At 46.0% G+C, this 64,933-nt stretch overlaps 16 protein-coding genes across 22 annotated transcripts; 10 read left to right on the top strand and 6 right to left on the bottom strand.

Annotated features, from left to right (window-relative positions):
• The first annotated feature begins 907 nt into the window (after positions 1 to 907).
• On the top strand, positions 908 to 2,851 carry LOC112343347 (pentatricopeptide repeat-containing protein At4g02750-like). Its single transcript, XM_024666633.1, has one exon. The coding sequence runs from the start codon at positions 908 to 910 to the stop codon at positions 2,849 to 2,851; it is 1,944 nt and encodes a 647-aa protein (XP_024522401.1).
• Positions 2,852 to 2,880: 29 nt separating this feature from the next.
• Positions 2,881 to 4,108, top strand: LOC112343346 (pentatricopeptide repeat-containing protein At2g33680-like). Its single transcript, XM_024666632.1, has 2 exons — positions 2,881 to 3,878; positions 4,012 to 4,108. Exons 1-2 carry the CDS (start codon positions 2,881 to 2,883, stop codon positions 4,106 to 4,108), a joined length of 1,095 nt encoding a protein of 364 aa, XP_024522400.1.
• Positions 4,109 to 4,158: 50 nt separating this feature from the next.
• On the top strand, positions 4,159 to 5,721 carry LOC112343345 (pentatricopeptide repeat-containing protein At1g11290, chloroplastic-like). The gene has a single exon (XM_024666631.1). It carries the CDS (start codon positions 4,159 to 4,161, stop codon positions 5,719 to 5,721), a length of 1,563 nt encoding a protein of 520 aa, XP_024522399.1.
• LOC9646498 (inositol-pentakisphosphate 2-kinase IPK1) lies at positions 5,636 to 7,528 on the top strand. The gene is made up of 7 exons (XM_024666605.1): positions 5,636 to 5,845; positions 5,914 to 6,114; positions 6,206 to 6,350; positions 6,411 to 6,460; positions 6,515 to 6,625; positions 6,686 to 7,321; positions 7,375 to 7,528. Exons 1-7 carry the CDS (start codon positions 5,738 to 5,740, stop codon positions 7,474 to 7,476), a joined length of 1,353 nt encoding a protein of 450 aa, XP_024522373.1. The 5' UTR covers positions 5,636 to 5,737; the 3' UTR covers positions 7,477 to 7,528.
• LOC9646469 (elongation of fatty acids protein 3-like) lies at positions 7,390 to 8,674 on the top strand. The gene is made up of 2 exons (XM_002992898.2): positions 7,390 to 7,505; positions 7,555 to 8,674. The coding sequence occupies exon 2, from the start codon at positions 7,617 to 7,619 to the stop codon at positions 8,484 to 8,486; it is 870 nt and encodes a 289-aa protein (XP_002992944.2). The 5' UTR covers positions 7,390 to 7,505; positions 7,555 to 7,616; the 3' UTR covers positions 8,487 to 8,674.
• LOC112343344 (pentatricopeptide repeat-containing protein At4g02750-like) lies at positions 8,662 to 10,626 on the top strand. The gene has a single exon (XM_024666630.1). It carries the CDS (start codon positions 8,662 to 8,664, stop codon positions 10,624 to 10,626), a length of 1,965 nt encoding a protein of 654 aa, XP_024522398.1.
• Positions 10,623 to 12,218, bottom strand: LOC112343343 (pentatricopeptide repeat-containing protein At4g02750-like). Its single transcript, XM_024666629.1, has one exon. The coding sequence runs from the start codon at positions 12,216 to 12,218 to the stop codon at positions 10,623 to 10,625; it is 1,596 nt and encodes a 531-aa protein (XP_024522397.1).
• Positions 12,219 to 23,086: 10,868 nt separating this feature from the next.
• LOC9646466 (pentatricopeptide repeat-containing protein At1g11290, chloroplastic) lies at positions 23,087 to 25,617 on the bottom strand. Of its 4 annotated transcripts, none has more exons than XR_002991241.1 (3): positions 23,699 to 25,617; positions 23,255 to 23,468; positions 23,087 to 23,207 (listed from the first exon to the last, which is right to left on the bottom strand). XR_002991241.1 is itself a non-coding variant. In XM_024666606.1 (2 exons), the coding sequence occupies exons 1-2, from the start codon at positions 25,445 to 25,447 to the stop codon at positions 23,397 to 23,399; spliced, it is 1,821 nt and encodes a 606-aa protein (XP_024522374.1). In that variant the 5' UTR covers positions 25,448 to 25,617; the 3' UTR covers positions 23,087 to 23,396. The 4 variants fall into 4 exon arrangements, 2 of the variants coding, with proteins under 2 accessions (XP_024522374.1, XP_024522375.1); XR_002991242.1 differs by having other exon boundaries at positions 23,087 to 23,195; XM_024666606.1 differs by having other exon boundaries at positions 23,087 to 23,468.
• A 333-nt stretch (positions 25,618 to 25,950) lies between these two features.
• On the top strand, positions 25,951 to 27,270 carry LOC112343342 (pentatricopeptide repeat-containing protein At4g02750-like). The gene has a single exon (XM_024666628.1). The coding sequence runs from the start codon at positions 25,951 to 25,953 to the stop codon at positions 27,268 to 27,270; it is 1,320 nt and encodes a 439-aa protein (XP_024522396.1).
• Positions 27,271 to 27,375: 105 nt separating this feature from the next.
• On the bottom strand, positions 27,376 to 28,739 carry LOC9646497 (ATP synthase mitochondrial F1 complex assembly factor 2). Its single transcript, XM_002992866.2, has 4 exons — positions 28,381 to 28,739; positions 28,013 to 28,175; positions 27,671 to 27,948; positions 27,376 to 27,604 (listed from the first exon to the last, which is right to left on the bottom strand). Exons 1-4 carry the CDS (start codon positions 28,690 to 28,692, stop codon positions 27,500 to 27,502), a joined length of 858 nt encoding a protein of 285 aa, XP_002992912.1. The 5' UTR covers positions 28,693 to 28,739; the 3' UTR covers positions 27,376 to 27,499.
• A 98-nt stretch (positions 28,740 to 28,837) lies between these two features.
• Positions 28,838 to 30,066, top strand: LOC112343336. The gene is made up of 7 exons (XM_024666612.1): positions 28,838 to 29,022; positions 29,072 to 29,137; positions 29,193 to 29,339; positions 29,390 to 29,494; positions 29,559 to 29,654; positions 29,718 to 29,854; positions 29,959 to 30,066. The coding sequence occupies exons 1-7, from the start codon at positions 28,860 to 28,862 to the stop codon at positions 30,019 to 30,021; spliced, it is 777 nt and encodes a 258-aa protein (XP_024522380.1). The 5' UTR covers positions 28,838 to 28,859; the 3' UTR covers positions 30,022 to 30,066.
• A 37-nt stretch (positions 30,067 to 30,103) lies between these two features.
• Positions 30,104 to 31,578, top strand: LOC9646496. Of its 4 annotated transcripts, none has more exons than XR_002991243.1 (7): positions 30,106 to 30,351; positions 30,428 to 30,475; positions 30,541 to 30,610; positions 30,679 to 30,769; positions 30,834 to 30,898; positions 30,966 to 31,084; positions 31,159 to 31,275. XR_002991243.1 is itself a non-coding variant. In XM_024666614.1 (7 exons), exons 1-7 carry the CDS (start codon positions 30,232 to 30,234, stop codon positions 31,362 to 31,364), a joined length of 714 nt encoding a protein of 237 aa, XP_024522382.1. In that variant the 5' UTR covers positions 30,110 to 30,231; the 3' UTR covers positions 31,365 to 31,578. The 4 variants fall into 4 exon arrangements, 3 of the variants coding, with proteins under 3 accessions (XP_024522383.1, XP_024522382.1, XP_024522381.1); XM_024666614.1 differs by having other exon boundaries at positions 30,110 to 30,351; positions 30,679 to 30,764; positions 31,159 to 31,578; XM_024666613.1 differs by having other exon boundaries at positions 30,110 to 30,351; positions 30,950 to 31,084; positions 31,159 to 31,578.
• A 1,581-nt stretch (positions 31,579 to 33,159) lies between these two features.
• LOC112343335 lies at positions 33,160 to 35,815 on the bottom strand. The gene has a single exon (XM_024666611.1). The coding sequence runs from the start codon at positions 35,647 to 35,649 to the stop codon at positions 33,220 to 33,222; it is 2,430 nt and encodes an 809-aa protein (XP_024522379.1). The 5' UTR covers positions 35,650 to 35,815; the 3' UTR covers positions 33,160 to 33,219.
• Positions 35,816 to 48,589: 12,774 nt separating this feature from the next.
• LOC112343341 (pentatricopeptide repeat-containing protein At2g17140-like) lies at positions 48,590 to 51,535 on the top strand. Its single transcript, XM_024666626.1, has one exon. The coding sequence runs from the start codon at positions 48,590 to 48,592 to the stop codon at positions 51,533 to 51,535; it is 2,946 nt and encodes a 981-aa protein (XP_024522394.1).
• Positions 51,505 to 53,886, bottom strand: LOC9646494 (carboxyl-terminal-processing peptidase 3, chloroplastic). The gene is made up of 13 exons (XM_024666592.1): positions 53,753 to 53,886; positions 53,392 to 53,694; positions 53,259 to 53,340; positions 53,078 to 53,208; positions 52,944 to 53,030; positions 52,816 to 52,894; positions 52,665 to 52,756; positions 52,576 to 52,614; positions 52,411 to 52,530; positions 52,272 to 52,358; positions 52,057 to 52,206; positions 51,880 to 51,987; positions 51,505 to 51,795 (listed from the first exon to the last, which is right to left on the bottom strand). Exons 2-13 carry the CDS (start codon positions 53,692 to 53,694, stop codon positions 51,583 to 51,585), a joined length of 1,491 nt encoding a protein of 496 aa, XP_024522360.1. The 5' UTR covers positions 53,753 to 53,886; the 3' UTR covers positions 51,505 to 51,582.
• A 75-nt stretch (positions 53,887 to 53,961) lies between these two features.
• On the bottom strand, positions 53,962 to 56,460 carry LOC112343332. The gene is made up of 11 exons (XM_024666593.1): positions 55,380 to 56,460; positions 55,218 to 55,317; positions 55,044 to 55,109; positions 54,908 to 55,000; positions 54,780 to 54,836; positions 54,671 to 54,733; positions 54,540 to 54,608; positions 54,412 to 54,484; positions 54,257 to 54,348; positions 54,179 to 54,208; positions 53,962 to 54,125 (listed from the first exon to the last, which is right to left on the bottom strand). Exons 1-11 carry the CDS (start codon positions 55,823 to 55,825, stop codon positions 54,087 to 54,089), a joined length of 1,128 nt encoding a protein of 375 aa, XP_024522361.1. The 5' UTR covers positions 55,826 to 56,460; the 3' UTR covers positions 53,962 to 54,086.
• Between the last annotated feature and the right edge of the window lie 8,473 nt (positions 56,461 to 64,933).

The following is a 64,933-nucleotide window of genomic DNA, read 5'->3' as shown; positions in this document are numbered from 1 at the left end:
GAACCCAATTAAGTTTGGATTCCAGAATGGAGGGGGTTGTTGCCCCAATTGCCTATCACACAAAAATACCTTGAGCGGGCTGTGCAGGAACCCAAGTGATTATGTTTTCTGGGATTTAATTCACCCAACAGAGCACACGTACACACTAGTGACGAAAGAATTCATGAAACAAATCAAGAAAATCTTGTAACTTCACAGAGCATGCTCATTCACAGAGCTTGCAACCAGGCAGAAGAAAGCTGCCGAATGGAAGCAACGTATCCATCCTTCGCCTGTTCTTCATTGCGAGCTGGCATTTGTGAGGCATCAGCAGTTTCTTTCTACTTCGACATGGAGCAACATGCCCCTCCAGCTATGACCAGCTCTAGGCCTTGCTCTACCACAGTTGCTCCCACCAGCGAGGCCATATTTTTCTTTCGACGGTGTCATGTTGACGAAGGTGATGGATTTGATCTTCACAGCAATTCATCACGACTACAGAAGCTTTCTAGTGGGACATTCAGCACTCAGGCAAGACCTTATCACATCCCCGCACAACAGACTCACAGCAGTGTGATCTCTTCAGCTGCAAGCATGCCAAATAGTTTCCATCAATATCACCACTTCCTACGACCACCATACTTTGGTAACTTCTACTCTTGCACAATCCCTCTGCTCGATGATAATATGATGGACCAGAAGGAAAGTTTGACGAGGTGTAAGTGATTTATGCTGACAACCCAATGGCTATTTATTCTGAAAGGTTTTTCTCTCAAAGAAGATGTGCAAGTCAGGCCATGCTTCTCTAGCAGCTCCATCTTAAGGAAATCGATTGACTAGTTCTGTTAATAATTCTTATAATAAAACAATGTCTTACATGCTCTCCCAATCCATGAGAATTTTTGAGTCAACTAGTATCAACGAAAGGATGCTTCATGAGTTGACCAGCAAGAGGAAACTGGAGGAGGCCAAAGCTTTGTTCGATCAGATGCCACACCACAGCTTGATGCTGTGGAATATGGTTCTTACTGCTTATGCTCGATCAGGGTACCTTGAACAAGCAAGAATTTTCTTTGAGAAAATACCGCAAAAAGACATTGCAATCTATAACTCAATGCTCACATCGTATGGTCGTGCTGATGAAGCTGTTAAAGCTAATCAGCTGTTTGATAAAATGCCAGCGTGGGATTCTGTATCTTGGAACTCATTACTAGCAGCATATGCCTGCATTGGGGATGTAGACAAGGCAAAACGAGTGTTTGATAAGATGCCAGAGAAAATTTTAGTGTCGTGGAACACGCTTCTCACAACTTACGTTCAAAACCGAAATGTTTCTGATGCAATCTTTATATTTCATGGAATTCCAGTCAGGGATTTGATCACTTGGAACGTAATGCTATCAGTATATGCTCATGAAGGGCGTATTCAAGATTGCTTTAAGGTATTTCAAGAGATGCCTGAGAGGGATCAGGTCAGCTGGAATTCGGTGCTGGGAGCAGTTTGCTCTAGCCCAGATCATATCAACCTAGCGCTACAAATTTTCCATCTCATCCCCATGAGAACGCTCAGTTCCTACAACACACTACTCCACTGTCTGTGCGAAGCTGGTCTCGTTGTCAATGCAAGAGAGCTGTTTGATCGAATGCCCGAGCGAGATCTCCTCACTTGGAACACGATGATTGCCACAAATTCTGGAGACGGATCGATCGATCAAGCACAAAGAGTCTTTGATGAGATGAAAGAGAGAAGCTTGGTGTCATTTACGTGTATCATCAATCTCTACTCGCAAGCCGGGAATATGGACATGGCCAAGAACATTTTCTTTTGCGATATGCCATGCTGGGATCTAATCTCTTCCAGCGCAATGCTAACTGCGCTATCTCGCCACGGGGATTTGATCCAAGCCGAGTATTTGCTCGAAAAAATCCCGAGGCTTGATATGGCGCTCTTGACGACAATGATCGGACTGTACGCGCCAAGTGGACAGATAGAGAAATCCAAAACACTATTTAGTTGCCCTTCTTTTTCAGACAAGGATGAAATTTTCTGGAATTCAATGCTATCAGCAATTGCCGTATATGGGCAATTGCAGAAAACAGAGAGTTTCTTCCAGCTTATACCCAACAAGGGTGTGGTGACATGGACATCACTAATGAAGTGTTATGCCATGCACGGGTACGTGGATAGGGCGAAAGCGATATTTGTTTTGATGCCCGAGCACGATGCTATTGCTACAAACACGATGCTCGCTGCAATTACCCTAACTGGGGATATTTCAAAATGCTTGGAGTTCTTTCACGCGATCCCGGCAAGGAGCTCCACCTCATGGAGCACTGTGATTGCTGCGCTTGCTAGGGCGGACGAGACCCTCGATCGCGCCAGGGATCTCTTTGACAGGATGCCAGTAGCCTTCAAGCGACCATGGAGTGGGATGATGGGCGCTTGCTGCCGCAAGGGCGATTGGCGCGGCGTGATCGATCTCTTCTCGGAGATGAGCACGCTCGAATCGCCCGACGAGCTGTGCTTCGTGGCGCTCTTGATCGCTTGCAGCCAGCAAGGAGGACTGAGTGATGGGAGGGCGAAATTCGCGTCGATGGGCAGGGATTTTGGAATGGCGGCCACGAAGCAGCACTATAGCTGCTTGATCGATCTCCTGGGTCGCGCAGGATACCTCGGGTTTGCGAAGAATCTGATAGAGAGCATGCCATTCTTCGCCGATAGCTCGGATTGGCTGTGTCTTCTCGGATCCTGCATTAAATTCAAGGATTTCGGCATGGCGATCGACGCGGCACGGCAGATCCTCCGCTTAGATCCACGAAATCCCAGAGCCTATGTGTTCTTGGCCAGCATTTGTAGTAGTCAAGAGCCCTAGCTCTTGTCCTAGGGTTCTTGAGAGAATGAATGAGATACTGCAATGCCGGCAGGGCCAGGCGCGGGATCGCTTGGATTTCCAGGTATTTTGGCGAGCCAAGCGATGGCGCTGGCCCGGCGGCAGAGTTTGTTGCGGCATTGAGGGCTTGCGGCGTCTTGAAAGATCTGGAACTCGGCAAGATCATCGCGGGCAAGGTCGGCAAGATAGACAAGTATGCCCAGACAGCGATCATCGATATGTATTCCAGGTGTGGAGAGATTGGAGAAGCTCGGAAGTCCTTTGACAGTCACATCCAGTGCCGCGATGCTGCTCCCTGGAACGCGATGATCCTGGGGTATGTGAGGAACGATCTGAGCTCTCTGGCGCTGGAACTCTTTGCCAGGATGAGAGGATTGGCTTGCGAACCAGATGGTCGATCGTTCGTGGCTGGATTGGCGGCTTGTTCTAGCCTGGCAACCAAAGAACAGGGAGAGCTCATCGATGGAAAGCTCGTGAAGATGGAGAGTTTGGCGAGAGGAATGGCTCTTTATTCTGACGCTGCGAAGAAGGGCTGTCACACAGAGATCTTTGTCGCGAACTCCATGCTGGATTTGTGTGGGAAATGCGGGAGCTTGGTGGATGCTCGCAAGATTTTCGACCGCATGGACTGCCACGACGTGGTTTCGTGGACGTCGCTGATCCTGGTCTACGCGGAGAACTGTGAAGAAGAAATCGCTCTCGAGTTGATCGACCTTATGCAGTGCAGTGGCTGTTCTCCAAACTCTCGGACGTTCGTGGCCGGATTGATGGCTTGCTCGAGTTTGGCAGTGAAAGATCAAGGTGGCAGGCTTCTCAAAGTGAGGTGCTTGGAGAAAGGCAGGGATTTGCACCATCGAGCGGTGGAGAGTGGCTGCGGGGGTGATGTTTTCGTGGCCAGCGCTCTCATCGACATGTACTCGAGGTGTGGAAGCTTGGAGGACGCCGAGAACGCCTTCGCAGCTGTCACACCTTCTCGCGACCCGGTTCCGTGGAACGCACTGATCCACGGGTGTGTTCTCAACGGCAAGAGCGAGCTGGCTCTGGAGAAGTTCCAGCGGATGAAAGCCACTGGCTGCGCTCCAAACGATCGAACTTACGTTGCCGTGCTCGTGGCTTGCTCGAGCTTGGCCACTGCTTCCAAGGAAGAAGAAGAAGATGGCCGAGCTTTCTCCAAGGCGAGATGCTTGGAGAAAGGACTGGCAATCCATGCCGAAGCTGCGAAGTCCCAGTTCGATTTAGACGCTTACGTCGCGAGCGCTCTGGTGGAGATGTACGCCAGGAGTGGAAGCATGGAGGACGCGCTTGAGGTTTTCCGGGAGATGGTGCCAAGCCCGACGGTGGCAGCTTGGAACTCGATGATCCTGGGATATGTAGCAAGCGGGGAGAGCGATGTAGCTCTCAAGTTCTTCGCCAGCATGGACGAGCGGCCGGATTCACAGAGCTTCGTAGCAGCGATGATGGCAGTGTCGAGCTTAGCCGCGAGAGAAGAAGGGGACGATCATCGGAGAAGGAAGAGTTTCTGGCTCCAGAGAGGGACTGATCTTCACGATCGAGCAGCCGAGCAGGGGTGTGATTCCGACGTCTACGTTGCATGCACGCTGGTGGATATGTACTCCAAGTGTGGTAGCATGGATCGAGCTCGCAGAGTTTTTGACGAGAAGTGTGGAGCTGGGAATCCAAATCTCGATCCAGCGAGCGTGAGCGTGGTGGCCTTGAACGCGCTGCTGCTAGGCTATGCCGAGAATGGAAAACCGGAGCTGGCGTTGGAGATGTTCGAGAGCTACAAAGAAACGTCCCAAGTTAACGAGAGAACATTCGTAGCGGCGATGGTGGCGTGCTCGAGCATGGTGGAATCGTTAGAAGGAGTGCCCGACCGGAGAAAGCTTCTCGAGAGAGGGAGGAGGATCCACTCAAGAGCCACGAGGAAGTTCTTCGATAACAACGTCTTCGTCACCAACTCGCTGGTGGATTTCTACGCAAAGTGTGGCAGCATGGCCGAGGCTCGAGCGGTGCTTGATCGTAGAAGGAGCTCCTCGCCGATTCCATGGAACTCGATGATCCTGGGATACGCGGCCAGCGGCGAGAACGAGCTAGCTCTCGAGCTCTTTGCGTCCATGAGAGCTGAAACAGTGGCGATGGATGCTAGAACTTACGTCGCGGCTCTCTCGGCGTGCTCGAATATGGCGGCTCCCCAATCTGGAGTAGCGATCCACGCGGAGATCTGCCGCCAGGGACTCGAAAGCCGGGAGTTTGTGGCGAGCTCGCTCGTGGATTTCTACGCCAAGTGTGGGAAGATGGGCGCTGCTTGCCAGGTCTTTGATTCGATCGCCACGAAGAGCACGGTGTTGTGGAACGCAGTGCTTGCTGGCTATGGCGGCCAAGGAGATTCTTCCCGGGCACTGGAAACTTTCCAGAGAATGGTCGATGAAGGCATCGAGCTGGGGGGTGTGACGCTTCTCTCGATCCTCACTGCGTGTAGCCGTGCTGGCCTGGTAGAAACTGGCAAGAAAATCTTCGCGCGCATGGAATTCCAGCCTCGAATCGAGCACTACCAGTGCATGATCGATCTTCTCGGACGCGCGAATCGCTTGGAGGAGGCTCTAGCAATGATCCGGAGCATGCCCTACGACGCTACAGTGGTGTCGTGGACGACGCTGCTTGGAGCCTGCGAGAAATGGAAGAATGTGGAGATTGGAGAGCTCGCATTTCGATCGCTAGTGAGCTTGGATGAGAATCACGGCGCAGCGTACACATTGATGGCGAAGATTTTGGCTGGATCGGCAGGAATGCCTCCTCCTCGCGGGAAATCGCAAGAACTGGTAAGAAATATTTCCACCAGGTATAAACCCTAAACGAAGGCCTATTGGAATGCATGCTTGTGGCGATGGCGCTCTAAATGCCGCTGGCGACTGGCGCTACAAGGGAGAAGGCGCATCCAATGTTGTGCTCGACTATCGTGGATCGGATTCACAGCTCGTAAGTCTGGATTTCTTTCTTTCTCGGGATTTCGATAGAATGCAGCCAAGCGAGCTTCTTCCATGCAGCTTGGAACAGTGCTGAGGATCCGGAAGGCGCCACTGCGAGAGAATGGAGGGGGGTGCGCTCCTGTTCTCTCCGATCTGGAGAGAAATCTCTGGAAAGATTGGCCTGCCGTGGCGTCCTCGAGCAACGAAGAGGAATTGCGCCACGTATACGTGAGAGATGTGATGCGGCCATTGCTGGGTGAGGACTACGTTGATTCCGGGGTGTGTGTTCTCTACTAAGATTTTTCTTTCTATCCTTTCTCATTCTTCTCGAGAGATGAGATGCGTCTTACGCGAAGTTTTTTTCTTCCAGGTAATCGTCCCAGTGTCGAGAAAGTTTTTGGAGGACGTTTCTCAACACATTCGAGCAAATCGACCAGCATGGAGAGCTGAGGAAGCCGACCTGGATTTTTCCAGCAAGAACGTTCTTGCCGTGTGCGACCACACCTTGTTTCCAGGTTTGTTTCGTTGCTTGGTGTTTGACTTGGAGAGTTCTAAGTGCACCATCTCTTTTCCAGGCGTGAGAGCGAATGAATCCGACTCTCCCACCTTGTCTATCGAGATAAAGGTCTGGTTTCTTCTTTCTCTTGTGGTTTTAGTGATGGCCAGGCTTTTTTTTCAGCCCAAGTGGGGATACTTGCCACAGTCCGATGCCATTTCAACCGAAAATCACGTGAAGAAGGTGGTTTCCCGCTTCGCAATGCACCAGCTTCTCAAGTTCGTTCAAGGCAAGGTATGCAAAATTGATTCTTTCACCTAGCTAGTATGAACTTCTTTCTTCTTTTGTCTACAGATACGAAGCTCTAGCTCTTACTGCCCGCTTGACCTCTTTTCTGGAACGCGCGATGGAATAATCAAGGCTTTGAACGCCTTGTTCAAGAGTCCTCAGAACAACTTACGGGTTTTCAAAGACGGCAACAGGATCTTCACTGGAAGTGTAGACGGTGCACAGGACTCGACTGACAGCAGTGCGAGCCGTGATCTTCTAGAAAGATCTCTGGTGGACTTCACGGATTCTGTGACGGGCCAAAGGTTGGACGTACTCGAGAAGCTGATAGCGGAGATCTTGCACAGCAGCGAGACCCTGAGGAAGCTGTTGCAGACACAACAGCTTGACAGTTTGGACATTGAAGGCGTCATACACCTGTACTATAGCTTCGTGGGGTTGCACTGCCCGGAGTGTGGATCCGACAAAACAGGATGCTCCATCGATTCGGACGTTGACAAGCGATCCGTTTTATTCGCAAGCCCCCACTCCATGCCAGCTGATGAGCAAAGACGAAATCTCTGCAAGTTTCTTATAGCCGCCACTGCGAAGGATTGCAGCCTCATGGTCACCTTAAAGCCGCTTGACGATTCCATCGTTGCGTCGTCCGTGACCAGGAGCATCATCTCTTGTCCAACGACTGGAAGATCTTACGTCTACAAGGTATAGTCTTTACTCCCCATGATGAGAGTCATTTGACAAGCTTTACTCCGCAGATATCATTCTTGGACCTGGATTTGAAGCGGCTGGACAAGATCCCTCACTACTTTCGCTTGGACCAAAGCATTGTCAAGTTCTACGCAGAGCACACTACATGAGACTGGGCCAGTCGAATCTTTGAATAACTGTGAGTTTTGGACGACCTTCTCACATTGCTTTTTCTCCTTTGCTTTCAGAAAGTATTTAGGGGTTAAGAGAGCGAGAGGCAAGGGAAGCAGCAAAAAAGCTGAAGAGGTAAATGGCCGCCAGTGCTACCAATGCTTTCAATGGCACTGCCTGGCGGAGCGTCCGCTCGAGCATTCGCTACTGGGCCGCGGAGCACCCGCCGGTTGCCAGATTCCGATGGGACTTCAACACCTTCGGTGCGTCGTGGACGTTCCTGGTCGCCTCCGTGCCGCTCTACCTCTCGCTCGTCCTGCTGCTCAGGCTCCTGCTCAGCTTCCGCAAGAGGCCGGTTCCATTGGGTCCGGTGCCAGTGCTGCACAACATCGTTCTCGTGGTGGGATCTGCGGCCATGTTTATCGGCTGCCTCCAAGCTACGGTGATTGAGATCCAGGAGAACAGGTGGCTGTGGAACAAGAAGAAGGGGCTCAACTGGCTACTGTGCTTCCCGCTGGGGACGAGATCCGTGGGGAGGGTCTTCTTCTGGTCCTACGTTTACTACCTCAGCAAGTTCTACGAGCTGCTCGACACCGCTATCCTCATCCTCCGCAAGAAGCCGCTGACGTTCCTCCACGTCTTCCACCACTCGACCGTGATCGTGATGTGCTTCTTTTGGCTCCAGTTCACGCAGTCGCTCCAGGTGATCGCGCTGCTCACCAACACCGGCGTTCACGTCGCCATGTACACGTACTACTTGCTGTGCAGCCTCGGGCTCCACCCGCCGTGGAAGAAGATGGTGACCAACTTGCAGATCTATCAGTTCCTCTTCAGCTTCGTGGTGTCGCTGGCGATGATGGTGCTCCATTTGGGGGGCGAGGGCTGTGCTGGGATCGGGGCTTGGTCCTTCAACTTTGGTTTCAACATCATCCTGCTCATGCTCTTCGCGAATTTCCACTCGCAGCAGTACGGGAATGCCAACGGCCAGGGAAAGAAGAAGAGGATGTAGCAGCAAGTAAGCCATCTCTTTCCTTTCACTATAGCTCAGTAGCTCTGTAGAGTTACGCTCTCGCTCTCTCTCTCTCTCTCTCTCTTCTTCTCTAGCTATTCTTCCAGCTCCATCGTTCCTTTTTGTTCTTCGCTTTTTCTCTTGGAAAAGAGCGATGATCTCTTCTTGAAGTTGGATGATTTACGCAATAGCTTGCTCGTCACCTCTGCCTGGCTCTAGTCTACCGCCTCGTAGCTTCGCTGATGGCACCCCCACGACTTTCCACCAGAACAAGATGATCGAAGCCTATGGAAAGTGTGGAAGGCTCGAGGATGCTCTCGACGTCTTCCACGCCATTCGCGACAAAGATTCCTTCTCCTGGAACCTAATGCTCGCTGCCTTGTGCCGCGCCGGGGAGCTCAAAGATGCCAGGGCCTTGCTGGATTCCATGCCAGAGAAAGATCTGGTGTCGTGGAACACGATGCTCGCGGCATACGCCCAAACTGGGCATCTTGGTCTAGCCGAGGAGATCTTTGCCGCAATGCCGTTTTGGAGCCTGGCCACGTGGAATGCCATGCTGGCAGGGTACGCAGAGAACGACCAGCTGGACCAATCCCAGCGCGTCTTTCGGGCAATGCCGGAAAAGAATCTGGTAACGTGGACTGCCTTGGTCACAGCACTTGCCAGGAACGGGCATTTGGAGGATGCGGCGTCTGTGTTTGGAAATATGCCAGTACGGAACGTGGTGTCGTGGAACGTTATGCTCTCTGCGTACGGACAGAACTGGCAGTTGGAAAAGGCTCAGGCCATGTTTAACAAAATGCCCGAGAGGAGTTGCAAGAGCTTCAATGCGATGCTCTCGGCATATGCCGTGTATGGGCATATGGAAGAGTCGAAAGCGTTGTTTGATGATATGCCACAGAGAGACATTGTGAGCTGGAATGTCCTGATTGCGGCGTATGCTCAGAATGGTTACGTTCTTCGTGCTCGAGAGATGTTTGAAAAGATGCCCGAGAGGAATCTTGTGTCGTGGAATTCCATGGTCTCTCTTTATGCCGACGCTGGAAAAATCCAAGAAGCGGAGGCTTTTCTCGATAGCATGAGCGAAAGGAACGTAGTGTCGTTTAACGCGTTGCTTTCAGCATATGCCCAGAACGGGCAACTTTTGCGAGCCAAGGGCCTGTTTCGGGAAATGCCGTACCACAGCATGGTGTCGTGGAACGCCGTACTGTCCGGGCATGCACAAGACGGAAGGCTTGACGACGTGGTCTCCCTGTTTCGTATTATGCCGTACAACAACCACGTGTCGTGGAATGTCCTCGCCACGGCAAACGCCATACAGGGAAATCTCGAAGAGACAAAGAGAATCTTCGATGGAATGCCACAGCATGATCCGTACTCTTGGAATCTGATGTTGTCGGCTTTCGGGGAGAAAGGCTATCTGGAAGACGCGAAAAGAGTTTTTTACGCGATGCCAGTGAGGAACACAGTGTCGCTGTGCGCGATGATCTCTGCATATGCCCGAAATGGGCATCTTCACCAGGCAAAGGAGTTGTACGAAACCATGCCGAGGAAAAGCCTCTTTGCGTCTTGCTCCATTGTCACTGCTCACGTCGAGAATGGACACCTCGAAACAGCGGCAAAGATCTTCGATGCGATGCCCGATAACGATGATCCGGTTGCCTATGCAGCGCTGCTTGGAGCTTACGCTCAAAATGGACACTCGACTCAAGCGTTCCAGCTCTTCCACCGGATAAGTTTGATCGACTCACACTCACACCAGCAAGCGAATCTCACGTCGATTCTCATCGCTTGCACGCACAAAGGCAAGCCGATCCTTGGGAGGAACTGGTTTGCGTCGATGAGACAAGACTATGGCGTGGAGGCCACCAAGCAGCACTATTGCTGCATGGTCGACTTGCTCGCTCGAGCTGGATACTTGGATGATGCCAGGGATTTAATCGGTACCATGCCGTATGTTCCAGACATCTGGGAATGGACGAGCTTCCTCGGATCTTGCAGAAGTTACCGAGTCCATCGTCACGGAGCTTTTGCTGCAAAGAACTTGCTACATGGATCAAACTGGAGCGACGAGGCTCCGAGTTATCTCCTGCTCGCAAGCGTGATCGGAGGTGACGATGGAGGAAATCATGGTACTTAACCGTGATCGTCTCCACGAAACGAGGTGATGTTTCTAGCCATCACGTAAGCTCTCGAGTTTTGTGGATCCAGCTCGATCAACCGCTGCGCTGCGAGATAGGCACGGTCTTGGTCACCGTGGAATCGGCTGGCACCAAGAACACACGTCCACTCGAGAACGTCCGCTACAAAGGGCATGGTTTCGACGAGCTCCACAGCCGAAGCCAAGTGACCAGAGCGGGCAAGCAAGTCGACCACGCAACAGTAGTGTTGTTTCGTGGGAGTTAGACCAAAATCCGTGACCATGGAGACGAAGTGGCACATTCCATCGTAGAGTTTTCCTCCGTGGTTGCAAACTGGAAGAGCTAACGCGAAGGAAACTTGGTCTGGAAGTTGAGTGAGCCTTTGCAAGTGGAAGACGTGAAGAGCATCGTCAAGGAAGCCATTGTGGTGGTAAGCTGCGACCATTGCACTGTGAAGAACAACGTCGGGGTCTGGGCTTTCATCAAAGATCTGTCTCGCCTGTTGGATCTTTCCGTGCCGAGCATAAGTGACCAGCATTGTCGTCCATGACACTGTATTCTTGTAGGGGATTTCAAGCAAGGTTTTCTTGGCATTGTGGATACATCTCGCCTGAGCAAACGCTGCTAGCAAGCAGTTCCATGAGATGGTGTCTCGAACGGGCATTTCCCGAAACATTTGCTGGGTCTCCTCAAGATATCCGTTTTGAGAGTACACAGTGAGCATCGAGTTCCAGGAGAGAGCGTTTCTTTCCGGCATAATTTCGAAAACTCTTTTGGATTTGGAGACATTGTGATGTAAAACATAGGCATTCAGCATTGAGTTCATGGTGACAAGGTCGCGCTCGGGCATGCTAAAGAAGATAGTCTCAGCTTTATTAATATGCCCATCTTGGGCAAATGCTGCAATAACGGTGTTCCACGAAGTTATATCTCTTTCGGGCATTTCGTACAGCATTGTTTCTAAATTATATTGTAGAAATGACGAAGCAAAACAATCTAACATAGAATTGTAAGAAACTATGTTTCTCTGAGGCATATCACAAAAAGCCTTCCATGCTTTGTCCCTATGCCCGTTTCGGGCATAGGCTCCTAACAAAGACGTCCACGAGATAATGTCGCGCTCGGGCATCTCAATAAACAGACCATCTAATTGATCCACATTCTGGCCAAAGGCTGCGAGCATTGAGTTCCAGAGGATCAAATCCCTGAGAGGAGCCTCATCAAACAACCTCTTTGCATCATCAAGATACCCAGAATGGGCATATGCAACGAGCAAAGTTGTCACGACCATCAGAGTTTTAACCGGCAGCGAATCAAAGAAGCCCTTGGCATCCTCAATTTGGTCGTTTCTGGTGTAGACGATGAGCATCTGGTAAGAGGTGTGATCACTTATCACTGCCATGGATTCATAGACTGATCTAGCGTCACCGACGCTGCCACATCTTCCAAACATGTCGATGAGCCTGTCATGCACAAATGCATCGTCACGTCCAAGACAAGATTGGAGACTGGTGTAGATCTTCTTAGCTGCTCTAAGGCTAGAGCATGATTCTATGAGCTCCAAGCAAGCACTTCTGCTAAAATCGTTCATTCCACTACAAAGGACTTGCATTGAAATGAAACGTCAACTAAAGTCAACTAAATGACCATTATTGACGATTCCATTAAAAATTGACTTGCATTGGCAGTTTTTAATGCATTTTTGCTGCCGCTTTTTGAGCCAGATACAAGCTTGCCAAGCGAGGAGACTCGATTCCTCTTGGCTCAATGAATCCTAGAGTCTCATTCCCAGTGCTTCCCAGCGATTGTATCGTGTTTCCAATGGCCCAGTTTGCTGCTTGTGGAGGTTTCACAACTTCCAACACCTTGGTGTGACAGTTCCACACAACACTAAATCCAGAAGTATAGCCATGATGTTTGTATGGCCTATTGCGCAGGCTGATTGTCCCATTTTCAAACTTCATGCTGTCATACAGGATCCCAGTTGCAAAATGAGCGTGAGGCTCCGCGTGTGAGCTCCCATATGCGGTGCTGTTAAAGAAAACATTTGGACCATTTGCTTGGTCCCGGGTCATGTAGCTGAACTGGGAGCTTCCTCCTTGGATGACGCTGTTCTTGACGAGGATCTGGGAGCCTGGAAAGGCAATGGCGAGATCAGCAAATTTTGGACCTTTCATCGGGCCCGGAATAGTCCGGATGAGATTCAAGCCCTCGACTGTGATCCTCTTTCCAGTGACAGTCATGGTATCGCCTCCAAAGTCGACAGCCACGACATTTCTCACCCAAGAGTCCTCCACCTGACCGATGTTGAGAAAGGTGCCACGGCCGACAGGGAGAACTTTGTCCTGGACAGCCTTGAAGTTCTCGAGACCGACGTGGGATACTCGTCCAGAGATCTCCACCTTGACCAAATAAGCCGGCTGTGACGAGCTCAGGTACCTGAGATCAACACGAAATGGAACCGGGATGTCGAGAAACACCATGTTCTTTTCGCCGTTAACTCTGGAAACTCTGCGCTCGATGGAAGTAACCGCAAAGTTTCCCCATCTCTCGCTCATATTCATCATCTGGATCCACCTGGAAGTCATCGGCCAGACGATCGAGACGAGATCGCCGGGTTTGAATCCACAAGACGAGTCGAGCTTCACATAGTTAGAACCGGAGGGAACAGTCTCGACAATAGCAGCTCTGTGACCAACCTCTGCGATGGTTTGCTGTGGACTCTCGACTGAGAACAAAGCGTGGACGTCCATGCCATCCTCGGCTATGGAAACATTTGCGTGGAGGATGGTTTCGCTACTGCTGCTCCCGGTGATGAGAATTCCACTGGTGTTGATGGTGAAGTGGTGGCCTCGAACGTCGAAATCTCCACTTGAGAGCTGGATTGCTCCCCGGAAACCTGTGGAGGGATCGAGTGGCAAGGAGGAGAGCTCGTTGATGGCATGCTGGATGGATTCACCGTCGCTCTTGTTGGTGTCTTTACAGTTGCGAGCAGGATAGAGGACAACTTTCACTGGTACCTCTGGCAGTTTGGCATCTCTTCCCAAGTATCCCACCGACGAAAAATCCATGATCGTGTCACCTGCATTGGTGGGTTTGTAGACGAGTTTGCTGGTGTTGGCGTCAAGAGATACCCAGTAGATTGGAACGCCTTGAGTTACATGTAGGCAAGAAAATATTGCGATCATGAAGAGCACAGAAAGAGCCATTTTTGCTTGAAAAACTTTTCGAGCTTCCCTGATTTTTTCTCTTTGATTCATAGTTCGTACAGGAAATGATATAGTCACTCTTGCTTTGGACTTTAGCCTGGAACTAATGACAACGTCATGTATGATGAAAAGATCGAGACAAAATGCAGGCCAAGTGAGAAAGACTTTTCACTTACCATCATTTTCAAAGTGATGAAACCTCGTCGTACATGTGGAATATCTTCCTCTTGGAGATTCTGGAAATGGATTGTGTCGTGGAATGCTCTGGACCAAACTGAGGGCAAATGCTGCAATGACGGTGTTCCATGATGTTCTATCCTGTTCGGGCATTCTGTAAACCATTACTTCTAAATAGAGGACGAATCATGGCATCTCAAAGAGGTCCAGAAAAGAAATCTTGATTAATAATCTGATTATTAGCTGAAGGCTGTAAACACGATCACTAACACCAGCTATCTACTATTAGTAATGGGATTCAAACCCATGCCCTTGCAGACTAGTACCTGAAACTAGAGCCTTAGATCAACTCGAAATTGTACAAATGCATTTTCACATCCAAGGTTTATCATTGTTAGCACTTGATTGAAACCAATTTCTTTGTAAACTGACTATGCCTACAGTGGATAAAGTGTAAGAAAACCAGCTATATCTACTATGGACAGTGATTATTGAACATTTTATTTGATCTAATTGAATTATAAATTTATCATTTGGTAATTTGTCATTAGCTTATATTGAGTTGGAGTTTATTTCTGGGTTGCCTATATTTAAAATTTTGAACTAAATATAGTTATTAATATATTTAGTTATTTTTCTTATTTTAAAATTAACTAATATCAATATCAAGTATTGAACATTAATTCTACTGTAAAAAACTAAATAAAACCACATATTCATAGGGGTTTAAATATAAAGAGAAAGGGTTTATAAAAAAAAAATAATCTTTTCTAATAGATTGTGCACAAATGACAATTCTAGATGTTATAGCATTCTTGCCTGATACTCACTTGGAATTTAAAATTGAAGAGGAGAATTCAAAGCTAAGATAGGCTAAAAATATTTGGAAGATTTTGCATGATCAATGAGTTCCTTCCACTTCCATGACTAATATCCAGTTGCATCACAACAAAAGAAGACTATGAACTTTGAAAGCCAAATTAAAAGATATTTAGTGTTAAGTGTATTTAATTTTAAATGGGATACTTAGGTTAAATGTTCTTAAATTTGAATAGTGGTGACCTTTTAGGAAGTTTAAATTTAGAAGTTTACACTACTAAAATGTGAATACAACTTATAGAAGCCTTAAAGAAAAAGTACTAACCAGAAAAAAAAGTGATGCCACCATAAAACAAGATGTTTATATGAGTTGTTACAAGCCTCAAACCAACTCTTCTCTACACTCTAAATATTAAACACAACATCCTAGCCACAAATGCTTGATTGCAAATCACTTTAAACAGTATAAAAGATCCTTTCACACCACCTACCCACCTCAATCTCCAAACCTTATACCATGAGCTTTTTTGTTTCCTAACATTAAATAACACAACTATATCACTCTGGATGCAATGTTTATTACATTTTACACACCTATTTGATCTTATCTTTTGCATGCCTAAAGGTTGGAGTCTTGCTTTACTTCTTCAGCACTTTATAGAACCTTTACTATCATACTTGGAAACTTAACCAATCTCCAATATCTTAAACTCTTTGATTTAAGAATATTTATCCCTATTTTGAAGTCCTTTTAAATAACCAAAGAGAATAATTTAAGAAATGACCCATTGAGGTTTAAATATAACCTATAGATAAAATATTATTTTTTCCAATTGTTAGAATGCAGATTTGAATAATATTGAATTTTCAAGAAGTCTAAATTTAAAAGTTTATATTTGGTATTAAAGAGGTTTTAAATTCAAGTCTATTGGTTGGCTACCATATGTTGAACTTAACATTTAACAGTCTAATTTATTCCACTAGGTTTAACTCGAGGGATAGGGTGTCAAGACTAAAGGAATCACATCATTATTTATATTTGATAATATAGTTCCTCTATATCAAGGGGTAGAGTGTTAGGAAATTGAGGTTTTTGAAAGAGTTACAATTTTAAACTTTTATTCATGAAAGTGTGAATTTGCAAAGAAGTGTGGTGATAAGGTGTTAAGAGAATGAAGCTTTTGAGAAAGTTGTGGTTTTTTGTTTCCATTTACGAGGACATGAATTTGCAAAGAAGCATAGTGGATTATAAATAATTATTACTTCTCTACAATGAGGTAAATATTTAACACCTTTTCATGCATCTTTTGGACTTTCAACTCCTTAATCACTTGCATTTGTTGATCGATGAGTTGGATGAATCATGCATCATAGTATATTCTCGTCTTTGCTATATAACATATCCTAAAAACCCAAGTCACCTAAGTGATGTTGTCAATCCCCTTTAACCTTATTTGAGGTGGTATTTGGTCATACTCTTTCTCATCAGCCTTAGAGATTTCTATCTTCACTAAATCCACTACTATTGGATTCTTAAGCCATCCCTCCTACATATGCAAGTTGCTTACCCCCTTAACTCTAATTATCAAGAAGAGATTGCAAATAACGTTTGGCCCCCCTAATTAGAAAGGCTAAATCATCAATGTTTGGATTTCACAAGATACAGTGGGACAAGCACCTCAAGCAATTGGAACTCCCACCCTTGCACTTCATAGTGTGGTCAGCTCCCTCATCCCATCACTTGCAGCAGCATATATGATAACATGAGTGACTGCCCTACTTCCAAGCACCATAGAGTTGTTAGTTGGTAGCACTTCATCATCTCACCTGGTTTGTTCTAGTTGATAAAAGGATCCTAGCATTGGTGATGCCCACAGCACTAGATTCTTCAATAATGCAAGTGATTTGTGTGGGGATTACTATAGCCTGATTATAAAAGCCATAAATTATGATATTTCTTATAATATTAAATCAAATAATTTTCTATGTGTTATATGTAGCAATTCTTGGTTTACTTAATAGTAGTGTTATTCCTATTTATTAATCTAATTAATCATATGGAAATTTATAATTTATAAACACAAGATTAAACTTATTGCATATCAACCATTGAATAGTAGAATAAGCTAGATTATACTAAAAAGTGTTAGTAAATTATAAACATGTTTATAAATTATAAATCTAAATGAATAACAACTGTTAGATGGTAGAATATCCTAGAATATCCAAGCATATTTCAGGTATATCCACTATGACCCAACCCCCCTATAGGTTAGCAAACCAAAAATTATACCACTTATTTTAAACCAACCATATAATATAGTTATTGCTAATAAATATTAATTGATATCTCATTAATAAACTCATTGATGATGATCAATCAATATTGAATTGATGAAACAAATCATCAATTAGCATAGCATTCATTGATCAATTAAATCATGAACTGATCAATCAACTCATGATTTGATCAATTTATAATTCAATTTAACTATAATTGGTCAATAATCAAGCACATTTTTTCCACTATAGCCTTCTTTACTGGATAATTCAGCAAGATGGCTTGGTGTTGCAAAATGTTTATTTAGACAGCTGAATTTCTTATTGAAAAAGCTGATGGATAACACTTGAATCAGTTGGAACTTATCATGTCATGATACGAGCCTGCCAAGAATTGCTCTATTTTACTGTAGGGACTTGTTTGGGTTGGGCAGGTACCCAGGCGAAAAATGGGCCCCTTGCCCTAGTGGGCTTGCAAGAGTTTTGTAAACTCTAGAACCAAGATGGAGATCTTAGTACAAAGCAAGTGAAGATTGAAAGGCTTTGGAATGCACTTCTTGCTTGTTGTGGAACTATGGATACGATCCTTCAGCATGAAGCAGGACATGGTGCTCAATACCAGTGGATTCTTTTGCACAGGAGAACCACTACGCAAGTTTTGCTCAATGCCAAGGTGCTTGGGCCCTGGGGCTGAGCTAGAAGTGAGAAAGTTGTGGATCTCTGCTTGTGAGCATTTGTTTTGAACACAACAACTGACCAGTTGTTTTGAAGTGCAAAGAACAATGTCCCTTCATTGTATGCAACAGTTTGTTTTAGAAATTCATCACATCTGGCAAATGCATAGTTTAACTACAAGACTTCACAATTGTATCTTTCACCAACCAATCCACTCTAATCTTCATATGTATTACTTTATTCTCTTCTTTTCCTTCTGTTGAGTCACTTTTAGTTCTTGTTCAACAACAAAAGCATTTGTAGATTGTGGTGGCTTCTTCACATCTTGCCCAGAAACATCTTATAATGATGGCACAACATGCTGGACAATGGCCTTCCTCATGACTCAAGTCTTATGCTAAACCTCCCTCCACAGTTATAAGTACCATTGGCTGCTTGGATAAAAAATGTCAATGGGGAACTCTAGATGTGTGATTGGCTCGGATTGGTCTTTAGAGTTTAGTTCTGTTAGGTTGATTTTATGTATGCTGTTCTAGAAGGAATAGGCCATATTACTTGACATATGAGAAAAAATTGGTATGTAAAAAAAACTTAGGATATGTCAATATGGTCATTACCCTTAATCTATTAACTTCATAAGTTTAAAACTTAACCCCCTATTTAATCTAAGAGTTTACCTTAAATTGTTTTGATTCATACTTTAACAAACCCTTGTTGAATCGAGTCTCGCCCTCTAACTCCCATCTTTCAAGCTCCAAAGCCCCACAATTCATGTGATTGGTCCCAGAATTTCTCACAGGTTTTCCCAGAATTTCTCGTGGCACAGCGCAAAGATCCTCCATGGGTCATCAAGCATCACAAGAACATTTAGGTGTGAGATTGGAACCACGATAGAGAGCCAAAAGCAGATCTAGCGACTGATGGAGGCCAATTTGAATGAGAGATCCCTTGATCTAGAGCTGATTGAAGCATGCTGAGTAAGAGAGAGTTGGATAGGTTGAGATCAAGTGGCAGTGCTAGATCTGTGCACTATCTTGTGTGATTAGCAGCCCAAATCTCCTTGCAGCAATCAAAGAGCTCTTAATGGAATAATGGCAAGTTAAGTGACTTAACTTCTGTAGCTTCCTAAAATTTAAGGGTAAAGGTAAATATAAGGGATATACATAAGTATTGATACTTAGCTTAAAGGTTTATGTGAAACCAAATTACTTAAACAATCACTTTTAACTTTAAGGGTAAGGGTCAGTGCAAAAAAGCCCTAATACCAAAGTAATATTATCAACTGTTTGGCAATGGATGATATACTACCACCAAAAACTTATCACCCAAAATTGTACTGAAAATATTGGACCAAAGAAGCATGCTTTCCATTGTGGAACAACCGTATGCATGGAGTCTAAGGAATCTGAAGTGATTTTTTGTTTTGACTAGTTTGATTTGATGTGGAAGTATTTTTTTAAATAACAAAACTTTACAGTGGAACATTTTTGTTATTTCTCATATTTTTGTTCAGAAGTTTCAATTTTTGCAGCTGCTTTTTGAGCCAAATACAGACTTGCCAAGCGATGAGACTCAATTCCTCTTGGCTCAATAAATCCTGGAGTCTCATCCCCAATGCTTCCCAGAGATTGAGTGGTGCCTCCAATGGCCCAGTTTGCTGCTTGTGGAGGTTTCACAACTTCCAACACCTTGGTGTGACAGTTCCACACAACACTATATCCAGAAGTGTAGCCGTGATCCTTGTACGGCCTGTTGATCAAGCTGATCGTCCCACTCTCAAACTTCATGTTATCATATAAGATCCCAGTTGCAAAGTGAGCGTGAGGCTCCGCAGGTGCGCTCCCATATCCAGTGCTGTTGAAGAAAACGTTTGGACCATTCGCTTGATCCCGGGTCATGTAGATGAACTGAGTGCTTCCTCCTTCGATGATGCTGTTCTTGACGAGGATCTGGGAGCCTGGAAAGGCAATGGCGAGATCAGCTGGTTTTGGACCATGCCTCGGGCCTGGAAGCGTCCGGATGAGATTCAAGCCCTCGACTGTGATCCTCTTTCCAGTGACAGTCATGGTATCTCCTCCAAAGTCGACAGCCACGACATTTCTCACCCAAGAGTCCTCCACCTGCGCGAGGCTGAGAAAGCTGCCACGACCGTAAGGGAGAACTTTGTCCTGGACAGCCTTAAAGTTCTCGAGACCGACTTGGGATACTCGTCCAGAGATCTCCACCTTGACCAAGTACGCCGGCTGTGACGAGCTCAGGTACTCTAGATCAACACGAAATGGAACCGGGACGTCGAGAAATACCGTGTTTTTCTCGGCGTCAACCCTGATAACTCTGCGCTCGATGGACGTTTCCGCATAGTTCCCCCATCTCTCGCTCATCTTCATCATCTGAATCCACTTGGAAGTCATCGGCCAGACGATCGAGACGAGATCGCCGGGTTTGAGTCCACTAGACGAGTCGAGCTTCACGTACCTAGAACCGGAAGGAACAGTCTCGATTATAGCAGCTCTGTGACCAACCTCTGAGATAGTCTGCTGTGGACTCTCGACCGAGAACAAAGCGTAGACGTGCATGCCATCCTCGGCTATGGAGACATTTGCGTGGAGGATGGTTTCGCTACTGCTGCTGCCGGTGATGAGAATTCCACTCGCGTTGATGGTAAAGTGGTGGCCTCGAACGTCAAAAACTCCACTTGAGAGCTGGATTGCTCCTCGGAAGCCTGTGGAGGGATCGAGTGGCAAGGAGGAGACCTCGTCGATGGCTTGCTGGATGGCATCGCCATCGCTTTTGCTGCTGCCACCAGATCGAACGGGATAGAGAGTTCTTCTCACAGGCACGTTATCTGGGAGAGTTGCATCGCTGCCCAAGTATCCCACCGCTGAAAAATCCATGATAGTATCGCCTGTGCTGGTGGATTTGTAAACGAGCTTGTTGCCATTGTCACTGTCCAATGACACCCAATATGTGGGGGCACAAAAAACTGTAACACAACCAAAAACTAAAGTGAGCAAAAGAGTAAGCATGCTTGAGAGATTATATACTGCTCTAAACTATCAAAATCAGCCTACATTTTATAGCGGAAAACCACGACAAAATGTTATAAGAGAGTTTAATACGGCATGGCAAAGGTTGGAGAAAGAATATTTTCATTCTTTCAGGACAAATTCAGGAGGATTCGAATCGATATCTGGAAACACCGTGAATCTCATGCGTTGACCGGTCTTTGGCCGCGCAGATACATTGTCCTATCCTGGAATTATAAACCCTTCTACCGCGTGTAAATAATTTCACATCTTGATTTGCATTGCTTCCTTGATTTTCCCATATGAGACTTTGGCCTTGTTCCTGTTACCAAAGAAGAGGAAGATTGCACTGAGAAGAATATGGACTTCGTGTCTGATTTTTTACACTGTCACTACAAATTTCTATCACTTACGCTTCCAATTATCTGGCGTTTATGTGGTTTTGCCAACTCGGCATGCAAACGAGGTGTTCTAGAAACGTTTTTGTGTTGCTTATTCATCCTAGACATATGTTGAAAGTTTCAAAGGGTATATCCACAAATTTCACGTGTATTGACTTTCTTTGCTCACATTTTTGCGACCTTTTTTTGAGCCAGGTACAAGCTTGTCAAACGATCAGACTCGATTCCTCCCGGCTCGATGAATCCCGGCGTTTCGTCTCCAATGCTTCCCAGCGATTTCGCGTTGCATCCAATCGCCCAGTTGGCCGCCTGTGGAGGATTGATCACCTTGAGCACCGTCGCGTTACAGTTCCATGCGACGCTAAACCCGGATGTGTAGCCGTGAGTGATGGTCGCTCGATTCACCAGGCTCAGCGTTCCACCCACCAAGTTCATGTTGTCGTACAAGATCCCTGTCGCAAAGTGGCTGTGAGGTTCCGCTGGCGAGCTTCCATAGCCGGTGCTGTTGAAGAACACGTTGGGACCATTTGCCTGGTTCCTGGTGATGTAGCTAAACTGAAAATCTCCTCCCCGAATGACGCTGTTCTTTACGAGGATCTGCGAGCCTGGAAATTGGATGGCGAGATCTGCTCGTTTGGCGCCATACCTGTTGCTCTGGATGGTCCTCTCAAGGTGCAAGTTGTCGACGGTGACCTTCGTGCCGGCGATAGTAACAGTGTCTCCTCCAAAGTCCACAGCAGCGACGTTTCTCACCCACGAGTTCTCCACTTGCTGGATGTTGAGGAAGTTCCCGGCACCGTACGGAAGAACTTTGTCCTGGACTGCTTTAAAGTTCTCGAGACCAACGTGGCTTGTTCTTCCGGAGATGTTAACCTTGACCAAGTAGGCCGGCTGCGCGGTGCTCAGATACGCTAGATCGATCCGGAAAGAAACTGGGACGTCGAGGAAGACTCTGCTGCTCGCGTTGTCGATACTGGCGACTTTGCGTTCGATGTATGTTGACGAAGCATTCGACCACCTGTGCGTCATGTTCATGGTCTGGATCCACGCGGAGCTCATCGGCCAAACGATCCTCACGAGGTCCCCAGGATTGATATCTCGAGTTGAGTTGAGCTGCACGAACCTGGATCCCGACGGCACTGTTGCTATGATCGCGGTTTTCGAGCCAATCTCCGAGACCTTTTCTTGCGGACTCTCCACAGAGAAAAGAGGATAGAAGTGGGGAAAGGTACTGTCATCGCCGTCGACGCGGGAAACGCTTGCCTGGAGAATTGTTTCTTCGCTGCTGCTGCCGGTGATGACAATTCCACTGGTGTTGATGGTAAAGCGGTGGCCTCGAACATCAAAGACTCCACTCGAAAGCTGGATTGCTCCACGGTAACCTGTAGAAGGATCCAGGGGCAAGGAAGAAACCTCATTGATGGCCTGCTGGATGGATTCACCATGGCTCTTGTTGCTGCCTTTGTAGTTGCGAGCAGGATAGAGGGCAACTTTCACTGGTATGTTGTCTGGCAGTGCGGCATCCCTTCCCAAGTATCCCACGGCCGAAAAATCCATGATTGTGTCACCTGCATTGGTGGGTTTGTAGACGAGTTTGCTGGTGTTGGCCTCAAGTGACACCCAGTAGATTGGAACGCCTTGAATTACATCTAGACAAGAAAATCTTACAATGATGAGTAGCAGCAAGAGCGCAGGAAGAGTCATTTTTTGCTTGAAAAATTAGAGCTTTTGTTTGATAATTTCGTCATGATTTATCTTTTTCTCAATGTCGGGTAGTTCCTTTGGACTCTAGCCTGGAACCAATTTCTACGTCAATAATGTATGATGGGACGAATACTTTGCCCACGATCTAGTGTCTAGTGAACGTAAAAATCTGGAAAATTACTTGGCATTGAAATTAGATGCCTCTAAACTTATCAGTAGCCTTTGCAGCAGCAAGTAAAGTGATCAATCACACAAAATAATCTTCCTCTTGGAAATCCTGGAAATGCACCTGAAACAAGTGTGACAATCCAAAGAAACTCTCAAGTTCTTCATTACCCGGATGGTCGTCCCTGGCACAGTGCTGATCAATCCAAACGCAATCACCGACTTCTCGCTGTGATGCTTGACCATCTCTTCCTTTTGCTCCTGGCTGACGTCGTGAAGAACACCGGTGGTATAAGGAACACATCCCAAATGATCACGCATCTCGCGTATCAACCTCTGCAAGAGTGAGAATCATCCCGCGACACGAACTCGTGCACAGCATCGCCTACATAGATATTAGAAACCATCACAAACGGACCAGCACTCACCGATTCCGGAGCCACCTCGCGGAAGCTCTCCGCTACCCGAGGGCCTCTCTCAATGCTGCCCTGTGTCTTACAGTACACTTCATCTCGTGTATCAATCTCTGTAACTCCACCACAAGAATCATCCCGCGACACAAACTCGTGAAAAGCCATACATATTAGAAACCATCACAAACGGACCAGCACTCACCGATTCCGGAGCCACCTCGCGGATGCTCTCCGCTGCCCGAGAGCCCCTCTCGATGCTGCCGTGCGTCTTACAAGCTCCCAAGAAGAGCACCCACGCTACCGAGTCCGGCTCAAAGGGCATGTTGTTCAAGAGATCCTCGGCCTCGTCCAGCTTCCCGGCTCGCCCAAGCGCATCCACCATGCACCTATAGTGCGTCAACCTGGGGTTCTTCATCTCCACAAAGTTGTCGTAGGCCTCGTCCACGAGCCCAGCGTGGCTACACGTAGACAAGAGCGTTCCATAAGTCACCTCGTTGGGCATCACCCCATCGAGAGCCATCCTCCGGAAGAGCTCCAGCGATTCTTCGCAGTGGCCGTGCTGGGAGTAAGCAGCGATGATCGACGTCCAGGCCACCACATTCTTCCTTTCCATGCTCTCAAACACCTCCCTTGCCTCGTCCAAGCTAGCACACTTCCCATACATGTAGACGAGCGCTGTCTGGATCAAGAGGTCTCTGGCGAGCCCATAGTCGATGATACTGGCGTGGATTCTTCGTCCCTGGCCCAAGGCCGTGAGATGGGCGCTGGCTTCCAGCAAGCTAAGGAACGTCATGTTGTTGGACTCCAGTCCCTCTTCTTGCATCTCCCGGTAGAGCTCTAGCGCCTCTCGATAGAAGCCATTCTGTGCCAGGGTCGTGATCATCACGCTGCAGGAGATCGCTGTCCTGGGAGCGATGGAATCGAAGACTTGTCTCGCCTCTTCCACGCTGCCACACTTGGAGTACATGTTGACCAGGCTGTTCTTGAGAGATTCGTCCGTATGGAAGCCACTGGCAATGGCGCGATGGTGAAAGAGCCTCCCGGTACCGAGATTTCCCTGCCAGGAGCAAGAACAAGCCTCGATCAGTGCCAGGAATGTGATCTTGTTCGCTTGGAACGTACCTTCCAGCTCCAAGAGCCGAAATACCGCGATCGCGTCGGCGCCTCGGCCGTGCTGCGCGTAGGCCTCGATCATCGCGTTCCAGGAGACGATATTTCGGGCGGGCATGGCATCGAAGACCTCCCTGGCGCTGGCCATGGCGCCACATCGCGCGTACGCGCTCACCACGGCCGTGGCGACGAGGACGTCGCGATCCATTCCAGCGGCAGTGATCTTCTCGACGATCGATCGCGCCTGGGCGAGGAGCTCCGGGGCGGCGCATGCCGATAGAGCATTCAAGAACGTAACCCTAGTGGCCTTGATACCGTGTAGCTCCATTTTCTTGAGGAGCTCCAGTGCCGCCATGGATTGCCCATTCATGGCATTTGCTCCAATCCAGATGTTCCAGGAGAATACATTCTTCTCGTGGATCTCTTGGAACGCCGCGGCCGCCTCATCCAATCGCCCACACCGTCCATACATATCCACCACGAGATTGCCAAGAAATCGGTCGTGTTCCAGCCGCATCGATCGAATGTGAGCGTGGACGAGCTTGCCCGCCGCGAGGGCATTGAGTCTGCCACATTCTTGGAGGAACCAGGAGTAAGCCGAGAATTCGGCACGGGCGCCAGGCAGGAGATTGATCCTCACGGCATCGTGAAGCTCACGAATGCGAGGGCGCGGCTCTCGGATCAAGGGCAGCGCGGGCTGATCAAATACGGCAGCTCCGCATTTGAGATCTTTCCCTCCGGGAGCTCCTGGAACAGAGAAGGGCATGGCTAGAACAATGGGTTTCTTCGATTGATCGAGATCTCGCAAGTGTAGCCTCGTGTGTAGGGCAGAAGAAGCCATTGAGCGGCGCTACTGCTGGAAATCAGAGGCGACTTCGCTGTGGGCATCAGTAAAGCACAGAGCGAAACCATTGATCGCTAGCGCTAGTTGCGATGCCAAGAATCGAGAGTATGAGCTTCCTGTAGTAGGGCAAAAGCACTGGAGCTCGCAATCGTCCCGTGAAGGAAGAACTACGGTTGTCTGGCCGCTGGACCATTGGTCCTTTGGATCTAGGAACGAGCCACAGGGATGCGCGCTTAGGCGCCGCGCGACACCCTCGCAGAGAGCATCGTTCCCAAGAACCCTAGATCCAATGGTGGAATTTAAAGCAACACCAGACCATGGCCGTCGATCTGGTCTCTTGTACGAATCTCGTCACTGCCCACTCCAGAAATGGCGACGTCCGGCAATGCAAAGATCTCTTCGACTCATTCCCACACCGCGATCTCGTCTTGTGGAATGCGATGCTATCGGCATATTCCCAGAACGGGCATCTGGAACAAGCAAAGTGGATATTCGAGGAGATGCCCGAGAGAAGCATCGTGTCGTGGAGCTCTATGCTGGCAGCGTACGCTGCCCAAGGGAGATTCCAATGCGCTCAAATAATATTCGATGAAATGCCGCAGAGAAACGTGGTCTCCTGGACCTCGCTCCTCTCCGCATATGCCCAGTATGGGCATATTCCCAAAGCAAAGAAGATATATTCCTCCATGCCGGAGTGGAATCTCGTCTCCTGGACGTCGATGCTAGCCGCATTCTCTCAATCCGGCCACACACAAGAAGCCGAGAGAATATTCCACGAGATGCCCGTACGGAACCTTGTGTCGTGGAATTCCATGCTCGCTGCGTACAGCCGGAGCTCCCAGTACGGCATCGAGGCGAAGGAGTTGTACGATCGGATGCCTGGCCACAATATCGTGGCCTGGTGCTCGATGCTCGTGGCGTACGGGCAACGGCGGGATGTTAATGGCTCGGAGGGGATATTCTTTTGGGCCATGCCCGAATGGAACCTTGTGTCGTACAATGCAATGCTGACTGTGTATGCCCACAATGGACGTGTTGAGAATGCAAAGTGCCTCTTTTCTCAAATGCCTCAAAGAGATTTAATCTCTTGGAGTTCTTTTCTTTTGGCATATGCCCTTTCAGGGTATCTTGAGCCGGCTTTGGGAATATTTAACCAGATGCCCGAGTGGGATCTTGTTTCGTGGGGCACGATACTCTCTCTTTACGGTCAGAAAGGTGAGGTTAATCGTGCGATGGAGATCTTTTACGAGATTCCGGAACGAAATGTGGCTTGCTGGAATTCTATCCTTGCGGCATATGCCCAAGTTGGCCATAGAGAAAGAACAAAAACGTTGTTTGATCGGATGCCCGAGAGGGATATAATCTCCTGGGGAACACTCCTGGCTTCTTATTCTTTCAGCAAAACAAAACTACCATCTTCTTTTCAAGATGTTTCCACAAGTTTCGATCTACTCACAATGACCCGGCTCCCAGACGAGGCGTGCTTTGTCTCGCTCTTGGTGGCTTGCAGCGATGGTGGCAAGATCTTCCAAGCTCGCCGCTACTTCGTCTCCATGATCCACGACTTTGGATTGAAACCCCAGAAGCAACACTACTGCTGCATCGTAGACTTGCTAGCTCGCGCTGGACGCTTTGATTCTGCGCTGGATCTTGTTAAAAACATGCCCTTTGTCCCTGATGCTTTGGAATGGACGTGTTTGCTCGTTTCTTCCAAGTGCCAACAACATAAACTTTTAGACAAACTCTTCGCAAAGAACACGAAGTTACTGGATGGTGGGTCTTTCGTTTTGCTGTCAAACTTGTGTACTACTCAGCTTTGAGTTGATGGCTTTCAAGAACACGGCCACGCGATCGTGGTTCGAACGCCATCTCCAGACACTCCAACTCGATAGTTTTCTTTCTCTTTGAGCAGCACCAACAGACTATGGCGATAAGAAGATCCTCAAGAGACATTGGGTTACACTTAGAACACTTTAAAAACCCCTCGAATCGATCCTTTTCGAAAAGGTCGGAGTTATTACCTTTGAAGTTTCTACCTTTTATCAATCGCTACATCTGGAGTAGCCTGTGAAAAATGGAAGCCGCGGTGATGCGAACTCGAAGATCCGAGATATCAATGTCGTGACCACCTTCAACCAGTCCCCATTTGGCAATCTGGAAGAAAAAAAGACCATCACAAATGCTATCACCCGAAAGGAAGAAAAAAGATTTTCGCCGTACCTGGAAGTCTTCATCCACGCGAATGGCTTTCATGGCTTTCTCCACGTCGAGGCGTCCGTCTATAATCGCCAAGGCGATGACCAGAGAACGAGCGGAAGCAGTCAGTTGATCCACAGCCGAGAGTTCCCAGTTGTTAAAATCGCCGAGAATTTTCTTGTATGCGTCGAGTACTTCCTTGGGCTGTTTGCCGATCAAAATGCTCGACGTCACGGATGGCTTCGCTCCAATCTTTCCCTCGATCCATTTTACAAGAGGATCCCACTGCTGAGCCTGTTTGTCTAGGAAGAAACCAAGAAAAAAAACGGTGAGTGAATCTCGTTTCAAGTTTTCTGTATGACTTACGAGAGAGAGGCTCAGTCTCTGGAGCACGGCAGTAAACTGAGTCCGCGTGAGAATACTTGAGCAAATTCTCGATGACATTCTCTCTGAAATCTGGAAGTCGATCGATGGTAGTAGCGGCGAGCTTCATGAGCGGCATGGTAAACGGCCGGATTCCTGATTTGGTCTGGAAAAATGCCCCGATGTCAAATGGTGGTCACCAAGTCTGCAGTGGAGACTCGCATTTTAATAAACTCCAGGCATTCCTCTCCTCTAAAAGTTCTATCTCAATCAACAAAGTTGCAAAGAAGTCTCTTTGGAAAAATTTCGCTCCCTTCCTCTCTCGCAAGAACTCAAGAAATTCCAAGAATTCAAACGGTGTGCTTGCTTACCTGCCACTCCCATTCCGCCGCGATCGCGAGCGCCAATCCGGGCGTTGGCACAGACACGGGATTCTTCTTGGGCGTCTTGAGCGTGAATCGATCCAGCATTACCACGTAATGCCCATCGTCGCTGGGGCGCATCCGAGCATGCTTGTAGAATCGCGGCCCGACGCTCCCGCCAGAGCCCGATCCCCCCGCCTTCTCTGGCAACTGGACGCTTTCCTCCTCCGCCGTGGAGGACCATCGCCTCGCCCATGCTGCCCCAAACCCTAACCCTAACTTTCCAGGCCTCGTCCCGCCGGGCCGCAGTGCCAGCGCCATCGCCAAAGCTTGAGCTTCGCTACATTTTTAAGTGGCTGCTCAGCCAGCGGTATATCCACCCTACCAGCGGAATATCCACCACGCTAACGAAATGTACTCTTATATAGCGTCCTAGATGACGGAATATCCACAGTGGGGTTTTTTGTTTGAAAGCCCCGAGCGAGGGAATGGCGACCATGGCGGAGGGCGCCAGGGTTCGCAATCGCCACCAGCAGGTGATGGAGACTGTGCGATCGGCGCGCTCCAGGTTTGAGGCGTGGGAGCGATCTTGCGAGAAGCGCATGGACGAGCTCCAGGAGATGTCGAGATCTGTGAGCCGCGGCGGCCACGGTAAGCGATTTGTGTGTTCTCGTTTCCCCTAAATTTCTCGTCCGATCAGAGGAATCGGAGCAGCTCAAGCAGCATTTGCGTGAGATTAGCGAGCAAAAAATTCACAAAGAAAAAGGTCTGGTTTTCGAGAATTATTTTCCAATGGTGGTTGGAACTTTTCCACTGTACAGAAATTACTGCCCGGAAGCAGCAACACGAGACCTTGAAGAAGATGATCGAGCAAGCAAACGAGAAGAAGATCTACCTTGCAAAACGCTTGGAGTTGCTGAAAGAACGACGAGAAGGTTGTGCTCACGTCGCTGAAGAATCCTTAAAAGGTACGTAGTTTCCAATTGTGCTCATAGAAATGACCATTTCTCTTGCACAGATCTGGAGGAGCGTGTGCGTCGCGTACAGCAGAAAGTAAATGCACAGAAGATCGCTCGCAAGTTTTACAACGACATTCTTGGCATCCGTGCAGACTTCGCGAGCGGTAAGTTCTTCCTCTTCTTCAATTTTTCTTCTCATCATCACATGAGAATATGAAAAACTTTCAGGGATCAAGATCACCTTCACCAAAGTGAATGCAAAGAACCCGGATCACGAATACTCGTGCACAATCCGTCTAGACAAGCACACCAACAAATACGCCAGTAAGTTCTCTCTCTCTCTCTCGTTTTTTCTTCCAAACTCGACTAAAACAAGAGCATGATCAGTGCTGGACTGCGTCCCTTACGTGAAGAGAAGCGTCGATCTACTCGACGACCTCAACATCACCAACGAGTTCTTCGAGTTCCTGCGTTTGATGCGGCGGGAATTCGAGCGGCTGGCCGAGGAATCCGACGCTCGCAGCGTAAGGCTCAAAGATCTCCACACCTTTCAATCCGTCCAGTGAGACAAAGGTGTGGATCTTCTCTCTCCCTCTCTCATTCCTCTCTCTCTGTTTGGTTTTTCTAGAAAGCAGTGGCGGAGTGGTGCTCGAGCCAGCTCCAGACTGTTCAAACCAAAACCATAGCTTGAAAGAAAAAAGAGAAAAAAGGACGAGGTGCGAATATTCCCTGCTAACGTTCCTGAGGATCAGGGCATTTTCAATTTTTTTTTTGGTGGGCAGTGGTGGACATGGCGCCAGATTCTTGCGCGCTGCTGCTACTCTGGTCCCAGCCGCAAATCTTTGGATTCCAGCTCGCGATCCTGGTCTAGGGTTTTCCCCCGGGGAAGCAATGCAGGTAGATGGCAAGAGGGTCTAGATTGGCTTCTTCCATGGAAGCCCAAGGGGAAGATCACCAAGTTAATGGCGACGCAGACTCTTCACAGCAGCAAGGCTCTTCTTCCTTGTCTCCATTTTCCACGGTAAGGAGCTCTTTTATTTCCTTCTTGGATTTTTATTTTTTCTTGGATTGCTTAATTGCTTCTATGGAACTTGCAGCTCAAGAGAGCTTACGATAAGATCTACGACAAGTACGAGAGAGACAAGGTAATCTCTTTTTTTTCTCGAGTTTGCGGAAAAGCTGATCTTGCTCTTTCTTTTTCTCTCTGTAGGCCAGGAGGATCGAGAATGCTGAGAAGTTGTTTGAAGAGCACAAGTTACGCACTGCTGCTTACTCGAAAGGTCTCTCTCTCTCTCTCTCTCTCTCCTCTTGTGATTTCCATTTAAACTTTGTCTTTCGTTTGTTCCAGCTACGGAGTCGCTAGTAGAGACACTCCGCGAAGAGAACGAAATGCTCCGGCACCTAGTAAAAGAGTCTCAAGTCGAAGAGACAATGGTAAGGTAAGAAAATCCATTTTCCATTTTCACTCACAATCTCCATTGTCTTTGGAATTCTTCCTTCCAGGTTGAAAGAGCTGGAGAAAGAGAATGCACTATACCGGAACCAGCTTCTCATGGCTCAAGCGAGGGGTAAGCTCAAAACGATCGTTTAGTTTTTCGTTTCTCATGGTGTTTCTCTAGACTGTCATTCTGACAGGACGAGAGAAGATCGCTACAAGTTTCTCCAAAGACTGTTCCAGCTCTTGAGTGACATGCAAATAACCGAAGTAGAGGATGACAATTCAGCGGCGTTTGTTTTCCTCCATCAATCCACAGGTGAAATCCCCTGCTTCTTTTTCTTCGTGTTGGCATCAACTTAAGATCGTTGCTTCGTTTTTTCCTTCAAAAAGGTCTCAAGTTCTCGCTGGAACCTGTTGTTGACCCCGACACTGCCCGGATTTGTGGTGGCGACAGAGAAGTGAAATTCACGTCCTTGGCGCTTGGGTCACTGCGCTACATCGCTCCGGAATGGATGCGTGAGAGCATCACGTTTAGCATCAGCCAGGCTCCAGTTTTCTTCCGGAGGATACAAACAGTGACAAGAGGAAGGTCCTGACGAAAACGAAAACGAAAAAGTTACAAAAAGAAAGACAAAAGAGAATTTACTTCTTTCACGGTTCTACACCGTTGTAAACTTACAAACTTTCCATCGCTTCGAGTTGATTTCCAATTCATTCTATCGCAAGCATGGAAGTGTAGTGTTCTGGATATGATGTTTGCAACCTGTATCAAAACAAGTTATCAAAATTGTAAACATAGATTCATTCGTATACCCGTGTGGGACACAAAACTTTTGTTCCCATCGCAGAGTTTGTCGATCGCTCCTGCTGTAGCAAATCTTTGAAGCAGCGAACCCGACACCCGCTCCTCCTGATCAAACAAAGCATTCGAAGTAGGTGATCAAATAAACCAGATGAGAATGGCACCAACTTGCTTACCACGAGCTCCCGATGCGTTCTTCCAGCTATAAAATTCTCCACGCCCGGAATTCTCCTTCGACACTGTCACCCAATTCGGTAAAGAAGAGAGCAAACAAAAGGAAGAAAAAGGAGACTTAGAGATGTCTGCTCTTACTTTGCTACTGTTCTTGGTCCCAGCTCTTGTCACCGCCATTGCTCCAGCTCCATCACCTCCTCCGCAGTGCAACTGCCTTCCAAATCCTCCACCCTCTGATCCTCACGCCTCCGGATTCTATCCCGTGACAATGGTGCTGCCACCCAATCCAAGCGCGAGCTCGCCAACTTTCGCTGCCACTATCACCTTCTTCCCAAACAACGAGCACGACAGCGACGAGGCCTTCACTCCCATTCCTCCACAGCTCGTCAATCTCACACTCGATTCCAGCTGCAACCAGATCATCCTCCCTTTCCAAGACTGCTACCGCCTGCGCTTGCAAGACACCTGCGCCGATCGATTCATTCGCTGCAACGCCACCACAGCCGCGTGTGGTTCCAGCGATGGCGAGATTGTCTTCCCCTCGCAAGCTCCACTCAAGCTCTCCTTCAACACCTCTCTTCCTCTCCCCGGCCTTGATCCATCCTCGGCCGATACCACTGTCCCCATCCTCTGCTCTAGCGGAAGAAACCCGGGCCAAGGAGTCGCCGGACTCGCCCCCTATCGCCTCTCGCTCGTCGTCAACGTCCATCGCAGGCTGGAAGCTCTCAATCTCCGCAAGATCTTTGGCTACTGCCTGGGAAGACCTCGAGGATTCTTCTTCGTTGGCCAGCCCAACTACGTTTTTCCCAACAAAACCATCGCTCCCATGAGCTACATCCCAACGCTGCGCTGGGACGAAGACGTTCTTCCTGTTCTACACCTCACCGGCATGGCGATCCACGGCGGCGACGAATTCGGCAACGTCACGGCGCCGCTGGAAGAATCCGTGTTTGCCGAGGGCCTGGCGATTGGAACCGGGAGACGCTACCTGGCCCTCGTCGATCCGGCGTACCAGTGGCTGCGCAGCACGATGATGGCCATGGCCAATGCCTCCTCCCTGGCGCCGGCGCCATCGCCCTTCCACGAGCTGGATCTGTGCTATACCCTAGCGCCCGACATGACGATCGATGGGCATGGGCCGCTGCTGGAGCTCCGCTTCGCCGGGAACAAGAGCTGGACGATTGATCCCTTGAATTTCCTGGTGGAGACGCCCTCTCACCTGGTGTGCCTGGGAGCCGTGAGCACTGGATCGTCCCAGGGCCTGTCCTCGCTTGGAACCCTAGCGCAAGAGGAGCTCATCGTGGAGTATAACTTTGAAGAGCAAATGGTGGGAGTCAGTGGATCGCTGCCACGTGTAGGGACGGGATGTGGCCAGCTCGGCTTCCCAAACTAGTTAAAGGCTGTAGTTAACCTAATAAAAACATAGTTTAGTAATAGCATTAATAACTCTTAATCCGCCACCTTTTGGAGTTGTTCTAACAATCAATGACCACATTTTCGCACAGCTTGTCCAAGCCATCTTGCCATGGATACTCGGAGTAATTCGCCCCAACATCATAAGTCCGCTTCTCTTCGTCCAAATCCCCAGCCTTTTTTTCCTCTTTCTCAGCGTTGCATTCATGCTCCTCGACGTGGTGCTTGTAGTTTGCAGTGCTGGATCCAAAGCTGGATGGAGGGAGTGTCTCCTGACGACATCTCTGCGATGTCCGCGAGAAGACGTAACTGTTGAAGAGTAAGAAGAGTCCTTTCAGAAACCACAGTAGCATCCCCAGGCAAACGATCCCACCCATGGACGATGTTGCAATCAAGTTTCGCTGCTGCTTGTGCTCCGGAGGAAGGACCGAAAACCCCGCAGCTCCAAATGCTAGCAGCCCGAAAGTGATGGAGATCGCGAGCGTCAGTCCGGCCGCGAACAAAGTTCGCTCGATCCGCTTCACCACCTCCTGAATGAAGATGTCCGGCATTGGGAGCACACCTCGAGCTGCTGCTAGCGTGCTGGCCATGGCGAAGAAGAAGGACAGGCTGTTGAACCACACGAAGAGCTTGACACCAATCTCGTTGATGTAAACGTACTTCCCGTTGAGGCCACTGGGAGGCTGGAGGAATCCCTGGAAGCTTATGCTTGCGATGAGCGCCGCCCCGACGAGGATCGCGTTGAGAGCGTCCACGAAAACTTGGCGATCCCGGTAGAGTATCTCGAGGTAAGCTCGGACGTCTTCGCGAGAGGAGAGCTCCTTTCGGATATCTGGATGCTGGCGTTCCACCGCGTACCTGTATGGCGACTTTGAGTGACCATCGTCGAGGTTGGCTTTGCATTCCCGGATCTCACAGAGCTTGGTCACCACATCGTTGTATCCCAGGATGGTTGCCCAGTGCAAAGCCGTTCTCTTCGTGTGGCTTCCCTGCTCGTTGACAATGTCTCTCCACGCTCGTCGAGTGTCGATGAACTTGACGATCTCTTGCCTCTCCTCGTAGAAGAGCCAGAACGCAAATGGTATGTCCTCCTGGAGCTTCTCGGCTCTCTTGCCAAAGCGCTCCACGTCCCGGCCTTTGAGCTTGACCCGGAGATCCTCCACATTCCTCTCGAGAAACGTGTTCATGCTCTTGAGGATGTCCGCCATCTTGTACTTGCAGTGCCTGTGATCCGCGAGAGAAGCCGCGAATTCCATCTTCCCGTGCTGTAGAGCGCTGAGCAATGCCGAGGCCATCTTTCTCTCGAACAAGCCCGGATCACTTCCATATGTGATGTATCGCTTGAGCAGCTTCATCACCAAGTTGATGCTTTCCTTGTTTCCTCTCTTGGCAGCCCAGTCGACGAGGTCGGACGCTATCAGCAACCTCTCCAAGTTGGCCGAGTAGTTTTGCTTCTTCTTCTCGATCGCGTAGTCTAGACTTCGATCTAGCCTCTCAATCATGCCGGAATCCCCGTATCCTATCACGTACCTCACCAAAGAGATTTGCGGGAAAGCTCTTCGATCCAGCAAGCCTTGCTCCATCACAACTCTCAGAAGATCCCGGACGTGCTCTCGGCCATGCTCTTCGGCAAGCTCCAGCACGCTCTTCCCAGCTCTATTCTCCGAGAAGACTCGCAATCCTCGCCCCACGCAAGCCTCCACGAGGAGCCTCACTGCTTCTTTGTCACCTCTCATGGCCGCCCAGTGTAGCGGAGTCCCCTTCTCCACAACGTCGCGGGCTTGCAGCGACGCTCCTCGCGCGAGCAGCCACTTCATCGCCGCGATCCTGCCGTTCCACGCCGCGTAGTGCAGCGCCGTGAGCCCGGATCGACTGGCGGAATTCACGTCCCGCGGCACTGGAAGGCGCGCAAAGATGAGCTCCAGAGCGTCGACGGATCCAGACCTGGCGGCGAAGTGTAGCGGCGTGGCGCCGGTGTGATCGGCCTGGGAAATCTCCGCGCCGCGCTGGAGGAGGAGCTCCGCGAGGGCCACATTGCCCTTGCCCAGCGCGTAGTGGAGAGGAACCATTCCATGGCGATTTATGGGACTGGAATTAGGGTTCATGCCATTGGCGCCCAAGGCCTGGAGTAGAGCATCGAAGACCGCGACGTCGCCGCCGATCGCCGCGATGTGGAGGGCGGTGTCGCGATCGGAGAGGTCGCCGCGGAGGATGTCGATGGCGGCATCGCGGCGGAGGAGCGAATTGACGAGGGGGAGATTGCGGAACTCGCTGGCGAGGTGGATGGCGGTGGTGTAGTGATTGTAGACGTTGTGGATGTCGAAGCCGTCGCGTATGAGCTCCTCGAGCTTGGAATCGATGCTGGATTGGGTGGAATCGGCGCTGGATTGGGTGGAATCGGCGCTGGATTGATCGCCGGATTGGGTGGAGAGGAGATTGTAGAAGCGGTACTCGAGCGATTCGCCCTTGGTGCGCTCGGCTGGAGGAATCATCGCATTGATTGTGAATTTGCGATGGTTTCTCGCAAGGAATTGGAGGAAGAATTCTCTTGAGAGGTTAGAACAATTGGAGTGGTCAATGTCACGCGCTGTAGAAGCTCTCACGACTCTTCCATGCTTTGTTTGTTATGTAAAGTAAGAGAATATTCAGGACAAATGCTTCAAACTTTGCAGTAGTTCCATTTGCCTGAAATTAGCTAATGGAACTTGGAAGCAATCAATTTTGACCATTTTTGTTTTGTAGGATACTCAAACTAGTATTTATTTTTATAAATATAAATTACATTATCATAAAATACAAATGCCTTTAGTCATAAAAATATAATATTACCTAAATAAAATTTTCTACTATCATGTATCTTTATTTATGTTAATAAAATAGTTAATATCATAAAAACTTTATTTCTTAATTTGGGATATATTTGAAAAGTTTCAATTTTAAGATTTTTTTTATTTTTTAACAACACTAATTTTCATGTTAGTATAAAAATTATTAAATTTTACAGATTTTTAAAATAACTAGTAAATTCATTATTTTTATTAATACTCCCACAACTTTGATTCATTGAATTGGTCCTCACCTTCACATAAATTTTGTTATAATTACATAGTTTCAACCTTTAATATATACATATTTTGAAATTTAATTAAATATAATAATTTTAAAAAAATAAAAATAGAATATTTTTATCCCATGATGAAAACATGGCATGTGTGTTGACTAATATTTCAAAAAACCATTTAATAATTTATTCAAAAACTCATTTTTAAAATTATAAAAATTAATAACCTTTATAAAGTGAAGTGATTCTATTAGTTTTATTTATTTATTTATATTATAAATAGCTACTTCATAACTTTAAAAAAAAAAGAAGACGTGCACACAAACTTACATTCATTAACTTGTAATATAGTCTAACTATATGGTACAAGAATTTTAACTTCATAATGAATTATAGTTTTGAATAGTTAAAATTAAATATAAATAAGAATGGGCTTTTTTATCTTATTTAATAAATAAGTGTTGTGAGTGCATGGAATATGGAAAGGGAATACAGAAATGTGCATATCAATTAGCCCAAAAACCCTAGCTTATATACAGGAGCAAGTGGTCCGGATTGAAACCAATCTGACGGCTACCAAAATCCCACTACGCTAATATTAGTATACGGCATCGTAGCCGTACACTTGGCCCTCACATCATCCTCTCCTCTCGGAATAATGGAAGACCATCAGGGTTCTCTTGTAGATGGGCCGGGATCTGGAGGAACATTAGGAGGAGGCATCGGTGGATCTGTAGGTGGCTGTAAGGAACCAACTCACCGAGGTGTCGTAGGCTAAAGGAACCCCGAAAGCATGACCAAAATGACAAAGAGTTCATCGGATGGGACCAAGTCAAAGATCGAGTCCAAGACCGACTCTAGGACCGAGTTCGAGATAGAGTCCGGAATCGAGTCCGAGACCAACTCGAGGACCGCGTTCGAGTCCGAGTTCGAGACCGAGTCCGAGATCCGAAATCGGGTCCGAGACCAAGTCCGAGGTCGAGTCCGAGGTCGGGTCCGAGATCGGGTCCGAGATCGAGTCCGAGATCGAGTCCGAGACCGAATCCGAAGTCGGATCTGAAATCGGGTCCGAGATCGAGCCAGAGACTAAGTCCAAATACTAATACGGGTCAAGGGGTGAAAGCCCAAAGCGTGTGTCTCCCAGGGGGGGGGGGGGGGGGGGCTGCAGGGGGTTCCAAAAGTATAGTAGGGATAGTGAGGTCCAGGAACCAGTTTTGAAGGGACTCTCCAGTGGGGCTTCCAAACTGACTTGAGGTTGAGACTGGGACCGAGGGGCCTTGGGTGGGAGTGAGCATGGGCTTGTTTGGTGCCGGAGGGGCCATCCAGGGAAGTGCTCAAGAGCAGCTCCCACTCCCGAAAGGGAAACCGATTGCGGTGCTCCTGGCTCATGTGGAGTGGTGTCCCACTTGAGTACCATGCGGCTCATTGGTCCTCGCCCTCCCTAGGGGCTTGGGCCTTCCTTCGGGATGGAAGTGGGGGGATAGAGGTACCCATACCGGGCCGTTAGGCCACGGTGTTTCGCCCCGGCGTCCCGAAGCAAGTGTTGCACTCAAGACTTGGGATTTAGAGGGTCCCATGATCAAGTCTTGTGGTACCAAGGGATGTTAGGAACCTGGAAGCTTGGTGTGCTTGGCTGCTTGTGCTTGCGGGGAGTGTAGTCGAACCTTAAGTCCAGTCTAACCCGGGGAGGGGGATTGGGAGTGATTTGGGAATCCGTGGATGGATGGCTAACACTCCGTTGCTCGTGCAGTGAGTAGATGAGACCAAGTAGGAGCTGGTACCATAGGCGAGAACCTTGGCAAGGGAACTTAGCAAAAGCCAAGGCAGTGTTGGATGGATAGATGAGGTAAGCTGACAAATTGGAAAGGAGAAATTTGTGGCTTACAATTTGGTATCGGAGCCTTTTCCTCAGTTCTAGCGAAGGATAGAGGCGGATTGCTGGGAGATGGCAAGGGCAAGGTGTAAACGAACACAGGCGGAGACGGAACCTCCGCCAGAGCTGGAGCCTCTGGTCGAACAAGAGGCTATGGATGAGGAATCCTTACATGAGGAGGACTCTAATGAGGAAACTTCCAAACAGGAGTCCGGTGGCGAGGTTCGGTCATCCAAGGCTCGATTGGACGTGCTAAAAGGACAGTTGGCACAGACCAATGCCCTGCTGGAGACTCTCGTACGCAAGCTAAAGCGTGACGAGAAGCGGAAGAAAAAGAGAAAGACTGCAGATGCTGGCAGCGCAGAAGGCGCGGACCCTTCGGTAGGGATTGAGGCAGAACCAAACAAGGTCGAACAGACCGAAGTAGAATCAGTCCCTCAGGCAGTTCCCAAGTACAAACCAAAACCCCCACCGGTCTTCAAAGGAGTGAATGACTATAAGGTGGTGGAGGATTGGTTTTACGATATGGAGGACTACTTCCGAGCGTTGCGATTACCGAGCTCGGAGAAGGTCCCATGTGCAAAACCATACTTGGCAGATAATGCCAAGTCTTGGTGGAGAACGACGGAGGCCAACGAAGGACCAGTGGCCACTTGGGACATGATGAAGGCGAGGATCCGCGCAACATACGTTCCTCCGAATGCCACTCTGCATTTGAGAGATGAGCTGAGTAGGCTGAAGCAGACTGGAACCATCCAGGAATATGTGAATGAGTTCATGGCAAAGAGGATACTTGTCACGGACATGGGGGATATGGATGCATTCCATGCCTTCATTTCAGGTTTGCAAACCTGGGCTCGCGGTGAGGTAATGCGCAGGAACCCGACCAACTACAAGGAAGCGTTGGATGCAGCCATCAAGGTGCATTTCAACGATAACCTGCGAAAAGGGAACACGACGGGGTCGGGAGCCACGTTTAGCAAAGGGGCCAAACCAAGGGGAACGTATAGCAGGGGGAAATTCAAGAAGAGTTTCTCTAAGAATGAGTCCTCGGGGTTCCGGAAAGGCAAATCCGGTGGCCAGCGAGCGAGTACGTGGGGAAGTCAAGCGAAAAGAGACAAACCCACAGATAAGAAGGTCAAGTCGTATAGCAGCGTGGGAAACAACGTATGCTACAACTGCGGTGAAGCGGGACACTTTTCGAGGGAATGTCCCTACCCGAAGAAGGCCAGAGCCAATATGGCCATCAAGTCGGTTGAAGTCCAAACTGAGGTATGTGATCCAGTCCCTAACTCAAAGTTACTCATTACACGAGCAACTTTGGTAGAGAGTTGTTCGCGACATCTACTAGCCCTCCGAGGGAAGCTCGGAGATAGCTTTGTTAAGATCCTTATTGACACGGGTGCTTCAGATAATTTTGTGGCTGCAGACATAGTCCGGCAAGCCGGACTGGGTGTATGTTCCAGAAGGGGAACTAAGGAAGGTAGCCTTGGAAGAGTGTCATGACGGACCTCTCGCGGGACACGACGGAGTGCCCAAGACGATGGGCTTACTCAAAAGGAAGTATCACTGGCCAGATATGGCTAAGGACGTCCAAGACTATGTAAAGACATGTCCAACATGTCAGCAGGTCAAAGCCGTGACGAAGGCTAGTGGGGGCTTGTTGCAAAGCATCCCCATTCCAGATCGTCCGTGGAAATGTCTCACGATGGACTTCATCACGGGACTACCCCCAAGTGAGGGGTTCGATGCGATATTCGTGGTAGTGGACCGATTTTCAAAGATGGCACATTTCATACCCACCACAACGGAAGTGGATGTGGAAGGTGTGGCAAAGCTGTTCTTCGAACAAGTAGTTCGAGTGCGGGGAAGGCCGGAAGAGATTATCTCAGATCGAGATAAGATCTTCACCAGTAGGTTCTGGAGGACACTCCTAGAACAGTATCGCACCAAGCTGAAATTCAGCACAGCCTATCACCCACAGACAAGTAATGGGTATTAAGTCAAGATTGATGGCACTAACACTTCTTGACAGACGGACAAACGAAAAGGGTGAATAGGCAGCTGGAGGATTATTTGCGATGCTATGTCTCGGGAGACCAGACCAACTGGGTAAGTCATTTGGGACTTGCGGAAATGTGTTATAACAACTCACCACATTCGAGCATCGGGGTGAGTCCATGGGAAGTCATCAATGGGCGAGCTATTGAAGGTCCTGTGGAACTTGGCGTGGCCGAGTATCATGGAGAGTTACCCGCAGTGGAGGCATTCACGGCGGAAAGACTCAACATTTGGAATCTAGTGAGGGATTCCTTGGAACGGGCTCAACAAAAGCAAACTAAGTACGCGAACCAAAAGCGTCGGGATGTGGAGTTCCAAGCTGGGGAGAAGGTGTGGCTGAACACCAAGAACCTCAGGCTACCAAGTGGGATCAGCCGGAAGTTGACCCAAAGGTAAAAATACATGTATTCCTATAAATGAATTGATCTTGAGTTCCTTAAGCAGGTTCGCGGGGCCTTACGAGATTGAGGCTCGAATCGGTGAAGTGGCTTACCGTCTCTGATTTCCTCGAGAGATGGGGAAGATGCATCCCGTGTTCCACGTGAACTTACTCAAGCCGTATTTCGAGGATCCGCTTCGCAAGGACCAAGTAAGACCTTTACCTGAGGTTATCCAAGGGGAGGAGGAATACGAAGTCGAGGCCATCCTCAATGCGCGCAAGAGCAAGCGACAAGGACGCGAGGTGAGAGAGTTCCATGTGAAGTTGAAAGGATTTCCACACTGCGAAGCAACATGGGAACCGGAGGAGAACCTAGCGAACGCGCGAGATCTAGTGGAGGAATTTCTGCATGGCAGAACTCTATGTACTTATGCAAAGTTCAATTAAAAGTATCAATTTGAGAAGTTGAGCAATGGCATATGTTGGGACCCGAAGGCGCGCCGAAGGTAAGCTAATTAGCATGGGTTAGCTAGGTCGACCAGGCGTAGGGAGCTACGCCCGACTCCCTGCGGGGATGTCGAATCCATAGACGTATTCTACGGAAGTTGGGTTCGAGTCCCAACCCCCTAGTAAAGTAAGGCTAGGTTCAAGTCCCGACCCCATACTAGGGCGTGGTGAGGGGAGGAGTATAGGGACACCTATATTCCGTTGTCATGAGTTCTTGGCCGGGGAGGCTAACTTAGGCACACCGCTAAGTGGGGGGATGCCCCCGGAGACATGGTCAACAAGTCGTAGGATAAAACAAGATGTTCGATGTGGGCATCGAACTTCTTCTATGGGTGGTGGAGTTGTAAGGAACCAACTCGCCGAGGTGTCGTAGGCTAAAGGAACCCCGAAAGCATGACCAAAATGACAAAGAGTTCATCGGATGGGACCAAGTCAAAGATCGAGTCCAAGACCGACTCTAGGACCGAGTTCGAGATAGAGTCCGGAATCGAGTCCGAGACCGACTCGGGGACCGCGTTCGAGTCCGAGTTCGAGACCGAGTTCGAGATGAGTCCGAGATCCGAAATTGGGTCCGAGACCGAGTCCGAGGTCGGGTCCGAGATCGGGTCCGAGATCGAGTCCGAGATCGAGTCCGAGACCGAATCCGAAGTCGGATCCGAAATCGGGTCCGAGATCAAGCCAGAGACTAAGTCCAAATACTAATACGGGTCAAGGGGTGAAAGCCCAAAGCGTGCATCTCCTAGGGGGGGGGGGGGGGGGGGGGGGGGCTCCCGGGGGGTTCCCAAAAAGTTAGTAGGGATAGTGAGGTCTAGGAACTAGTTTTGAAGGGACTCTCCAGTGGGGCTTCCAAACTGACTTGAGGTTGAGACTGGGACCGAGGGGCCTTGGGTGGGAGTGAGCATGGACTTGTTTGGTGCCGGAGGGGCCATCCAGGGAAGTGCTCAAGAGCAGCTCCCACTCCCGAAAGGGAAACCGATTGCGGTGCTCCCGACTCATGTGGAGTGGTGTCCCACTTGAGTACCATGCGGCTCATTGGTCCTCGCCCTCCCTAGGGGCTTGGGCCTTCCTTCGGGATGGAAGTGGGGGGATAGAGGTACCCATACCGGGCCGCTAGGCCACGGTGTTTCGCCCCGGCGTCCCGAAGCAAGTGTTGCACTCAAGACTTGGGATTTAGAGGGTCCCATGATTAAGTCTTGTGGTACTAAGGGATGTTAGGAACCTGGAAGCTTGGTGTGCTTGGCTGCTTGTGCTTGCGGGGAGTGTAGCCGAACCTTAAGTCCAGTCTAACCCGGGGAGGGGGATTGGGAGTGATTTGGGAATCCGTGGATGGATAGCTAACACTCCATTGCTCGTGCAGTGAGTAGCTGAGACCAAGTAGGAGCTGGTACCATAGGCAAGAACCTTGGCAAGGGAACTTAGCAAAAGCCAAGGCAGTGTTGAACGGATAGACGAGGTAAGCTGACAAATTGGAAAGGAAAAATTTGTGGCTTACAGTAGCCCATAGGGAACAGAAAATAATTAAGTGTTAGAGTAACACTTGCAAAGATGGCCCTTATGAGTAGGACATGAATACACGAAGTTGTATTTCAGTGAGTTAGCACCTCAAAATAAGACCTTATGGGTCATTGGATTAGTGAAGTCCAGAAATGTTGGATGACTTAAGTAGAGTCAAGGAATGGTCCTAAAGGATTGGCAAAAGCATTTGAATTGAGGTGTGTTGTACTCCACAAAGGATGGGGAGGATAATAAGATTCAAGTATGAGAACAGTGGGTATCTCATCGATGGCAATTTGTGCCATACTAAAGTCGAGGGAAAGGTGTTCCAAAAAAAAAGCAACTTTGGCACAAAGTTGTATATGAACACTATCATGCCGTGCTAATTGATAGTTGGTATGAGAAACGACTGCTTTGGTCTTGGCAAAGACCCAGACACGAGTGGGAAGTGTCGTAAAGGTAGACTTGTAAAGCCAATAGTGTGGAGACACCGAATATGCCAAGGCATGAGGCCTTAAGGTCAAGTTGGCGAGTTCATTAGAATCCCTTCCCAAAGGAATTCTAATGGAAATAAAAGTTGCATAGCCTAAGTTGGAAGGCCTATGGTTGGAGTGTGGTGACCCAAATAATGATAAAGGTGTGGAAACACTAACAATGAGTTGTAGGATTTGAAACTAAGAAAAAAGGTGCAAAATAATTGGTTAAACTGGTAGAAGACAACTATCTAAAACTTTTTATTGGGATAAGAAAGTTAGCTATACCCTTATGGGGGATAAATTGCTTATGTTGCGATATAATAAGTCAATGTGAAAAAGAAATGCTCATTGTCAAAGAAGCCATCATTAGGACACCCAAACACTCTAAAACACTAGGAGGTGATGTTTAGTGTCATGAGGGCAATAGATAAGGCCTAAAGGGACTAAATCCCTAGCAAATGATGGATATGAAGTGCCATCCAAATGTCAAAGGTTGAGGAGATAAGAGAAGTCTGTTTACCCAAATTAGACAAAGCCAAGAATGGGATTTTGGCAAGGCTAGTGATGGGCATATAAAGGCCCATAAATAGAAACATTAATCCCGGTATGTGAGATTATAAGGTGAGCATACCCGGATTGAGGAACCACTTCTTAGGCTATCAGGTAGGTTCATTCTTATAAATACTTGCTAAGGCATGGTAGAAAGTGCAAAACTATCCTCCTAATCTAGAGAAGAATAACCAAAGGAAATGTGTGAGACAAAAAACAAGTAGTAAGGGGATAGAACCGAACCATGGAAATTGAAGGGCATAACCAAAGGTGGTTATGCAAGTTGGGAGTGGAGAATCAAGTGGGTGCTCAAGTATATTGTTACTAGCAACCTTGATGCCATGGAGAGTCTAAAGTATGGAATTGTTCATGTTAGACCATATGGCAATTAAAAAGCTTGTGAAAGGAGAGGCCTTAGCAAGTTAAAGAATAGAGTCCCTTCAAGATTCCTAAAGACAATTCTAGATAACTTAATACCTAGAAAGCCATGTGTAAATGGTTCATAGAACACACGAAATCAAAGTGGCACAGCAGAAGCATGGTTTTAAAGCTTGCTATAAGGCAAGACTATTAAGGTTAGGGAAGTAATTCCCGAGTGTTCAAAGGGATGGCTTTGAACAAAAGTCAATGGTCAAGGACTTTCACACTTATGCATGAAATTATGTTACGTTGGTCAGATGACTTGCTAAACAAAATTGGCAAGTCAGAAAAACAAATCCCCTAGTTGAAGATGCTAACTTCAAAATAGGTGGCCCATGAGGCCGAGCATAGAGGAGTCCATGCATGATTACAGACTTATCAAGTAAGAGGACTTGGCAATGCAGAGGAACTAAGTTCCTAAGTTGTGATTTGTAGCACGTTTTTAAGTATAAGTTGGTGCACCGGCATAGGGAGTCACACCAAACATCTTGAGTGATGCTATCTGTAGATGCATATACAGAGGTTGGGTTCGAATCCCGACCCTCTAGTGCTTGGGTTCGAGTCCCAACTCATTAGGGCATGGTGATGGTTTGGAATATGAAGATACTCATTTTTCGGTGATCATGGACTCTTAGTAAGGAGACTAGCTTGGGCACACCGCTAAACAGAGGATGCCCTAAAGTCGTGATGTACGGTTAGATTGCTTAGTGTGAAATTTCAACATATCTAACTTGAACACTTTGGTGCAAGTGGCACCTAGGACATGGTGAATGAAATGAGGACACCCAGTCTCAGTTGCTATGGACCCTTGGTCGAAAAGGCTGGCTTGGGTGCACCGTTAAGTGTGGGGGATGCCCCCGAGGTCATGGTCAACAACTTAAAGGTCTAGAAGACCTAGTATCTATTAGCAAACCTATTAAAGTGACAAGATGAGATCACTAGGTAATCTTGTGGCTAAATAAAAACAAGGTCTTTATTTGGGTAAAGAATAAGGTTCTTAGTTTAAAATATTGATTTGAACTAATGATAATGGTGTGGCTTAGTCAAAGTGACCAAGTGGGAAGAACACTTAAGGGAAATGAGCTATGTCAATGCAATAGCATAGTAAGTCTAAAGAAAGTAGTCTCTAGGAGAGACCCGTGAAAGGGTCATAAAGTTGGGCCATAGATAGAGCTCATAGCAGAAACTGCTAAAGAGATCTACTAGGGGTGAGCACCCTTTGGACTTGGCAAGGTGGAGCTTTTGCCATGGAACCGAAAGAATACCTCAAGGATGGAGGTAGTGATCCTATGTTGCTTGGTGCAACAATCAATGGATAGGAGCAAAAGACTAATGGCTAAGAAAAGAGCCACAGGAACTATAGAAAGGAATCTAAATGGCAAAGTTAGGTTATGAACACTAATATATTAGAGACTAATGGATTGTGGGAAAGGCAATGTCTTTCTAAAGATGGATTTTTAATTGCTCCAATTTAGCGAAAGTGAAAGCTCCAAAGGAAGGAGCAATAAGGTAGCTAAATGATAGGGCCATGGACAAACTAGCACAAATTATAGTAATTGGAACTTAGTGTTAAAGATGGCACGAAATAGAAAAAAGGATGGTGGTGCTCTCAAGTAGAGAATTTCCTAGAATGGGGAAGTGGAGTTGCACAAAATATGCATTATAAGATGTCAAAGACACCTAGGAAATTGACTTTGAGAAGTCAAAAGTAAAAGTTCCAAAGTGTAAATATTATAACTGAGACTACTCGAGAATGAATAGTGGGATTGAGATAAAGAAAGTGTCTCTAACAAATTTAGTGAGAACTAAACCAATAAAAGGAAAGAACCACCATAAACAGTCGAATAAATCTCTAAGTTAGAGAGACTATGCTCCTTAGAGGATGGGCAAGGCATGGTGAGCCTTCGGTGATAAACCATTGACAAATATTAGCTAGGTGCCAAAGATGGAAAGGATAATACATGCTAATATTACTTTATAAAATAGTTTGTCGTTTGATGAGGACATCGAACTTTGTCTATGGGTGGTGGAGTTGTGAGACACAAATCCCTAAGCCCCAAAGTGGAGCCGAAAGGGTGCCACGTGGTAGTGGCCGAAGCGAAAGCCAAACGAGTGTAACACGTTTGGACTAAAAGCTCCAACTTGAAAGGTCGGGAGCGAGAGTGGAACTCCCAATGAAGTGCTCGAGGAACAAGTACGAAGTGAGCAATAAGTGAATCTCTAGAAAAGGGACACAAGAAGTCCAACACGTGACATGTGGAAGTGTCCGAGATGGAGTCTAAGATGGACCCAAGATGGAGTCTGAGATGGACCCGAGATGGAGTTCGAGATGGACCTGAGATGGAGTCAAAGATGGACCCAAGATGGAGTCTGAGATGGACCTGATATGAAGTCTGAGATGGACCCAAGATGAAGTTTGAGATGGAGTCTGAGATGAAGTCTGAGATGGAGTCTAAGATGGACCCGAGATGGAGTCCGAGATGGACCCGAGATAAAGTCCAAGATGGAGTCTGAGGTGGAACCGAGACCAAGACCGAGATTGAGACCGAGTCTGAGGCCAAGGCCGAGGCTGAGACCAAGACTGAGTCTGAGTCCGAATACTAATACAAGCTGTTGAGTGAAAGCCCAAAGCAATCGTCCCCTAAGGGGGGTGGGCTGCAGGGGGTTCCAAAAGTATAGTAGGGAGAGTGTAGGGGTTGGAGCCCAGTGGAGTCAGTTTGGCCAAGAAAGACCAGTTTAGCCCAGGAAGGTTGTACCCAGGTGTTGGGTGATGAGCTGACCACTAGGAAGTCCAAAGCTAGAGTGAATACGGACCAACAAGCGAGGTAGCTTGGTGAAGTGTTCAAGAGCTGGCTTTAATTCCCTTGGGAGATTGAATGGTTGATGCTCCCAGTCCAAGTATGGATGGCACTACTTACTTAGATACCTAGCATGGCTTAACGAAACCTCACTCTAAGCCCATGGCTAAAGCACCCAAAGGCAAAAAGTGGGGAGAGTACCCATGAGGCTTGCGTAGGGCCATGGTGTTCCGAATTGTTGTCCCAAAGTCCCAGACTGTGGAAAGAAAGAAGAGTAGTCCTTTGGTGTAGTGACCAAGGATACAGTCATGTGGTAAAGAAGTCCTAGAGGACCATAGGACATAATGGTCGGGCCTATAGGCCTTGATCCAATGGCAGTGTTGGCAAACTCGGTCATTGACAAAAAGGGACTTGGTGGGGATTGGAAAAAGGATATTGGGGAAGGCTATTCCTCATGTCCGCGGGCATCTTAAGGATGCTAAAGAGTGAATTTGGGATGATCACTCATGGATGGATGGCCCAATGTTTGAGAGACGAGACGGTGATGCAGATGGTGTTAGACCACCGGTGTGACCAAGATGAAGGGGCATAGCCTTAGTGTAACGGGCCGATATATTAGTGGTACCTTGGGGTGTCGATCATGGGATTGGACACATGAAGCACTTGGACCAAATGCAAAGGTTGAGTGGCATGGATGCCATTTTTGGGGCTAGCAAACCCCAAGTTTTAAATTAGACTTATAAAGGTTGTGAATGGGACTCCTTCAAGTGGTTGGAAGTGTGGTTAAATGACTAAAGTAGAATGGAAAAATTAATCACTTATAGTATGGTCACATGTAAGAAAGTCCCAGATGTTAGTGGGACTTTGTGGATAAGTTTTTATGTTTTGACCCAGTAATGGTGTTAGCGAGCACTACTGTAGATAGAAAAAGATTTAATGAGAATAAAAAAAGAAGGGATATTGAAGGATAGTGTTTCTTATGTTTTGGGGCATTGTAAGGATGTTAAAGTGTAGTTACAGGACAACCACTTAAGAATGAATAACACTAATGAGATATTTAAAATAAATATAGCCTTAACATAAGAAGCTGGTGCATCAATGGTAATATTGAGTGTCCAAAGTAAGACTAGATATATAAAGCACTTAGATTAAGTATGAAATTAATGTGGATATAAGAACACATTGGAGGCTAATAAATACCCCAAGTTGGGATGAGGATTTATAAGGGTTGTGAGTGACTCTTTTAAGTGGTCAAAAGTGTAATTAAATAACTAAAGTAAAATAAGTCTATTTGCATTCATAGATCACATCATAAAGAGAAAACAATATTTATGAGTTTGTTGTGTGTCATTAGTATTTTACCTTTGATTTGGTACATAATTTCAATCATTGTTGAAAGGAATTACTCCAAGAACCAAAAAAACTTTTAAATGTATTTGGAGTGCAATAAAAGCCTCTTTAGAAATTCAAGTGCTCCTTTAGCTTTTGGTCTAGAGGAATGCATTATTTACGAGAATAAAACAGATTGAGAGCAAATTTAATAGTGAATTGTACTGCTATGGAAAAATTCATAATTTTTATAGATAATCTTAAAATAATTATAAAATATAAAATATTTATTAACTAAATATCAATCTGTTAAATAGTAGAATATGCTAATATTCTAAGCATATCCTAGGTAGAGTATGATGTGAATGAAGATGCCCCTGTGCGGCAAGCATAAAAAATTGCGGTTGTTCCCAGGGGCATGGCTCCCAAAAACTCTCTATCACTCACCTCTACATAAAAGTGGCTTTGCTATAATATACTCCTAAATGCGATGCTTCTTGAGAACTAGAACCCTAGCGTTGGACGCGCGAGAGCAAGGTAAGGCCCGCGATGCCGAGCTCCTCTCCAAGCTCCGCGCGATCCTCGTTGGCTCTGACGCTGCCGCTATCGCCAAGCCGCCACCGAGCTCCAGCGCCAGCAATCCCGACAATGCGGGGCTCCTGGCGCGGCTCCGGCGGATTCTCAGCGGGGACAGGGAGGGCGAGAGCACGGAGACGACGAGCATCGGGCTTGTAGCGCATTCGCTGGCCAGGCAGGGCAAGATCGATGAGGCGATCAAGATGTGCTCGGAGATGGCCAGGAGGGGATGCGTTCCAGAGATTACGGTGCTCAGTGCCTTCCCGGCGGTGAGATTGGGAGCTGGAGCGTGCCTGGTGGATCTTCCGCGGGGCTGGAGCTCGCGGCAAGAGCTCTCTCCCCATTCCTCGGTGATCAAGGTCCTTTGCAAGGCTGGGAAGTTCCAAGAGGCTCACAAGAGCGCTGTGGCGATGCTGAGACAGGGATTGGTGGTGGAGACTTTGGTGCTCAACACTCTGGTCTATGGGCTCTACAAGGCCGGGTTGAGCGACCAGTGCTTCCTGCTCCTCCTGGAGATGGCTTCCAGGGGCAGCTCCCTGGATGTTCTTGCCGGAGAAGAGGATGGTGGAAGCGTCGTCCATAGAATCTGTGGAGCTTTGGATGGTTTGATCGAGCACAGCATTTGCCCGGACGTTGTGTTCTACACCACTTTGGTGGATGGGCTTTGCGCGATTGGGAAGATCGAGGAGGCTTACTTCCTCTACAGAAACTCGGCAGCCAAGAACGAGTTTAGCGTCTCGACGTGCAATGCGCTCGTTCAAGGTCTCATCGAGCGTGGCCGGGGTGGCGAAGTTTTTCCGCTCGTCCTGAGCATGGTCAAGAACGGGTTTGCAGTGAAGAACAACGTTCTCAACTCGCTCATCGCGAAGTTTTGCGAGGCAGGGAAGGACGAGATGGTTCTTCCGGGGTTCTACTCAGCCGACGAGAGTTTGCTGGATCACAAGTCGATGCTTGCGGGGCTCTGTGGCCTGGGGAAAGTCGAGGAAGCGTCTCGGTTCCTGGGTGATATGGTCAGAAGGAGTGCTGTTGCGGACACCGACACTCTCAACTTCTTGGTGCTGGAGTTGTGCAAGGCAGTGCTCGAGAGGCCAGAGAACTACAATCTATTCGATACGATCGTGAGAACTACAACAAGTTCCAGCCTTTGCTCTTCTACCACGTACGAGATACTACTGGATTTCCTCTACAAGGCGGACAGGATGGAAGACGTTCACAGACTGGTGAAGAAAATGCTCGACAAGAAGTTCGTGCCGGACAGCAACACGTACAACTCTCTCGTCGTCAAGCTCTGCGAGGAACACAGGGTCGACGACGCTTTGGTTCTACTCAAAAGGGCGACCTGCACCGTGAGCACCGCAGCTAGCAACTGTGTTCTTCAGGCACTATGCAAAGGTGGTGGCGGTGTTGATGTGGCTCTAAAGTTTGTGGAGTGGATGCGAACCAAAGACCAAGCTCCCGATGCCGCGTCCTGCAATGCTCTGATAGAAATGCTGATCAAGGAGAAGAAGATGGAGCAGGCCTTCTCGTTGTGCCACGGGACGATGGTTAAGCAGCGGTTCAAGCTGGACAAAGCCTCGTACGATGCGATTCTAGGTGGCCTCTGGGAGTCAGGGAAAGAAAACGAAGCTGTCAAGCTTTTCCAGCAGATGGTTCGCAACGGCATTGCACCAGACTCTGCAACAAGTAACATTCTCATCGCTGGCCTCTGCAAATCCCGGAAAGTTGACGCCGCTCTCAAGATTGCGAGCATCCTGCCGACGATGGGATGCGTACCCGATCTTGGTGCTTACAAGACACTCCTGGCCGCCCTTTGCGAGCGAGGCGATCCAGAGCTGGTTAAGAACCTGGTGAAGGATATGAGTGACAATGGACGGCTTCTCGATCTCGACAGCTACAACACGGCTTTCCTCTGCTTCTCAAGATCCGGCCGGGACGCAGAGATCCATAAACTATTTCTCCGGATGATGGAACAGGGGTGTGAGCCAGCCGACGAAACTTACGAGCTAGTGTTCGGCAGTCTTTGCACTGCAAACAACCTGGACGGTGCCTGGGAAGCATTACAGGCAGTCATCAAGGCGGGATTCTTGCCTCTGAGGAAATGCGCATACAGGCCATATCTCCTTGGCTTGCTAAAAGCTGGGAGAGTGGAACAGGCAGTAGAGTGTTTCAAGGACAGCATTGGTGGCGACCCCGCAATTCTCCTCGACTGCTTTTTGGAAGCTGGATTGGTGGCCAGGGCTTGTGACTACTATGACGAGACGCTAGCGGACAGGGAAGGCTCAAGCCTGGCTCTTCTGGAGATTATACACGAGCAAAGTGGTGACAGGATGGGCGTTGCATGCCAGTTCGTGAATGAGCTCAGTTCGAGGAGAAGAAGTATTAGCGTCGGGAGCGTAGTTTTGGAGCTGATCAAGTGGAAGAGGCTGGATTTAGCTGCTGGAATGGTGGAGGAAGGATTGAAGCTGGGGTGTGCTAGCAGCTCTACAGTGAAGATAGTGGCGGACAGGTTGCTGGAGGAGAATAAGGTGGACGAGCTATGCAAGCTCTTCGGCGTGGCTTTGGAGCAAGACGAGGATGGGCGTGAGATTGGGCTGGCGAGGAAATACATTCGCAGGCTGCTCACGAGAGGCGAGATTGACGTCGCGAACAGGATTTTCGAGATGGCCGTGAGTGGCGATGGCGGCAAGACGAGGAAGTCCGAGAAGAGGAAGAAGAAAACGTGCGACCTCTACGATTTGGTCATCACAGATTTTTGCAAGCTCGGGAGATTCGAGGAGGGAGCTCGAGTTTTGGAGCACTTGTACGAGAATGGAGTTCTGCCAAGAGCCAATAAGGTATGTTCAACAAATCGTTGAGAATTTACAAGTTTGACGTATAGTTTTCTTTTCTATCTCTTTTCTTTTCACTCGATCAGATGTTCCGCGACTAGTACGCATGCATCGCGCTCCAGGAATTTTTCTGGCCCCGCGGCCTCGCTCACGTCGTCTGGAGATTTGAGTGGAGAGCACTCCACGTCGGGAGCGATTCCAACTTGGTCGATTTGGTGGAGAGATGGTGACAAGTACTTTGCGACGGTCACGAACAGAGCCGAGCCATCCCAGAGTTGAGAAACGCTCTGGATACACAAAAAATAAATTCCAGGAGCGCTCTCAGTGTCACTTCATAACAAAGAAATAGAAGAAGAAAGAGATGGACTTACTTGTATCTTGCCTTTGCCAAACGTTTTGTGTCCCACAAGTATGGCTCTTCCATTGTCGTGAAGAGCCCCGGCTAATATCTCGCTAGCACTAGCGCTGCCTTCGTTCACCTGTGAGGCGAATCGACACAGGTAAGCAAACCAAAGACCAAAGATAAAAAAAAAAACTAGTCGACTTACAAGTACCACAAGAGGATCGTGTGTAAGAGCGTGGCCTCTAGCCACATTGATGGGAAGAGTGACCCCACGTCGATCGACAGTGTTCACTAGAGTTTCGTTGCCATCCAGCCACATCTCCGCAACATCTAGTCCAGCTCTCACCAATCCTCCCTGTAAAGAACGCTGTGACAAGTCAGAAAGGAAAAGCTCCATTTCAATGGAGGAGAAAACTCTACCGGATTGTTGCGGAGATCAAGTATGTAGGAATCCACGTTGCTTTCTTCCAGTTTGAAGATGGCCTTCTGCATATCTGCGGCTGCGTTCTGGAGACAATTCAGCCAGGTTAGTAGACTTGAATTCTGGAAAGGAAGGAACCTGTGAGAATTGTGCCAGGCGTATGTATCCAGTGCTTGTTTTCTGGCCAGACGAGTTTGTGTGTGGCAGCACTGCAGTATAAACTGGAGACATGGATATGGTTTCGCGTTTCAGCTTGAGCTGCACGACAAAATCAGCAAGAGTTCGTTCACATTAGTGGCTTACCTCTTTCAGCTCTGGCGCGGAAGACGTGTCTGGAGAAAGCTGCAACAAATGAAACCAGTAAAGCCGGAAAGAGGATAAACACGTCCTACCGTTCGTCGGAGTTTCACACCGACGATAGTTCCAGCCTTTCCACGGAGTTTTATAGCGGCGTCTTCACCATTCATTCCAACAAGAGCCACATCTGTAAAAGCATCAAAGTTGAGTATTATTTCCGCGGAGGCGAAGGAAAAGAGGAATGACCATCTATCTGAACGAGCTCGTCTCCAGGACGTACGCCTGCTCGTTCTGCTGGGCCACCTTCAATTGTGGCAAGCACAACCTGAAGTTTGGAACGATAAGCTTGAATAAGAAAGAGTGTACAGGATTACCAGCTTGCCAGACTCTTGCTCAGTCGCAATCAACAAACCAACACCATCAACAGCACCATCGTTGCTTATACGGAAGTTTTCATACTCCTGGAGACGACACAAATCAAACTGGACATCTCCTCAGCGATGGTTACCTTTGGCGTGACTATACGAGTGTAAGGGTCGCCAAGAGTTGCAAGCATGTCACGGACTTGCTCGTATGCAGTTTCAGACGAATCCAAAGTCGAGAGTTTCAGAATCGTGTCCTTTAGTTGCGATGTCCAATCTGCGAGGAAAGGCCACTTCAATCAAAGTTTTTTGTATGAAGATGTTTACCTTGCTTATTGAACGTCGGGTCGACATATGTATCTCGAATGATGCTCCACGCTTGGAGAAGTGTTCGCTGAACTGTAAGCACCTGCGAAACGGAGTGTGATTCTCACAGAACTGGAGAAAACCCGGCCTTTACCTCGTTAAAACTTGATCCGGGAAAGGTCAAAACTTCGTCAGCAAGTACCGGACAAGGCGACTGCGTCAAAACCAGTGAAACCGCTGCAACAGCCAAGCTTTTCTTGAAGAACGAGAGAACACCCTTCACGTCCAGCTTCACGGACTCATTTTTCTGCCTGCTCGATTGTTCCATTGGACTGCGCATTCGGCAGGTATACAGAGTTTTTGCTTGTACCCGAAGCGTCTTGACATTTGCCACTTGTTTCCTGATGCAGAGTTCGTTTGCAGAGGCAAATGCGGAGCGTCTACAAAGAGCATCCATCTGAAAAGGAGAAACGTGAGAATTGGATGCAAAAGGAAGAGAGGAAAGATTCACTCACTTGAGAGCCTGTGATTGGAACTCCAACTGTCGAGAAGGAAGAATTATACGTTGGAGCTCCAGATCACGCAAAAGGGCCACAGCCCAACTCCGAGGCGAGCCCTCCAAGGGGCTCCTCTATCCTTGGAGCAAGCAATCCCTATTGCGTGTTCTCGCACGTCTAGTCACTGCAAGAACAAAGTTGAAACGATACACGTGGCACGATTGTAATGGCCAACACCAAATATTCCACAACCAATTGAGTGGCTGGGAATGATAGAAGTGCATATAAACAAGGAAGCAATACATACACTGTGTACACGGAACCGAGTAGAATCTGAATCTCACCCCCGTTTCTATTTGTCTTCTTTCTTCGCTTGCTTCTCCTTGATTTTCTGGAAATTCGTTGCCAGCTTAGTGCATAAACACGGCAATTTTCTGTGCTTACCTTTTTCAAAACTTTGATATACTTGCTAATCTGAATGATAGACAAGTTAGCTGTGTCGAAGCAAAAAGGAAAGAATACCTGTACAAGGCCAGGATGCATCGCATAAGCTTTCTCGAGCCAGCAGAGAGCTGATTCTGGATCTTGAATCGCCACATAACATAGGCCTAGTCCTGGTAGTACAAAAACGAAGGTGGAAAACCATAAAATAAGTGAGATGTGTGCATATAACTCACCACTGAGTGCCGCGAAATGGTAAGGATTCAGCTTCAAAGTTCTCTGGCAATCCTCTATAGATTTGTGATAATCCTGCACAGCGCAAGTCAGCAAGAACGTTGCTAGAAATATTTTTTTGGAGACTGACTTGGAGCAAGTAATGTACTGTGGCTCTCTTGTTATAGCCTTCTGCAAACGATGGTGCCATGTTGATCACCTAAAAACCACAGCAAAACTAAGAAACGACCATCGATAAGCTAGCTTTATGATCTCCATTACCTCGGTGAAAATCTCCCGAGCCGCGGCCAAGCCATCCTTGCCGACCATTTTGGAGACGCCTTCCTGGGCATTGAGTAAGAAAAATGCGTTTCTTTTCTTCGAAAGGTACCTGAATGCGCTTATCAACGTCGTCTCTACCTGATCTCATAAATATTCTCCACATTGCCTACATTGCAAACAAGAAAGAATGATAGAAACTTGGAATCCAATACATGCAGAAAAAAACCACCGCCAAACCTTCTCAGTTTCCAAAACGATGTTGTGATTCTCGTCTCTCAGACAAGCACTTAGCGTAGGAAATATCCTCTTGTCTCCAAAATCCCCAAGAGCCTGCAAGGAAAATCAGGAAAAAAAATAAAAACTCTATACACACCTCGATCGCTTGTATCCTTTCGCTGACATCTCCATCATCTAACAGCTTCGTGTTCTTCAAAAGAACCTGGTAGAAAACCAAAAGCATTCAAAAGAACTTAGAACTCACTCTCAAAAAATCTGGCAACCAAAGAAAAAATCCAGACCATGCAAACTCGAGATAGTTCTTCCATACCCGCTCGGTCGCAGTGAGCTCGGCTTTGAGTCCTCCAAGAATATCCCGCAGCTTGACAGCTTCTCCATAATTCTCATCGCTCACGGCAACTCGGAGCAATCTAGAAGAATGCCGTCACTAAGAGAAAATCCCCATAGCAATCGCAAGAGAAATTTCTCACACCTTTCCAAGAGTTGGACCCTCTCCCAGGTAGTGTAATCCTCGTCCTCTTGAGCTGGAGCGCTGCTTTGCTGCGGCATTCCTTTGCGGAGAGTGGAAATCTGGATCGAGGACGAAGGAGGCGACGAGACAAGCGATAATCTCCTCCAATTCCCAGCAGACAGCCACGAATTCCTGCTCGGATAGCTGCTCGACGACGCCCTAACCGAGACGAATCCCAGGACGATCTTCCCTGTGCCGTGGGGGAATGCGATTGCGGCATGATCGTGGAAGAGCCGCTGCCGCGGCTGCGCGATCGAATCGGCCATAGCGAATGAAATGAATGAAACATAAACCCTAATTCTTGATAGGGCTTTTGGCGAGAATTTGATGGCAGCTAGCCGCTGCGTCGCGCGATCCTTGCTCGCGCGGCTTCGCTCCTCCCGAGCGATCCGCAGCACCACCGGCATTCTTCTCCATGATCCAAGGCCGCAGCAGACGAGGCGGACATTGCTGGAATGCGGCGTTCCTGATCGATCGTGGCATCTCTTCGCGAGGCATCAGCATTCCTCGGCGGCGATCGAAGGAGGTGAGAATGCAGCACTAGAATCGGCAGTAGAAACGAAGGAAGAGGATCCATTCACGAGGGATTTTGGCTTCTCCAAGGTTTTCGCCAAGAAGAACTTACCCGAGCTCCTCAAGCCAGAAGGCCAGGCCAAGATGGCTCCCTTGTTCGCGAGGCTTCGATCGTTCGGAGTCGATGACACGAGATTGAAAGCGCTGGCCAAGGATCACACAACTCTTCTTCGTAAGTACCGCGGCGATCCATCGTCTCTAGAGGAGAACGTCCGGTTTCTCTCTCGCCACGGGCTCAACGACACGCAAATGGCCGACGCTGTGAAGAAGCATCCAGCGCTCCTCCTCCTCGACGTGGCCAGCGATCTAGAACCCAGAGGGAAGTTTCTCATGGAGCAAGGACTCTCTCCATCGGCTATAGCGGCCATTCTCTCGAGCTGTCCAGCGATCATGACGACCAACACCAAAGATCTCATCGCTCGCATTGCCTACCTCTCGCGAGCTGGGATCAGCCGGAAGTTCTTGAGCTCCTGCGTGGTGAAACATCCAGCGCTGCTAAGTCACGACGTGGATCAAAAGCTTCGTCCGGTGCTCAAAGTTCTCAGCGATAGGCTGGCGCCGCAGGTGGTGAGGAACTTGGTGGCCATCGTTCCAGCGGTGTTTGCTCGCAAGCCAGAGATGGTGGACGATCTTATCAGCGCTTTCAAGTATATAGGCTTCCAGGGAGAGGTGGATACGTGGTTGCAATCCATGTCGTGGGGAGTTCGCTTTGGCCCCGAGGCCGTGAGAGACAAGATCGACTTTCTGATGAGCATGGACATCCACTACCGGCACGTCGCGGTGATGCTCAAGGCCGAGCCACACATCCTCCAGGTTGACAACGCTGTGCTCAAGGAGAAGCTCGACTTTCTCTTCAAGGGGATGAAGCTGGACGTGGAGGAGCTGCTCAAGTGCCCGGCCTACCTGAGCAAGAAGAGCATGGACAGAGTGAAGATCCGGTGGAAGGTGCTGTCCTTGCTCAAATCCAGAGGGATCATCCAAAGGATCCATCTCAAGGACATGGTTACTTTACCCAGGAAATGGTTCGTGGAGACCTTCGTGTTCAAGTATCCCGATTGCGGAAGGGTCTACTATGGCGAACGATCGGCGTTGAAGCAAGCTCGTGCGGAAGCTAGAGGGGAGAGATCAACGTCATACTACTAGTCACAGGTATTTCCATCTATTGTTTGGAGCTAGCTCAGTTTTTTAGTTTTACAGGTGCTCTTTACAAGCACTAGCAACGCAAGACAGGCTCACATCTGACTTGTAAGTGAATTGTGAGCTCTATAATTCAAGTTTTCAACTTTGCTCACAGGTCTCCTTGTGAGTTGAGAGCTCTTCGTATCTCGTAAGATGATGCTGTGTTCTTGTCCTGTTTGGAATTCAAGAGTTTCCTCTTCCTCTCAACACCGCTGTTTGCTGTTTGTGCACTTGCTCTAGCTCCAGGGAGTACGATATCTATGTGCTTAGCAGCAGCTTCGGTTTCTCCACACAAGTCTTACACAAGTCTTGTGATAAACCAATGCAATATGGATTGAGTTACAAGCTGTTACCAGCTGTTTTGAACATAAGTGACAAAAAAAATTTGTTTGTAGGTACATTGTGCTTTCCACTGCTAAATATTTCTGAATTCTATAAATTAGAAGGAAAAGAAATAATGAAAGTAGCTTTCTCTGAAGTGTTTTGTGATGGCTAACTCAAGTGTCACAATGCTATGCATTTCTCTTGTGGTCTTGTCTGCTGGATTAGTATCTTATGCTCGGACAGAAGGTACATATAAATAGATTTTATTATCATTAATGGCTAACTTGCTTTGCTCAGATTTATCAGATCTTAGAGACGCCTCTAAACTCTTTTGTGATCGTTGCCAACAAACAAACAACGAAGTGTATTGTGCATTCTGTAATGCAATCAAAAGTGATTCAACTCCAAGCAAAACTTTGGATGAAGATGAGTCTGTGCCTTATGTGACAAGTGGTGTTGCCATGGATACCTATGTGACCTCACCACTTGAAAAAGATCCACAGTAAGGAGTTTCTTTTGCAAGACTAATAACATATATTCTGTACAAAATATGCAGGTCAATTTCTGCTGAGAAAGAAAGCAAAAGCTACTTCTGTAAGAGTTTTTGTGGCAGTGGCACCATCTTCTCAAGTAAACTGTGTAAGGCTTGCCCTGCTTCAGCTCCATCACCAGCACCATCTTCCAAACATCACTAAGAAATCTGTACTGTTGGACTAAATATTTTAATAACAAAAAGAATTTACTCCTTTCTGGTTCATTATCCTGCAGCAAATCTCAATAGTATCTAAGGCACGAAGTGATGGAGGAGCACTTGCACCACCATGCTTGCTCCTGGAAATGTCATCTTCACTTAATCCTCATGTATTGATTATAGAAAATATTGGCAATATTTATCAATTCATTACAAAGATTCAAACAGCATTCTTGAACTCCTTAGTCTTGTAAAATGCATCTATGCCCAGAGCTTGTATTTACTAAGAAGGGCATTTAGGCAAAGTTGAGTTGAACTCACGAGTTGACTTTAAATTAGCATAAGCCAACTTTAAGTCAATGCAATCAATCAAACGTTTTACAAATGAAATTTCAGTTGAAAAAATTGAAGGTTTGACAAAGGAAATCTAAATTGAAAAAATAAAGGTTTTGACAAAGGAAATTTATGTTGAAAAAATGAAGGTTTTGATCAAGGAAATCTAAGTTGGAAAAATGAAAGTTCTAACAAACTTTAAAATATTGAAATATGTAAGTACCTGAGTCAAAAGTTATATTAGATTAAATCATTTAAAAAAGATTAAGTTCATGAGAACTTATCTTTTCTACTATGAACCACTTTTACAATGATCACATTTTAATTTTCTTGCAATTCATTGAAAAAAGACCAAAATATGAATCATGAAACATTTTAATGGCTAGAAATATTAGTGTATGCTACTAAAAGCAATATATATTTACATATTATTCTTTTAGTCAAAACCTTTTTATTTTTTTGGGTTCTTGAGAAGATGGGAAATAAGGAAAATAAAATATTTATGAGTACGTGTTGTAGTACAAAGGAATATAAAAATGTTATTTTTTTTTCATTACCACATCCTCCATATTACACTCTTCATTTTTATTACCAAATCCAAAATATAAAAACTACTGTCACCATTGATAAAAATACTCTTATTATTTCAAAAGCAACACTCTAGGGTAATAGAAATGAAAAAATGAGTAGTACAACAAAAACCATTAACAAATCTACTCTATAGAACTTTTCTATGGCATTTATAATTTATATGTTAATTATATAAAAAACTTTACTTACATATATTTGTTCAAAAAGGTCCACAATTACAAATAACTCTTTGTTAAAGATAAATTATTTATTTTGGATGATCAATTCTAAAACTTTTAACTGATTGGAAAAAGGGGTAAACTTTTATTTATATGCCCTTTCCCTCTATATTCAAATCTTAATGGATCATTTTTGAGTAATTATTTTTATTTTATTATAATTTACCACACTTTCTTGAAAATTTATGCCATTATGAATGGAAGTTAAGGATCATAACTCTCTTGAAAGTTTTGTTTTTTTGACACTTTAGCCCAATTAAACCAACTAAACATCTCAATATCGATATCAACATCTGGTGTGATTCTCTAAGTTAACCAATAAAGTTGCATTTGATATCCCTTTGATATTAAATATAAGCTTCTAAATTTAAACTTCACATAAGGTAACCCAACTCAGTATTATTTAAACTAAAAAATAGCTATTCCAAAATATTTAAATACTTTTAACCTAATACTATTCAAATTTAATAACATTTAACCCTAAGTACTTCAAAACCATTAACTAATATGAAAAGGGGTGCATTTTTTTTCATATGCCTTTCCCCTCTATATATTTGAGTTATTCTCTTTTGTTGTTTATATTAAAGAAGTTATAATTAATCTTTATAGTTTTGTATTTCCAAGCATGCAAAACAAGTGAGTAAAAGTCATTATTTCATCCCTCATAAGATAAAATAATATCTAAAGTAAAATCTAAAACATCTTCCTTTATGAAATATGCTTTTATGTTGTTTGAATGGATAAAAAATTTTTAAGAGTTTAAAAGAAATCCAGGTAGTAAAAGATAACACAAAAAATGTATCTTTTATGGTGATAGTGATTTTAGAAAAACTTAAATAAAATATCAATAAAAATTAGTAAAGCAAAGGAAACATTTCATAAACAAAAGTTGGGTATTACCAATTAAGAATAGTGAGAATTTTAGTATAATCCATGATTATGCCATATAAAAAAATAATATAACCTCAAAATTACACCAAATCTTGACTAAAAAAAAATTTCTTTACCTTTATAACAAAACTGTACTATAAAATTGGCATTAGAAAACAAGGAGAACAAAAAAATCAAGAAAATCATAAAAGATATTATTTGCCATATATTAAAACAAATAAGGGTATTAATAAAACTAAAATTTATAATTATATACTTAAAATGGCCATGAGTGCAAAAAATTATTATCCACTCCATCACCCTTCAAAATATAAATAAATTTATAAGTGTCCGTAAATTAATTCTAATGAAAAATCAAACTTTAAAAAGACGCTTCAACATTTTAGTGATTAGTAGAATTGAGTATCTATAATTTTATTCAAGTCACAATAGTCAACCACCGAATAAAAAGACCAATAGTTTTTGAACATAAAGAAAGTAGATACATTAATTATTATTAATAGGCATTTAGAAAGATTCCCCTTTATATGTTTACATAATGTTTTTTTGTTAGTCAAAGATTATATATGGGACCAAATGATGGTAATTTCTCTATCACAAGATTTGTCAAACAATTATAAAATTGACGCAATAATAGAATGTAAAATATTTAACAAATCAATATACTTGGAGGAAGGAGTGGATTTAATCCTAATAAATGGAGTTAGTACTAAACAAATAACAATTGCAAAAATGAAAAAAAAATCTTAAATTGCATCATCTCAAAACTCATAGAAATATTTAAATTAGAAAAGTTAAAAAAAAACACTTGGATAAGGGAAGAATATCCAATTAACATCACACCACTTCCAATTTAATATTTAATTTATTAATTAAAACTAAAGAAGAAGAATTATCAAGATTTTAAAAATGAAAATAACATTGAAAAAAATATTTTAACGAGTCCAAATACTCGTTACTCGGAAATACATTTTTCGACAACATCGGAAAATGCTAAGTCAAGTGAGCAGTTATTCACTACTTTAATACAAATTAAATATTGTGCTAGTTGAAGGAAAATACCATAAAAAATTTAGCTCTATAAAACCCAAAAAAAAACATAAAATTCATGGACTAAAAATGAGTAGTGATATGAAAAATTTAGAAAGTACTATTGAAACTCAAAAATACCTTAACTTAAATATCTTTAAAAATTTAATCAATTAAAAAAATGGGTGCATTTTTACTTTTATATATTAACTTTAATAGATCATCTCTAAAGTTGTTCCTTTGGTTGTTTAAATTTTTGAAAACTTTATTATTAATAGATTGCTTATATAATTTTTATGTATCGAAATTTGATATGAGCTAAAGAAACTCTTGAAGTTAATTTTACATAAACAAAATATATATGTAAATTGTGTGATTTTGCAAGATACTACTAAAGCTACTAATTAAATTACTATACCATAAAAGGAGGTACAATGACATGTTGAAAAGTTTTATTAACAAATGTAATTAGCAAAAATGATAAAAGAAGAACAAGATATTGTCTTTAAATTCTAACTTTCATATTTATATATATATATTAATGAAAATGATTAAAAAAGAAAGTGACTTTGTTTTGTAAACTATATGAAATCAAATATTGATAAAATCATTATCCCACCAAAGAAATAAATTATTCCTATAGCAAAATCAAGAGTAAATTTTAAATAGTTTATAACAGATTTTCAATATATATAATTTGTATATAAGTTGTTACAAAATATTGGAAAAATATTGGAAAAATATCTTATTGTCATATTGGAAAAATGAACTGTTAATACAATTGATTCCAAGGTAAATATATATATGGTTTTTAATATGTTTTAATATATAAATTTTATGTATGTTTATATGTATATTGCTCTAAAAAGCTATATAAATACTAAGGTTAGTTTTTAGCCTAATCTTTGTCATTGAGAAAAGGGAAAATGACAAACTTACTAAAATACTAAACAATAGAAATTTTGTTAAATGTTTTAATTACAAAGTCATCAAAACTCTAATTTAATAGGGTCTTTAAAAACTAATCTATTTCAACCTTAATTATAAATATTAAAGTAAATAATATAATTTTATATTACTTCTATTACATTTTAAATATTTTTATATGACAACATAATAGGAAATAAGGGATAGCAATTCTAAGGCCTTCATTAAATAAATTACAAAAAATGAGGTGAGTATCTTAGTTTTCATATGAGGTATATTAATATATATATATATATATATATATATATATATATATATATATTTATATATATATATATATATATATATGTATATATATTATTTAGGTTTTATATAAAAAGTGAAATATTAAAAAGTTGGATACATATAGTTTGAAAAGTATTAAAAAAATTTTAATTAAAAAATACCATAGTCTTTAAAATATTAAAGATTTTGTAAAATTAATGATAAATTCTATTAACTAATGGGAATATAATCCAAAAAAAAATAAATTTAAAATATATTATTGAACATGCTTAAAAATGTTGCATTTGGTGGTATTTTTAAAAGTATAGTTGATAAATATCTAATATAAAATTATATTTACCATTGAGAAGGGTGATAGTTCTTATGAGATATAAAATGCATTTAATAATTAATTTTTTTGATAATAGTAGTTTTGAAAACAAAAAATATAGAAACAATATATTATAATTAACTATATTATAAAATTATATTAGAAATCATATATAGTATTTTCTGTCTTCAAATAAATTTTAATATTAAAAAAATGTAAGGGAAACTATAATATAAAGTATTATCATATTACATAATGAAACAATAGACAAAAATATATCAGAATACTATTACATAACCATTTCAAATGTTATACACTGAAACTTCACACAATGAATTAATACATAAAACTAAATCAAGAAATATTTAAAAGACTATTACATAATCATTTCCAATTGTATACAGTAAAACTACATGCATTGTAGTTTAAATAATCCTATTAATTTTCAAGTACTCATCATAAAAGAGATTCTTCATCATAAAAGAGATACATAATGAAACAATACACAAAAATATATGAAAATACTATTACATAACCATTTCAGATTTTATACACTGAAACTTCATGCAATGAAATAATACATAAAACTACTTTAAAGACTATTACATAACATTTCCAATTGTATACAGTAAAACTATATGCATTGTAGTTTAAATAATCCTGAGCATCATGAAAGAGATTCTTTCTGCTACAGTTGCTGACCTTCCTCTGGCTGATGTCAAATTGTTTGAAAGTTTGGAAAACTTGGGGGCCAGCTCAAAATAATTCTTTTGCGAATGCAAAAAAGTCTGAACAGCTACACGCTACCAACTCTTCTTTTTGTTGTAAGGGGATTTTGTCGAGAATCTCAATATGAGCCAAAACAGATTTATGATGCAAGGTAGAATGACACATCCGATTGAGGCATACGACCCAACGAAAAGATTGCATTGCCGTTAAATTGCAGCTCCAGCAGCAGCACTCGATCCATCTTCTTTGAGCTGGTAGCAGAATGAAGTTGAATTTGAATTTCAATCTGTTCTTTCTGATGCTTCCCCTGCTGGGGACCTTTGTGGGCGTTGTAGCCGCAGATTCAATTGGCGACACGCTCGGCGGCAAAGCACTGAAGACGCTCTACACAGGCGACGAGATGCGATCACCAAATAGGCGTTACCAGCTGGTAATGCAGACCGATTGCAATCTCGTCTTCTACGGCCCGCAGCGCAAGGTGATCTGGGCAAGCAACACGCAGAACGCCGGAAAGCTCTGCGTCATGAAACTCATTGGTGGCGACACTGCAGCATACGGGAACGCTCTGCAGATCACAGACTATCAGCAGAATAGCATCTGGAGGTACAGTGAAAACAGCAACGGGGATTGCTACCTCAAGGTGGATGACAGGGGCGCCCTGCTCTTCCCCTGTGTCAAGATCCTGAGCAACAAGACAATCACCAATCCTGGCGGGGAGGTGCTCGGATATGACACAATCGGAGGGCCAGAGTGCCGCAAAGGAAAGATAGTCATGTTCACCGGCGACTATATCACATCCAGGAACGGAGCATATCGGCTAGTGATCCAGACCGATTGCAATCTGGTTTTGTATCATCAGCAGACTGGATCTGCACTGTGGGCAAGCCAGACTGTGAGGAGTGGCATGCCGCTGTGCCAGGTGTTTTCGCCGGGACCGATCAATTCTGGTGACCCGCCGATATATGATTGTTTTGGGCACTCGGTTGTCATCCAAAACTACCTCATGGAGAAGGTGTGGAGCATCCAAGGGAACGGCTACTGTGGCATTACTTTGAAGAACAACGGCCACCTCATCTTCAACTGCAAAGCATACGTCCATGGCATTGGAGACCCCCGGAACAAGAAATCTGCCATAGCTGCTGTGCTTCCATTGTCTCAAGACGAGATATGAGGATGTCCTCTTTGCAGCTCAGTTGGTTTCTCCATCTTTTCAAAATCTCACTGGGTTTCAATAACGCTTGTTAAGCTCTATAGCTCAGTGGTAAAGCGTCAGTCTTGTAAACTGAGGGGAACCTCCATGGAGGATTAGCAATGCAATACCGGTCAGGTTGATGAGTCCAGTAGGCTTGAACAGGGATACTTCCAATCATAATCGAAGCTCGTAGAGCACAGAGCCTTCAGCAGGCAGCAGCAGCAACACAGGGTTGCTAGGGGC

This window comes from Selaginella moellendorffii, unplaced genomic scaffold, assembly GCF_000143415.4.
Source record: "Selaginella moellendorffii unplaced genomic scaffold, v1.0 SELMOscaffold_144, whole genome shotgun sequence".
NCBI classification, from domain to species: Eukaryota; Viridiplantae; Streptophyta; class Lycopodiopsida; order Selaginellales; family Selaginellaceae; genus Selaginella; species Selaginella moellendorffii.
Note: the sequence above shows the minus strand (reverse complement) of the source record. Positions and strands in the feature narration are given on the sequence as shown.

What these genes read in the sequence shown, in the direction of transcription:
- LOC112343347 (XM_024666633.1), top strand. Translation starts at nt 908, where the DNA reads ATGCTTCATGAGTTGACCAGCAAGAGGAAACTGGAGGAGGCCAAAGCT.
- LOC112343346 (XM_024666632.1), top strand. Translation starts at nt 2,881, where the DNA reads ATGAGATACTGCAATGCCGGCAGGGCCAGGCGCGGGATCGCTTGGATT. An exon ending in TGGAACGCACTGATCCACGG is followed by an intron (nt 3,879 to 4,011) that starts GTGTGTTCTCAA and finishes ACTGCTTCCAAG; the next exon opens with GAAGAAGAAGAAGATGGCCG.
- LOC112343345 (XM_024666631.1), top strand. Translation starts at nt 4,159, where the DNA reads ATGGAGGACGCGCTTGAGGTTTTCCGGGAGATGGTGCCAAGCCCGACG.
- LOC9646498 (XM_024666605.1), top strand. Translation starts at nt 5,738, where the DNA reads ATGCATGCTTGTGGCGATGGCGCTCTAAATGCCGCTGGCGACTGGCGC. An exon ending in GTGGATCGGATTCACAGCTC is followed by an intron (nt 5,846 to 5,913) that starts GTAAGTCTGGAT and finishes TCTTCCATGCAG; the next exon opens with CTTGGAACAGTGCTGAGGAT. An exon ending in GAAGATCTTACGTCTACAAG is followed by an intron (nt 7,322 to 7,374) that starts GTATAGTCTTTA and finishes TTTACTCCGCAG; the next exon opens with ATATCATTCTTGGACCTGGA.
- LOC9646469 (XM_002992898.2), top strand. Translation starts at nt 7,617, where the DNA reads ATGGCCGCCAGTGCTACCAATGCTTTCAATGGCACTGCCTGGCGGAGC.
- LOC112343344 (XM_024666630.1), top strand. Translation starts at nt 8,662, where the DNA reads ATGATTTACGCAATAGCTTGCTCGTCACCTCTGCCTGGCTCTAGTCTA.
- LOC112343343 (XM_024666629.1), bottom strand. Translation starts at nt 12,218, where the DNA reads ATGAACGATTTTAGCAGAAGTGCTTGCTTGGAGCTCATAGAATCATGC.
- LOC9646466 (XM_024666606.1), bottom strand. Translation starts at nt 25,447, where the DNA reads ATGGCTTCTTCTGCCCTACACACGAGGCTACACTTGCGAGATCTCGAT. An exon ending in GCGAGGTGGCTCCGGAATCG is followed by an intron (nt 23,469 to 23,698) that starts GTGAGTGCTGGT and finishes ATATCTATGTAG; the next exon opens with GCGATGCTGTGCACGAGTTC.
- LOC112343342 (XM_024666628.1), top strand. Translation starts at nt 25,951, where the DNA reads ATGCCCGAGAGAAGCATCGTGTCGTGGAGCTCTATGCTGGCAGCGTAC.
- LOC9646497 (XM_002992866.2), bottom strand. Translation starts at nt 28,692, where the DNA reads ATGGCGCTGGCACTGCGGCCCGGCGGGACGAGGCCTGGAAAGTTAGGG. An exon ending in AGAGACTGAGCCTCTCTCTC is followed by an intron (nt 27,949 to 28,012) that starts GTAAGTCATACA and finishes GTTTCTTCCTAG; the next exon opens with ACAAACAGGCTCAGCAGTGG. An exon ending in GCGTGGATGAAGACTTCCAG is followed by an intron (nt 27,605 to 27,670) that starts GTACGGCGAAAA and finishes TTTTTCTTCCAG; the next exon opens with ATTGCCAAATGGGGACTGGT.
- LOC112343336 (XM_024666612.1), top strand. Translation starts at nt 28,860, where the DNA reads ATGGCGACCATGGCGGAGGGCGCCAGGGTTCGCAATCGCCACCAGCAG. An exon ending in TGTGAGCCGCGGCGGCCACG is followed by an intron (nt 29,023 to 29,071) that starts GTAAGCGATTTG and finishes TCGTCCGATCAG; the next exon opens with AGGAATCGGAGCAGCTCAAG. An exon ending in GCACACCAACAAATACGCCA is followed by an intron (nt 29,655 to 29,717) that starts GTAAGTTCTCTC and finishes GAGCATGATCAG; the next exon opens with TGCTGGACTGCGTCCCTTAC.
- LOC9646496 (XM_024666613.1), top strand. Translation starts at nt 30,232, where the DNA reads ATGGCAAGAGGGTCTAGATTGGCTTCTTCCATGGAAGCCCAAGGGGAA. An exon ending in CACTGCTGCTTACTCGAAAG is followed by an intron (nt 30,611 to 30,678) that starts GTCTCTCTCTCT and finishes CGTTTGTTCCAG; the next exon opens with CTACGGAGTCGCTAGTAGAG. An exon ending in TCTCATGGCTCAAGCGAGGG is followed by an intron (nt 30,899 to 30,949) that starts GTAAGCTCAAAA and finishes GTGTTTCTCTAG; the next exon opens with ACTGTCATTCTGACAGGACG.
- LOC112343335 (XM_024666611.1), bottom strand. Translation starts at nt 35,649, where the DNA reads ATGATTCCTCCAGCCGAGCGCACCAAGGGCGAATCGCTCGAGTACCGC.
- LOC112343341 (XM_024666626.1), top strand. Translation starts at nt 48,590, where the DNA reads ATGCGATGCTTCTTGAGAACTAGAACCCTAGCGTTGGACGCGCGAGAG.
- LOC9646494 (XM_024666592.1), bottom strand. Translation starts at nt 53,694, where the DNA reads ATGGATGCTCTTTGTAGACGCTCCGCATTTGCCTCTGCAAACGAACTC. An exon ending in CGAGCTCGTTCAGATAGATG is followed by an intron (nt 52,757 to 52,815) that starts GTCATTCCTCTT and finishes ATGCTTTTACAG; the next exon opens with ATGTGGCTCTTGTTGGAATG. An exon ending in ACGATCCTCTTGTGGTACTT is followed by an intron (nt 51,988 to 52,056) that starts GTAAGTCGACTA and finishes TTCGCCTCACAG; the next exon opens with GTGAACGAAGGCAGCGCTAG.
- LOC112343332 (XM_024666593.1), bottom strand. Translation starts at nt 55,825, where the DNA reads ATGCCGGTGGTGCTGCGGATCGCTCGGGAGGAGCGAAGCCGCGCGAGC. An exon ending in AGGGTCCAACTCTTGGAAAG is followed by an intron (nt 55,318 to 55,379) that starts GTGTGAGAAATT and finishes GCATTCTTCTAG; the next exon opens with ATTGCTCCGAGTTGCCGTGA. An exon ending in AGCTCACTGCGACCGAGCGG is followed by an intron (nt 55,110 to 55,217) that starts GTATGGAAGAAC and finishes GTTTTCTACCAG; the next exon opens with GTTCTTTTGAAGAACACGAA.